General features: G+C 39.4%; 2 protein-coding genes across 4 annotated transcripts; one reads left to right on the plus strand and one right to left on the minus strand.

Annotated features, from left to right (window-relative positions):
* Window positions 1–8,193: 8,193 nt before the first annotated feature.
* On the minus strand, window positions 8,194–14,365 carry LOC121377542. The gene is made up of 2 exons (XM_041505582.1): window positions 14,277–14,365; window positions 8,194–12,218 (listed from the first exon to the last, which is right to left on the minus strand). Exons 1-2 carry the CDS (start codon window positions 14,282–14,284, stop codon window positions 11,411–11,413), a joined length of 816 nt encoding a protein of 271 aa, XP_041361516.1. The 5' UTR covers window positions 14,285–14,365; the 3' UTR covers window positions 8,194–11,410.
* A 240-nt stretch (window positions 14,366–14,605) lies between these two features.
* LOC121377251 (gamma-tubulin complex component 5-like) lies at window positions 14,606–58,766 on the plus strand. Of its 3 annotated transcripts, none has more exons than XM_041505168.1 (23): window positions 14,606–14,658; window positions 16,428–16,563; window positions 19,535–19,641; window positions 21,001–21,112; window positions 21,908–22,004; window positions 22,888–22,967; window positions 24,630–24,886; window positions 25,931–26,020; window positions 26,552–26,645; window positions 28,698–28,914; window positions 33,004–33,206; window positions 34,339–34,454; window positions 35,548–35,813; window positions 37,660–37,912; window positions 39,689–39,851; window positions 42,072–42,134; window positions 44,854–44,945; window positions 45,474–45,558; window positions 48,171–48,291; window positions 49,634–49,788; window positions 54,852–55,066; window positions 56,518–56,618; window positions 58,035–58,766. In XM_041505168.1, exons 2-23 carry the CDS (start codon window positions 16,495–16,497, stop codon window positions 58,088–58,090), a joined length of 3,012 nt encoding a protein of 1,003 aa, XP_041361102.1. In that variant the 5' UTR covers window positions 14,606–14,658; window positions 16,428–16,494; the 3' UTR covers window positions 58,091–58,766. The 3 variants fall into 3 exon arrangements, with proteins under 3 accessions (XP_041361102.1, XP_041361103.1, XP_041361104.1); XM_041505169.1 differs by lacking the exon at window positions 14,606–14,658 and adding an exon at window positions 14,749–15,511; XM_041505170.1 differs by lacking the exon at window positions 14,606–14,658 and adding an exon at window positions 15,831–15,850.
* The last annotated feature ends 5,938 nt before the right edge of the window (window positions 58,767–64,704 follow it).

The following is a 64,704-nucleotide window of genomic DNA, read 5'->3' on the forward strand; positions in this document are numbered from 1 at the left end:
AACGACTTAAGCAAGTTGAGAAATCTTGACGTCCACACTGCCTCAGAGTAGTGAAAATGGACGACCGGTGACTTCTCACTGTTTGAACCTTCAGCTGTCTTTCTTGGACAAGAGCCAGAAAGTACTCAGCTAAGTCATTAACAGTAGGCGACAAGGGATCCACGTCCCTCTCAGTTTCCCAACGAACCCAAGCGCGCCAGTGACACTGGTAGACCCTCTCCGTAGGCTGGCGCTTCGAAGAGGAGACGAGCTCAGAAACCCGTTTAGAAAAGCCTCGGTTTCGGATGGAAACCCTGACAACCGCCATGCGTGAAGTCGGAAAACCTCCGGCTTCGGATGCCACTCTGTCCGACGCAGTCTCTGACTGAGCAGATCGGGTATCAACGGCAACCGCACCGGCTCCTGCACTAAAAGTGACAGGAGCGGAGGAAACCAGGCTTGAGCTGCCCAACTCGGGGCTACGAGCGTGACACGACAAGGTTGCTGTCTGATCTTTGCCAGAACCTTGCCAAGCAGAACCGGAGGGGGAAAGGCGTATAAATCCAGTCCCGTCCAGTCCATGCTCAACGCATCGTACTCCAGTGCCAGTGGGTCTGGTACCGGCGATACAAACACTGGCAACTGATTGTTCAGGCGAGTGGCAAACATATCGAGTTGAGGACTTCCCCACAACTGAAGAACTCGATAAGCCACCGTCCGGTGTAACATCCACTCCGTCTGAACCGGGGAACGATGATTCAAAGCGTCCGCCAAGACGTTCACGGACGAAGGAATGTGTTTGGCCGATAACACCACTCCCCAATCGTCGCACCATTCCAGAATCTCCAAAGCCGCAAGACTCAATGACAGGGATTTGGTGCCTCCCCACCGATTGAGGTACCCAACAACCGACGTGTTGTCCGACCTCAACAAAATCCGACGATGTCGAATAACAGTCCTGAAATGGAGACAAGCGCGACGCACTGCTTCCATCTCCAACAGGTTGATGTGACGACTCCTCTCTGAAGGAGTCCACACCCCTGACAGATGTTGATCCAAAAGGTGTGCACCGAACCCCTCGAGGGAAGCATCGGTAAACAGGACCAACTCTGGGTGTAAAGGAACGGCCTGGGACATACACTTGTCCACTAGACACTCTTGGATCGGAAGAATGAACCAAGGCCCCAATGGTATCACCAAATCCCAGCTGAGACCATCCTACACCCGGGACAAATGCCATTGAAGCGGTCTCTTCAGCGCCGCCAGCGATTCGAGATGGCCTATCAACACATGGAGCGTGCGCACCGACGCACTTTGCTCCACCAGAAGACGTTGCGCCAACGTCCTGAAATTGTGAAGTCGCGAATCCGTCGGAAGAACGGACGCCTCCACAAGGTTGAAAACCACCCCGAGATAAGTGAAAACCTGCGTTGGCACTAATTCCGACTTGACCCAATTGGGAATAAACCCCAATCGGAGAATCATGTCGATCACGAACTCCACGCTCACGAGACATGCTGTCTGTGACGCTGCCGGAATTAACCAATCGTCCAGGTAATTGTGCATCCGTATACCCAATAGATGTACACGCCCCACCACTGCCTTTACTACCCGAGTAAAGACGTGAGGGCTTGTGGCCAATCCGAAAGGCAGAACTTGAAACTCGTAAGCTCTGCTGTCGTAGAGGAACCGCAAGTACTTCCAAAAATCCCGATGGATTGGAACATGCAGGTAAGCGTCCTTCAAATCGATGGACGCCGCCCATTCCCCCACCTGAAGCAAAGCGCGAACAGACTGAACCGTCTCCATCTTCATAGATGGAATAACGACGAAATAATTCAGCGGCTTCAGGTTTAGAATTGGTGGCCACTCGCCATTCTTCTTCTGGGCGAAGAACAGATGGGAATAAAATCCCGGAGTGCCCAAATCCACCTCCTGGATGGCTTTCTTGTCGAGAAACTCGACAACCATCTTCTCCACCAGTACTCGTTTGTCGACAGGCGGTACTGCAGGTAACCGGGGGGAGGATGTCAGTGGAGGGGGTGAAGAAAACGGAATTCTGTATCCATTGCAAACAACCGACAAAACCCATGGGTCCAGATCTGGCAGTTCGCACCAACTTTGAACAAAATGGCGCAATCTGCCCCCCACAGGAAGATCTGCTAACGGAAACTCCGTAAGCAGATGTCGACTGTCCACGCACCCTCATCCCGGCCGCTTCCCACCCCTGGGCGCCTTGCCCCGAGCGGAACCACGAAAACGTGCCGGCTTCCCCCGAAAACGTCCCTGTTTCGATGAACCACGGGCATTACCAGACTGCACGCCCGAATCAGACACCACAGGGATCTGATAACTGTCAAGAAAAGTCGATTTCTTAACAGGTGGAGGCTTAAAAGTAGACGCCACCTGGCGCTTACGAGCAGTTCGGGACTGAGCAGCAGGGACGAATTTCGCCGCTTCTTGGTCCATGACCAAGTTAAAATTGGTCCCAAAAAGTAAGGTTTCCCTTACTGAGCGACTACGAAAGTAGGTTTTAACCACACCCGTCGCTCTCAGTCCCGCCAGGTAGTGATCCCGACGCAGAAGTAGACTGTTGGCAAAAACACGCCCAGCAAGCTGAGCGACGTGTTGAGAGGCTTTAGAAGCTGCCAACAAACAACCCTTAGCCATCGGCGGAAGACCCGTGACTGCTTTATCTAACCCAAATAGGAACGTAGGCCTACCTAAATGGTTATTGACTTGAAAAAGAAGTTTAGATAACCTCTCCAAAGTCTCTAAATCCGTGAGTGGCACACTGACATTAGGAGATGGGTGGCAGTCTGCCTTCACCCTAGCGTAAACGACCGCTGGATGTGAAAGGAAGGAAGCTCCCAATGTCTTATACGAAGACGTGGACAAAACCTTCGCCGCAGACAACAGTTTCCCGGTAGCTAACGCTGCCGGAAACTCTTTCACCACCGCCCCCAAAATACGATCGCTACCCGCAATCAAAACATCAATCTCCGCAAGAGATTCATGCGCCTCGTGCGCTAACGGCAAGCCGAAATCCTGCCGCGAAGCGTCCGTCGCTAAAGGCCGGTTTCCAAACGAAACACCCTTGTAAGACTGAACAGCCTCCTCCGACGGAATTGCATCCGCGCACACCAGTCGGACCTGTTCCCGTACAAAACCAAGAACCGCCTGGTAATCATAATCGCCGTCTGGCGTACCATCGGCCAAATTGGGAATCTCGTCAAGCACCGAACCTGGTGCCAACCCTTCCCCCGAACCACACACTGATTCGGAGGGAAAATCGTCTTCCGAAGAAGAAATTTTTTCAAACGACGCGCCATGCGCTGACCGTACGGAAACGAACCTGCATGGGCAGGACGATGCGGATCGGCCGAATCTGCAAACTGGTCCAACCCCGGTCTCGCTGGAAACCCCGGCGGTGGAGGGACTGGTGGAGGCGATTCCCCTAGCCAGGCCATGAAATTCTCAAAAAGAGAAACATAGTCCCCCAGAGTCCGCCCCTGAGGGCGACCCGAAACCATCGGACCCTGAACGAAAGGTTCCGCCCACGCAGTCGAGGGATAACGCCTGGAACCTCTACCCCGATCTGACAGGTCCGGATTGACCATCGGTGTAGACACAGGCGCACCCAAGAAAGCTGCAGTTTCCCTGATCCCTGCCGAAGCAGACAACAGGACTGGTGGCGTCGGTTGAACCGGACCGTCAGGAAATTCGTACACGTACGAATCCTGCGCCGAATTCTGAACCCAACGTACCACGTGTGGATTAGCCAACCCAGTTGACGTAGCCACGTGCGAACGATCTAAAAGTTGATGACGCTGTACAGGCGCCACAACAACAGAAGGGACGCCCAATGGCGTCGCACCCGAAACAATGCCACCCGGCCCCGTGACCGAGACAACGTTGTGAGACTTCGTGATTTCGCCAAGTGGCTCGATCACCGAAGTAGCGCCGAAAGACGCGTTGGCCGAAACGGCGCCCTCGGACGCCACGACCAACCCTGCACCAGAAATCTGGTGAGACAAACGGCGCCGCCAAGCGGACTTCATCCGAGAGCCAATCGACTCCTCCACAGAAGGACCGATAACCCTGCCCCCATCAGCAAGATGGGAGTCGGAACTGAGAGACACAGTCGTTTCTGTCACGACTGCACTCCATCCGACTGACGCCCTCGTTACAACCATAACCGGCGCCGCCTCCACCGACGGAGGCAAAAGCAAATCCCCAGGAGGAACGGAGCCCGACCTGGAAGAAACCTTCCCTGCTTCAGCCGAAGCAGGGAGCAACAGGCCCCCTCCGCGCCAAGCGGCGCTTCGGGTTTATTGGTACATGTATCACCATGAAGATGGCGAACAGACGAAGAGGCGCCCTTGCGCCTACCACTTGTCCGCGAGCTCTTTGAACTGGACACCGACTTGCCGACCGACGGCAAATCGGTATGGAGCACGACCCCAGAGGTTGCCACTGTGCTCCGCCCGTCCCGTTCACGTCTAATCATCCTCTTACGCTCGGCGTCTTTTGACAGCTTCTTAGCCTTCCCCCACGTGGAGGGGGACCAATTTACACAGATATGACACTGGCGTTCAAAACAACAAGAACGACATGCCCGACATAACAAATGCTGATCAAACTGGGGCAGTCTTTAAGACAACCCCCCTCGGCACACACAACCAACCGGTTGGAGCCCGAGGAAGCCGTGTCAGACATTAACCCCCTGTGTAAATCACCCAAAAGACCTCGTATGACAGTTTAAAACAAAATTACAAATTAATAAACAATTTAACAATTTAACAAAAACATTTACTACAGAACTCAAACACGACTGCAATGGAGGACTGCATAATCAAAAACGAGGATACACGGTCTACCTATGCGCGGGTGTAGGTTATACATCCGGCAAGGGGAGATAATTCTGCAGTGGAGGTTATAACTCGGGGTCGTATAGCATTGTTGTTGTGCTAGTAGGGTAAGTTGAATAAGACTATCGTTGACTATTTGATGTCAAACATTAGGCATATAGTCTTAAAGGGACAGACCCTAGTTTCAGCCCATGAAAATGGACACGAAGTTTAATTAATCTACAAACCTGTAACACATTTGGATAAAGTTACAACCGAGTAAAACACGAGTCTGCGACTTTGAATTGGTGAAATACCCTCTAAATATAGACTAAAACTCTACTCCATTATGGTTACCTCTCAGACGCACGTGCGTTTTTTTTAAATATGATAAATGCATTTTGTGATATTAAAAACACTTGGATTACCAAAAACACTTTGAATGTACGGAAATGGGATAGTCAAAACAATAAAATCTAAGTAAAGTATGATTTTAGTTATCAATAATGGCTCCAATAGTAAAAAATACGTCGTACACTTTTCCACTAGTAGCGAGGGATCTTTTTATATGTACCTTCCAACAGACATGATAGTACATACCACAGCCTTTGTTACACCAGTTGTGGAGAACTGGCTGGGACGAGTAATAGCCCAGTGGGCCCACAGAGGGAGGTCAATCCTAGACAGACTGTGCATGATGCTAGCACTTGATCAGTGGGCTACGTAACATGCCGAACTTACAAGTTGTGTCCAAAATGGGTGTGCTTGGACTTTCAGCAACATAATATATCTACATTTATGTGATGCTTGCTTGTGATTATATTATTATTGTTACATGAATTTTGAAAACAACATTTTGGCTTACAAACACATATATTTCAATGATTCAAAAGTCTGTTTTGTTTAACACCACCACTAGAGCACACTGATTTATTAATCATTGGCTATTGGATGTCAAACATTTGGTAATTTTGACATATAGTCTCAGAGAGGAAACCTGCTACATTTTTCCATGAGTAGCATGGGATCTTTTATATGCACCGTCCCACAGACAGAACAGAACAGCACATACCACGCCCTTTGATATACCAGTTGTGGTGTACTGGCTGGAACAAGAAATAATCCAACAGGCCCACCGATAGGGATCGATTCCAAACCGACCGTGCATCAAGCTAGAGCTTTACCAGTGGACTACGTCACACCCCAAACTTATACGGTGTGCCCAAAATGGGTGTGCATGGACTTTTAGCAACATACGTTTACATGTATGTGACGCTTGCTTGTGATTATATTATTATTGTTGCATGAATTTTGAAAACTACATGCTGGCTTACAAACATATGTATGTATTTCAATGAACTGATGAAAAACAAACTTCAGTTCTAAATAAATAATTTATTAGCAAAATATTACAGGAAAAAAAATTCAAATATTGTGGTGTTCTGGTAAACAGCTGAAGCTAAATAGACTTGATAAATAACAAGGTACACTGTAAAATTGAAAAACACTGAAAGTTGATGAATTGAGAACATTAATCACAACTGTTGGCAGAAAAAGACAAAAATTATTAAATCTAAAACAAGTGCCGATCATTGCAGCATGCACTGTGGGTGTGTTTATTTATACATGTATACAGATCTGTATAATCTTTTGGGGCCGTTCACAAATACCATTCTCATGAGCAGACAAACCACAGGGTGTGAGATGTTTGTATATGCTAATGCCAGTATATATGTATGTCTCACAAAACAGGGCTTCTAGATTATGGTAGGCCCACTCCCATGGCTAGTGATATTCAATGTTGGGCTAGTAAATAACTACTATTGCCATGCCCGACAGGGCTTCTAGATTATGGTAGCCCCACTCCTATGGCTGGTGATATTTAATGTTGGGCTAGTAAATAACTACTATTGCCATGCCCGACAGGGCTTCTAGATTATGGTAGCCCCATTCCCATGGCTAGTGATATTTAATGTTGGGCTAGTAAATAACTACTATTGCCATGCCCGACAGGGCTTCTAGATTATGGTAGCCACACTCCCATGGCTAGTGATACTCAATGTTGGGATAGTAAATAACTAATATTGCCATGTCAGACAGGGCTTCTAGATTATGGTAGCCCCATTCCCATGGCTAGTGATATTCAATGTTGGGCTAGTAAATAACTACTATTGCCATGCCCGACAGGGCTTCTAGATTATGGTAGCCCCTCTCCCATGGCTAGTGATATTCAATGTTGGGCTAATAAATCACTACTACTGCCATGCTCGACAGCTAGTGAAAAACATTTGTCAAATGTTGCAGTTAAGTCTATTTTGTAAATATGAATATCCTGCCCCCACCCCACCCCAACCTCTCAATGTTAGTGTTTTTAAGCTCTATCTTCCTATTCAGGTGACATATCTGATTATTACTATTATTTAGTTAAATTGTATTAACTTAAAAGTAAAGTAGGGCTAGTGAATTTTTTATTGTGGCTAGTAGATTTTTAAAATCACTGATCCCTTGACTAGTGGAGTTTATAAACATTATAGAAGCCGTGTACAGTGTAAGTAACACACAGATATACAATTTAACAAGATTCCGTTTCTGTGAATCACACATTTTGAGTATGAAGCATAGACTGTAGATGTGTATATATGTAAGATTAAAATATGGAATCTCAAAATAGCTATATATACTGATGTCCAAAAGAAACTATACAAAGAAAAACTGATTTAATTTCATTTGTAATTTGGATAATGGAAATAAAATGGTGGTTAAATAGGTTTCTGCTTTTATGGAATGAAATTTTGTTCCAACATGCCAAAACACCACTCTCATAAATATATTTTTTAAACATGCAACATATTTTGTTTTTTCTTCAGTAGTTTCTCAAGAGTATTGGTATAGTTTCTTTTGGATGTCAGTATATTGCATCATCAGGACCACATGCAGCTGTCGCTCTCTTCAAGCTCATCAATCGTAAAATTTAAAAACAATTGGCAAATTTAATTTAATTAAAAATTGCAAAAATGCATTTAATAATTGATATTTTGTTGAAAAATACATGTAAACATGGGTTTTTGCCATTTACAAGTTGAATAATTAACCTGAAGAAAGGTTCTGCTCACCCAGAGTTAGTTTTAATCATATTACAATTCTCAATTTCTGGCGGAAGTTAAAAAAACCTAAAATCTCTTAAATTCAATGCCTGATGTCAAATTAGCACATTTTCCCCGAATATCTCTATTGTTTCTGCCCAAATTTGATGATTTTCTCCAGCACTAGGGGGGCAATTCTCACCCCCATCCCCCCTGTCTCATACACTTATGCTTACTGGCCATGGTTGAACGCACTTTTTTTTCTCTAATTAAATGATCTGTTGGAAGAAATTACGTCTGGTCAAATAAAGCAATTTTTTTTTTTTTTTTTTACAAATTGTTTTGGATAATGTTTGTCCAGATCAGGAAGCTGAATATCTGGATTAACTGTATACATGTATATGTAATTGTGAACGGCTCCTGAATGTGTCAACTGTAGCGATGTAAAAATAAGAAATAAGTTTAAGAATAATTATTAAAACCATTAACTACATGTATCGCAGGTACATGTCAATGTAGTTGTTATGCAATTTAAACACAATTAAGAAATTTGTCAAACTGGAAGAAATTAAACCACGTAAGCCACATGTTTATAGTATGCAGGGCAACACATTGGTAGCAGTTTAGAAAATTTTGTCTGCAAAATGTAGTCAAATTCTCTTGGTTGAACAAAATACATACAAAATAAAGGCTACGTGTAAGGCCCATTTTCCATTAATTAATGCGATTCCGATCACAGAAATGTGCATTTCCAAATCTGTCTTTTCACAAGCAGATTACGATACAAAATTGTACATTGTCGTGGTGCACTTTTAAGCCACTAGTAAACACATGCATATAAATTTAATGCACTGAATGAAAAATACATAATGCGAAATTAGATTTGTCTAAGCGACACACGGACAAAATGATCGTTCTCGCAATTTTCAGGTGTGTACCACCACGTGGAAACGTGTATGTGGAAATCATACTCATATCCTCTATATTGGTAAACATGTACACGAAATCATGTTAATGGAAAATGGGCCAAAACACTGGTACATATGTAGCCACATCGAGTCTGGAATAAATTAATTAGCATTTTGGCAAAAAATATTCGAAAAGGAAAGGAATATTTAAATACTGTACACCGTAACACATTTTTAAATTACAGCTATTTCATATCCAATACATGTATGTATGTTGCCAGTTAAACATTTTGTTTCTGGAAAGAATGAAATGAAAACTACTGCCTCGTAGATTACTATAGCAGCAAGGTTTCTTTTACATGAACTTTCCCATCTATAGGATTATAAATTGATACAGACGATCATTCAGGTTACTAGGAGGTTACCACATCAGACTATTATAAGTCACTTTTCAGGGCATAATTTTGAGGGGCATAATAAAAACAAAATAAATCATAAGAACCTCTACTAAAGTCTGAACCAAATTGTTAACAACTACGATACATTACTCTCCTACCTTTAATTACCATTAAGATTTTCTCCACTTTTTGTCAAAACATAAATCGTAAAAAAAACATACAGTGACAGATTCCATATATGAGACTGTAACGAAGTCACCGATATTGACTTCACCGAGGTTACATAGAGCAAAATACATGCAGTTTTCTGCCATCTGCCATTTTGTTTGTTTATGGAATACTCTTCAACAGGGATGGAAGCCTGCTAAGTACATGTATGTGATGTAATTAATCTGATGTCATGATGAGTACATTATATCTTAGCGCATTTCATGATGTTGTTACATTATGTCATATCGATCCACCACTTTTAAAGAGTATTCAATAAACAAGCAAAATGGCAGATGGGAGAAAATTGCATGTATTTTGCCCTAGGCGATCTCGGCGAAGTCGATATCAGTTACAGTTTCGTATGTGGGATTTGTGTCACTGTAATGGGTTTTTTTTTCTCACAATTTGTGTCTGGACAAAATTTTGGGGAAATCTAATGGTAATTAAAGGTAGGAGAGTCATTTATTTGGTTCAGACTTTAGATCAGAGATTTATCAAGGCTTTCTGTGGGTCCGAAGATACATGCAGACCCCTTTCCAAAAGTATGTGGCACTGAAAATTCCCAATTTCTATCGTAATGGTAAACATTCCCAATATTTATAATTAATTACATCTGCCCCAATAAATTAATTTAACAGTAGACTAAGTGTACTGCATAAATTCAGTAGCCTGAAAGATATCCCAAATATGATTTAGACACGCTAATTTCCCCAATCCCATCAGACATTGGACCCTGGCATAAAGTCCTGGATAAATCACTGAAGGTGCTTATTGGTTTGAAATCTTTTGAAATTATTCACTGAATTTCAGGTATTTAAAAAAAATTTAAACACAAGTTCTTGTACTATGAACTTTCTAAAAAAAAACACATAAATTTTAATGATTTTACGGTCTGTAATTTTACCCTGTTGTACCAGCCCTCTGGTAGAAACTCTGAACACGTCAAGAAAGCCCTTCTCCAAAAAATCTTATATTTAAAAACAAAAATTACACACCCTAAATTTGGTTCAATTATGTGTTATATCAGACATGTTGGAAGCAAGTAGACATTGGAGGGGGGGGGGGGGGGGTGAGGCTACCAGAGGTCAAGGGTGGAAAACAACGTTTCTAGGGGGTTACATCTGAGAAAGCCTTGTTAGAATCGAAAAGACTAATACTATACATATACTTATATTTATTCAAATATCAAGTCTTATGTCTTGTTTTCAAAATATGCCTTTATATAATAATAAAAAATTATAATTATTTACATTGATACTCCAAACTTGGGAATAAAAACCGAGTCTTTAGAGAATGGTGGGTAATGGTGCCGATTATCGGAGTCTAGAAACATATGTGATAAAACCCTGGCAACATACAATGTATATTGGCTGTATTTTTGTTTTATAAATTTTTAGTTTTTAAATCTGCACTGCAGACAATCATTTAAAACCATGGCTATTTTAACAATAACATGTACAATCATTGTCATTATGGCAAGACGTTTTTAATATTGGCATACTTCAGAACCAGGGCTTACTGTATCTTAGAACTACAATATCATAAAACCACCGGAAACAATGATGTCACTGGCGTGTGCTGGACGTAGTGATATCACAGTCTACAATGGTTTTACGATATCATAGCTCTTAAAATAATTTGAAAATCTCTAGCCTGAATTTGATGTTACATACACGTAGCAATGTGTTTGTTTGTGAATCAATTCATTTCAGTTTATATACATTGTATTAAAAACCAGAAATTATGGCTAAAAATGGAATCAGTTTGATTACAACAAAGATATTTTATAGATTACCTGTAGTTCTGCAGACTAAATACTTGGTATTTCATAAACGGTACACATGTAGAATTATTCACCAATTTAATAATTATTTGTTTACTTTAAAATGTATATAACTTAAATATATTAAAATTATGTATTTCAACTAAATGACAATTTGTAATCATCACAATTAAACCGGTAAACTGCAGCCATAACGCGATCAATTGTTAACCTGCAGCTTCTCTAGATCCCTCGAAACATCCTCCATCGACTGAGATTCTGAACCATTAATTTCACTATCGAAAAGATCGGTCAGTTTTAACTTGGCCATGTCGAGGTTGTCCAGTGACCGTGACCGTGGTAAAAGTTGTGTGTCGTCCACTCCTTTCACCGGGGAGCTGACGTTTGACTTAGACTGGTTCCTGTCACTCTGCTCATCCACGTGGAAATCACCCTCGTGCATGGAATGGTAGAGTCTCCCCGACAGACTGTAGGGTCTCTGGTGGCGGTATGCCCGCGACAGCTTCACGCGAGCCAGGCGGTTTGCACTAGCCTGCAGTTCGAGAGGGCTCACTTGTTTTGCTTTGTACAACAACTGCTTCCCTCTCGATTCATTACCCGTGCAGTTTCCATGTTCTGGGAAGCGAGACAGAAATGGGGGAGAATCGGGAGCCGGAGTGTGGGTAAATAAACCATCGATGACACCGACGTTGGCAGTGTCATTGTGGAGAGCCGATTCCGATGGAGATTTGTGCACAGTTACCGATCTTTTCACAGATACACCGGTCACATAATGTTTGTCTATCTGTACAATATGGTAGCCGTTCTGGGGTTTTAGTGATACGGCAGAATTCTCACTGACAGTCCGGTTCCGTTCTTTCAAAAACTGGTGTCGACTGTCGGTGACAGTACTGAGCATGCCCAGTTCATGCAGGGCTGCGTCGACATCCATGCTGTTGGACGGGGCATTAGCCTGTGTTTCCGAACAGCAGCAGTAACAAACACTTGTAGTGCCCGAGGCAACTGGTCTAAAAAGAGAATGAAACTTAACAAGGTGATAAGATATACATGGCATTGTATTCACAGTGTTGTCATTAAGAATAAACATAGCAGGTGAAAATTAAAATATAGGCGGCCATTAATCACAATGCAGAAAAAGAGCCGATGGTGAATAATTAGTGTTTAGGTCATTTTTTATACTTCTAAGTGGATCTAGTGACAAGAGTACTGGTTAGAGTCCTCCCAAGAACATTTAAATACTGTGTTAATGTTATGTGTTCGTGGCTTAGGATCATGACTTTTACAAGATTAATCAGGGGTGTCAGAAATCAATATTTCACTAGCCCTCCGGACGGGAACCAACTAAAATAAACTAGCCCACCAGTATTTCTACTAGTCCGCCAGCCTATAGATCATAATATTATCGTTTAACAATATTATAATATACACTTCAAATGATAGATATAAATTTGACAAAAACATTAATGGCAAACGAAATAAAAAAGCCACACACACACACACGAAACCTTGATTAACAAAACCAGATCGCCCGTCGTATTTGGCGAGTGGGCAAGTACTTTCTGCACCCCTGTTAATAATTACATGTTGATTTATTAGTTTTGATTTGTGGTAGCAACAAGAGGCCAATGGTTATAAACGATCAGCTGAGTAAATTGTTTACCCCATCTACCACACCCATAGAACTAGGGGGAAATGGGGAGGTCAGAATGACCAAATTCGTGATTTTGTTCCATGGGTCAAGGAATCTCCCCATCAAATTTAGTTAGAATGTAGTAGTTGTAAAGAAGTGCAGTATAAATCAGTGTTTCTGCTAGAAAGAATTTTTTGGGTATAGCGCTGTGAAACTGAATATTTACAATGTGTATGCTGAATGCAACCACAGTCAATAAGGGGTATGGGGGCCTTCCTCAAGAAAGAAAATAGGTTTGGGTTAGGGTTAGAGTTAAGAAAATCATACAGTAATGATAAGAGTCATTAATTTTGTCAAAGGTCAACTTTAAAAAAATATATTGGGGTATAAATGGGACACAACAGAGGCTGTTAAAAACACCTTTAAAGTATGTTATGGTAAACATCATAAGCTACAGAAGTTTTGCATTCAGTTGCATTTTTTTTCCCTTTGATGTCCAGTGTGCAGACTGGTGGATATTTCTTTCAATTTGTAAAAAAAAAAGTGTGCATTTTGAAATAGTGGAGCTGGGGGTACTGTAAAATATAGTATACATGTGGAAAAATAAAGAGGGGCACAGATAAATAAAGGGAGGCGGCAAAACTCAATAGCTGGGTGGCCCGCCCCACTTAAATGGAACAGCAAGAACAACATTAATGAAATTCACATCTTTATAAATCATCTACGATTTTTACAGTCAACTCTCGTTATAGTGGTATTCATTATTACAGAATATTCAGGTTCCGGCATTTTTACTGTTCTATTTTGATCATTACAACTGAATAATTGACTTCCGATACTTCCATTGCATTGTTAACCTCTGACTGAGAGACGGATCATTAATAGTACAACTGTCTGTCTAGCTCTCAAACGGCAAAGTACTAGGGCTACATTCCTTATAAATAAAAAAAATTGAAATGTATGCTTTTAGGAGAGGTTTGTCAAAGAACAGTGTGGGTGGTATACTTACAGAAATATTAATAATCGTGAACCTGAGGGAGGTGGGTGTGGTTGTTAATATTTTTGGGGTTGGAGTTGGGGGTTTTATGAATTATGTAGAACTGATGGATACACTGTGTTTCTTTATTAAATATTTACATATTTATCTGGGTAATTATAAAATTATTCTAAATTCTAACATTAAATTAATGTGTTTTAACTTTTATTTCGACTGCATCAATGCAATGTTTATTCCTGTGATAGACTGGTTTTGACCGGTCGTCAAGGAATACTAAAACGTTTATAAGCGCAACAGCACGCACAGAGTAACAGTCTAATGGCGCCTGGTATATTAATAATACAGGACGATAAAACGCCTTAATCTCCTATAATATTATGAAAAACGTTTAATCGTGATATTTATATTATTTTCGCATTCACGGTATACACATTTTACCTGTTCATCACTTTGAAATGGTCATACTTCCCTATAAAACAAATAAAAGTCCCTCTAACTCTCGATCACTTACAACCGGTGGACTTAAAAACCGATGTTAAACATTTACTTGGAGATGGATTACACATTTAATCTCTAAATCTCTTAGTTACAAGTCGAACATGGTAACCTGGGGCGTGTTTATTTTAGAAAATATTGAGTTGTATGCACTGTCTCCTTCTTATTTTGTGTACTATTAGTATCTCCGCTGTGAAAATCTACGTCAGAAATAAGAAATGCTTCCGTTAATATTTTAAATTTTATATCACCCAGCGGAACCGGAAGCGATACTGTTTACAAAAGTTTGGACAGCCCGGCATCTTAAAAACAAAACAAACCCAGGGTGATCAAATTAATATGCTGTATTTATTTTAGTTCCATGACCTCAGTAGATCAAAGCCCTCTTTTTAAATAAGAGTTTCAGTTTGGTGGGGAGGGGGGGGGGGGCGGTTTCTAGATGGTTCGTACCCAAACCCGTTCGTACCATACCGTTTCGTAACCACTAGCATACCAGTTCGTAACCAATTAAATAATGTCATACATTACTCCTAACATTAATATATTTTTTAAATACACAATTATAATGTTATATTACAAACATATTGTAACATTTAGCAAAAAATGTGTTGTAATAATCACTCAGTATCTTTTATAAGCATTAAATGAGCAATTATGTGCTGTGCATCACTGAAGCATACTGTTTCGTAACCAAAAAGCATACCTTTTCGTAACCAAAAAGCATACCTTTTCATAGCCAAAGAGTAATTCTTTTGTCATAAACCCATTTAATATTTGATTGTATTAACCCGTGTAATAACGGTATGCAAATTTCATGTCATATGGAAATTTAAAAGTTCATAATGCTACTTTCACCTGTCAATAATTGAAGGACTCGGTGCTAAATAGGGAATAAGTCACATTTTGAAAGTTTTGAGAAATATACCAACATATAAGTTTTTATTAATTTCACATTTACCTTTACCATAAATACAATTGTATGAATGTACTGGGTTTCAATATCTCTATATATAATTATGTTAATATTGCTATGTTTGTAAATATTATTATGTTTGTACATAAAAGGGCAGGGCTAAATTTAGTTGTAGTGCTAAAAGTACAAAATGTAAGAGTGCTGGTCAACTTAATTTGAACAACTCGCCCCCAATCTACTCTGCTCCAATCATGAAATCAGAAAGGTTGGTGAACTCATCCCAATCAGTGTAGTCAACTGGTTCTCAAACGGTTCCCAACTTATCAAGACTTCCGATCATTCCAACATTCAGGCTATATAAGGCCTGCTTTCCATTAACACAATTCTGTGTGTGTTTCCGCGAGCAGAAAAGTGTCCATGTTCATATCTGCATTTTCGCAAGCAGATTACTATCCAAACATTTTACGTTGTTAGAATGTACTTTAAGACAAAAGTAAATGTTTTATGTTATGCCGTTAATGCTTAATGCACTGAAAAGTTGCTCAGCAGTTGACTTTCTTTTCAGCTCTGAATGCTCACCCGCTGAATTGCATATATGGAAAAGGTACTATGTAAATACATGGTATCGATAAATTCGCACGCACAAAATCGTGGGAAAACCGGGCCTTAAGTTTAATGTTAGCAATAGTATTAGCATGCTACTTTCGAAACTCTTTTTGCCAACTTGCTCCAGTACTTGGTCAACTCATCCCAATGATTGATAAACTTTCCCTAATTCCACTTTGTATAATATGGAAACAAAATATTTATCGGATTTGGCTGAGCTGACCAATTTCTGGGAAGAGTTGACCAAGCATGAACCCCCTTTTGTTTCAGAATGTACCCAGTGGGCAGTTGATGTTTAGACAAGCCCAGGAACCTGCGGTAGTCACAAAATGTCGGACTCGCTGACTTTTATAGCATTCACGTTTGACGCTCTTCTAAAAATATGTCTTATAAATGTAATAAATATATATATTTTTAAAGTGCTTCATTTTACAAACTGATTTTTCTGATTTAAAAAAAACGTGCCTTGAATGACTGGTTGTCCATGTTTCGATGATGTCCAAATAACATTTGTTTTGATTGGGTACATTTCAGTTTGAATATGCTTTGACTTGTTCCTATTTTTGTTTTTCTAGATCAACATACAATGTATCTCTAAAGTAGATGATATGAGAGAATTTTGCTACTATAGTAAGAGATCCAATGGCAAGTTGGAGAGGCAATTGTGAAAGATTTGGCAAGGACCTGATTCGTCAGATAACAGGTTTTCAGGTATAGTACATGTACCTGTAGATAACTTAGAGACTCCTGGTTCTTAAAGGTTAACTTAACTTTATAATAATAAGGAGTGGAGTGTGGCCCAGTGGTAAAGCGCTCGCTTGATGTGTGGTCATTCTAGGATCGATCCCTGTAGGTGGACCCATTTGGTTATTTCTCAGTCTAGCCAGTGCACCACGACTAGTATATCACAGGCCATGATATGTGCATATAAAAGATACCTTACTACTAACAGAAAAATGTATTGGTTCCCAAATTTTTGACATCCAGTAGCTAATGATTAATAAATTGGTGTGATCTAGTGGTGTTGTTTAAACAAAAAAACTGTTTAACTTCATAATAATAAAGTATTAAAGTAATGTAAAAACTAAATGTTTTGCCAATTAAGTCATAGTGAGATTAGCTAGGAGATGACATAATTTATGCTTTCCTTTCCAATAATTAAAGGCTGTTTTAATTTTATTAACATTATTGAAAATCCTGCATTAAAATTGCTAAAAGAAAAAAATTACCCTAGAATATAGTGACACACATGTATTTATAATTTGTGAGAATTTTCCCCTGTGATGAGGTACTGAAAATGCTCACGTCGAATGACATCACGTAATAAATATCGGTCATCCTTGTTTCTGAATAAATTATGGAATGTTTAGCATATTTATAAGTATTTTGTAAAATGATTGACGATGCTTACAGGGTATGTGATTTCAAGCAAATGTAATTACTATTATTATAAAAAAATTATAATATGTTTTACTCATTATTGGGAATTCATACACATACAATGTCTACAGTCAGATAGATTTAACCAGGTAGCTTTTAGTTATAAATTTATTCTAACGTTAATCTTTAAACTAGGATACGCACATACCCCAAGTACAGGCATAGACTCGCAAATTCAAAATTTGCATAACACAAAAAGGGCTTATGCCAAAACAATTATATAATGCATATAACCTATTTTGGTTTGCATAAACTTTTTTTTTTTGCTTCACTGAAAAAACTAATTAAATTTAAAGTTTGTTTTGTTTAACAACATCACTAGAGCAAATTGAATTATTAATTGGATGTCAAATATTTGGTAATTTGACTTGTAGTCTTCAGGGGAACCTGCTACATTTTTCTATTGGCAGAAAGGGATCTTTTATGTGCACTTTTCCCTAGACAGGACAGCACATACAAGTCGTAGTGCACTGGCTGGAATGAGAAATAGCCCAGTGGTCCCACTGACGAGAATCAATCCCAGACCTACAATGCATGAGGCAATCACTCTAACACTGGGCTATGTCCTGCCCCAAAATAAAGTCAAAGACCATTGCTTGTGCTATTCATTCAGTAACCTTGACACAAAATAAAGTCAAAGACCATTGCTTGTGCTATTCATTCAGTAACCTTGACACAAAATAAAGTGAAAGACCATTGCTTGTGCTATTCATTCAGTAACCTTAACACAAATGGTCAATTGGGTATGCTAAATAAAATTAGCAGTTTGCGGGGAACATTATGTTCAGTATCGCGATTCGTAGACAAATTTAGAAATCGCTCTACATGATTGTAAGACATTAAATAAATGTTCGACTGATCACCAACTGTCACGAATGAAATAAAAAAATATAAAATGTTCTCGAAGTTTGTGAAAAGCTGAAGTTGGGTGTTAAAGGATATTAGCAGAGAATGCAAGTACCTGTAGATCATCACAATTGTACATAAAGCAAAAAAAACAAAAGCGAACAATTGATCGCTATCAGTGGATGCAACAGATTTTTTTTTTTTCATTAGCATTGGGGGGGGGGGTGGGATGTAGCCCAGTGGTAAAGCGCTTGCTTGATGCACAGTCGGTTTAGGATCAATCCCCATCGGTGGCCCCATTGGGCTATTTCTCATATGAGCCAGTGCTCCATGACTGGTGTAACAAAGGCTGTGGTATGTACCATCCTGACTGTGGGATGGTGCATATAAAAGATCCCTTGCTGCTAATCGAAAAGAGTAGCACATGAAGTGGCGACAGCAGGTTTCCTCTCTATATATCTGTATGGTCCTTAACCATATGTCTGATGCCATATAACCATAAATAAAATGTGTTGAGTGTGTCGTTAAACAAAAACATTTCATTAATTCATTCCATTAGCATTTGTAGTACATTACTGGTATACATGTTGATATAACGTTTGTGGTGCATAATATGTATATGGATGTGTTGTCTGTCTATGGGTAGTGCAGGCAAAAGATTCATTGATTTTCATTAGGTGTCACTTACATGTACCTGTGTCTGGTAGTTTTAGCTTTTCTTTCTCACTTAAAGGGACATAACCTAGTTTTTAAACACTAACGCATATTATTTTACTATTAGAACCCTTTTTGATAACTGAAATCATAATTTACTTAGATTTTATTGTTTAGATTATCCATTTACGCACATTTGAAGTGTTTTTTGTCATCCTGGTGTTTTTATTACCACAAAATGCATTGCTCATATTTTAAAAAACGCACATGCGTCTGAGAAATAAATAACAGTTATATGGAGTCGCGTTTTAGTCTATTTTTAGAGTGTATTTCACCATTTCAAAGTCACCGACTCATATTTCACTCAATTGTAACTTTATCCAAATGTGTTACAGGTTTGTAGATTAACTAAACTTAGTGTTAATTTTCACAGGTGGAAACTAGTGTCTGTCCTTTTAAAAGTAAACTTTGAAATTATTAAATGTGAGACAGTGTTTGTTTTTTCAGTGTGTCTGTACGCACGTGGGCAAAATCATGGAACCAAAAGTCTGTTACCCATTATTATGTAACATAATCCACCATTTTTCATGATTACCAAAAAGATAGTTTCTGGTGGCTGGTTCCAATGGACCCAGGGTACACAATAAAAAAAAGTATTTTCCCATTAAATGTTAAAATCATGAGGCCACAAAATGTACATACAAATGTCATTGTGTCTGAACTAACATTATTTTTTCTGCAGGAAGATGAAGATAATTTCCAACTGTGTCAGCAGTTTATGACTTCAAATTTCCGATTTCACCGTTATCTGGACGTGAACAGCCACAATGTCACACGTGAACTTGAAGGGTATTTATATACAACAACAAAATGTTGATTTGTGGGACAAATACGTGGATGTCAACTGCTGGGTATAATTGTTGCTTTGTAAAGAAAATATTTATAAAAATATCCGACATAAAGAATGTTTGTACCATACTACAAATGACATTTTCATTTCCAGAACGCTATACATGTATATCCATTTACTTTATTTTGAGAAAAACGTTATGTTGCTTGAACATTACATAATATTTATCATCCATTAAAGCCTTTTGTAGGAGATGTCACTGGCACTATAATTTGCGATATCTCCTGCAATATTTTCCTAGGAGATATCGCTTCTTCTAATCTTGATTGGTCAAATTGTAATCACAAGACATTATTTTGTTACGTTACTGCGTATGTTTCAGTGCTAAAGCTGTCATTAGTGAAATCACACCACTGTCGTTCTGCTAGTTAACGAGTCTACCGCTGACATTCAATCCACATTACTGACATTGTTTACAGTTGTCGCAAATGAAAAGAATGATGATGGATGATGAAAAGAATACCCTTCTCGTGTCTTGTGATAATTTATCATCACTCGAATTTCATACTTTTATCAACTCCTGCTAATAAATTATGATATCACAAGACACGAGGGGAGTATCCTCTGTATATCACACAAAGCACAATTTTAACATCCTGTTAAATGGGCATTGATCATAATTTGTTGTAAACTTTATTATCATATTCTTGAGTTGTTCTAACATCAGTAAAACTGGAAATAGGCATTTATCGTGTTTTAGAAAAGAACTTTTCAAATGTACGTATATGATTGCATATATGAAGCACAACATTTTTAAAGAAATTTTATTTTATTTTATTATTAATTATATATTATCACCAGTACTGTGTTCTGGAGACCAAGTGCTCATGGACAATTTGACTGATACCACCATTGGCTATCATACCACATTCATCTAATGTTGGGCACAAAAACCAGAACATGCTACGGGCTGTATTTGGCTCTGTATAACATGTACACTGTATACACAGGACTTGAAACGGCCTGTGGCCAGGTCGCCAAATGCGACCAATGTCCAGTTTGCAATGTCCAGTTTGCCGTTAGTCGCCCAAATAATATGTGGGCAATCTTCTTTAGAGCTATAACATATGAGCCACTATTAATATTTGTATTCCACATTAAAATCATGTTCGTGGTTCTCTTACCATAATTTGCCAACATCCATTATTATTTGTTTTTGGCCACCATGTTTTGGTGAATTTTGAGCCTTGTATACATATAATTTAAGTACCCATAATTTTCATTGATCAGATACAGGTATTTCATACAAATGCTTTCCAAGCAAGTTTAATAATTCAATCTGTTTTTATATTTTCTAGACTGATTACGAAATTTGAGGTTCACTCCCAACCTGAAAAGGCAAACATTTTAAAACAGCTGTCGGATGACTTCCTCGAGAGCCCGATTTCCAAAGATGTTCAGAATCCAAAAGTAAGTGTCTCTTACTTTAAGTGAAAATTCTTGTTGCTAAGCAACCTTGTGATTCAAGTTTTTATTGTAATTTACTGCATCAGTTTTGAATTTACTATAATAAGTATAGTTACTAGTAGTATCAGCCATGTGTGTGTGTGTGGTTTTTTCGGGTGGGGGAGGGGGTGGTTGGGGGTAAGTGTGTTCATATATATTACATAATATAATATATATGTATGATGTGTACGATTTGTGACCAATTGTGTGCATTTGCTGTTAAAGAGGCTAGACATAGTCCAGTGGTAAAGCACTCACCTGATGCGCAGTCGGTCTGAGATCAATTCCCGTCGGTGGGCCCATTGGGCTATTTCTAGTTCCAGCCAGTGCACCACGACTGGTATATCAAAGGCCGTTGTATGTGCTATCCTGTCTGTAGGATGGTGCATATAAAAGATCCCTTGCTGCTAATGGAAAAATGTGGTGGGTTTACTCCAAGACTATATGTCAAAATTACCAAATGTTTGACAGCAAATAGCTGATGATTAATAAATTAATGTGCTCTAGTGGTGTCGTTAAACAAAACTAAGTTTAATTTTTTTTGCTGTTAAATGTATGTGTGTGTATGTACCTACATACTATACATGCATGTACTGTGTTGTATCTTTATATATGCAGATACATTTATGTGTGCATGCATGACTATGTGATGTTATCCAAACCTGTTATTTTAACTAGAAGTACATATTTGACATGTAATGTATATTTCTTTAATGATAAAAGTTATTATTGAAATTGTAAGGTTTGATTGTTTTTCAGACAAGTACACATTACGCTATATTGTCTTTGTTGGTGTCACTGGCCAACAACCCAACCAGTACTGACTACACAAGTCCCTGTCATTCTGTAATCGAAGGTAATTCATGTAGCATTGTCATCTTTAACAAAAATAGGGTGGGACATAGCCCAGTGGTAAAGCATTCACTTGATGAGCGGTCTGTCAAGGATCGATCCCCGTCGGTGGACCCATTAGGCTGTTTTTCATTCCAGCCAGTGCTCCACAACTGGTGTAACAAAGGCCATTGTATGTACTATCCTGTCTGTGGGATGGTGCATATAAAAGGTCCTTGCTGTTAATCGAAAAGAGTAGCCCATGAAGTGGCGACAGCAGGTTTCCTCTCTCAATATCTGTCGTAAATAAAATGTGTTGAGTGCATCATTAAATAAAATATTTCCTTCCTTCCTTTAACGAAAATAATAAAATATTTCTCCTTTTTTCTCTCACCTTTACGAAGTGAGAAGTCGAGATATAGGTATTACCTTTTCAGCAGCAATGTGGGTGTCAGTTTTTGTGTTTATCTTAATGTTAAACTTTCACATGTAGATGTAGCTCCAATTCTAACAAACTACATGTATAAGCCCTACATCACTGAAACTTGGTTTGTAGTTACATCTGTGAATGTTCATCTAAGTGCATGTCTTATTTGATTTTTTATTATTAATAATAATTTTTTTTTAATTTAAAGTGTAATATTTTTTTTTTTTTTTTTTTTACCTGCATTGAGATGAACATCTTTGGATGCAGCTATCATTGACACCGAATTAGTTTAGGGAAGGAAACACATTTAATTTCGTGGAATTCCTATTTTTATCCAACTGCTGAGTTTCCTTTGAATTTCTTATCCTATCTTTCAAACATCTTTTTCTGTTCACCTCCACATCCCAGTCCTTGTCTCTCAAATTGCAGAAATGCTTGTCTCTTGTGTCCATCTGTAAGCACTTGTTTGTTTATTACTTAGATCCGGTTGACACGTTTGACTGGTCAGCCCATCTGTTGGAAGGAGAGCAGGTTTTCTGGGGGCGATATTCAGATTCACCAGTGAGTATAATTTCTTTACAGAATGTAAAGCAACAGTAAAGTCAGATAGGCATAGGTAACCAGTTGGAAAGTTTAAAGACGGTTTTACTGATTGATTAGTAAGTGGATGCAATGTTCAAACCTTGTTACCTGTGTCACGTTTTAAAGGTTTTTGCATTGGAGCAAAATGCTTACCAGTTTTGAGCCAACAACAAATAATTAAAATGGAAAATAATCCCTTTAGCTGATGGCAATAAGTTTATCCAGCAAAAATCAAATGCCATCAGTAAAACCGCCGAAATACGACAACTCATATCGCAGCTGTGTGAATTGCCATCAGTGCTACCATACCGGTCTCGGTGGCATCGTGGTTAAGCCATCGGACATCAGGCTGGTAGGTACAGGGTTCGCAGCCCGGTACTGACTCCCACCCAGAGCAAATTTTAACAACTCATTGGATAGGTGTAAGGCCAATAACCCTCTTCTTTCTCACTAAACACTGACAATTAACAACTAACCCACTGTCCTGGACAGACAGCCCAGATAGCTGAGGTGTGTGCCCAGGACAGCGTGCTTGAATCATAATTGGATATAAGTATGAAAATCATTTGAAATGAAAATGCTACCATTAAGTTCAAGCCTGATTGATGGTGTGGTTAGACTAAAGTGTAAAGTTTAAAGTGGTTAAAAAAATCAGCCATTGAGATTGAGAGTCTAAAACCTACTGCACTCAAGAGCTGTCATCTATGCATAAGGGCAGAGTGGTGACAGTTAGATATTTGAAATCTCATTCTATCCATTCTACTGTCCATCTGTTTGAAATAAAGAAAAAAACCACTCCTTAAAGAGTGTTAAATTTGTGATATTTTGTTTAGCTAACTGAAACTTGAGTTTGGCTGCAGAATTTCTGATCAAATTTGCTAAATTGTAGTTGGTGGGTGACAAATTCTGAAGTTCCAAGTGGAACAGTTAGAGACTTGAAATGGACAGGCAACAAGAGCCAACTGCGGGTGAGACATGGCCCAGTGGTAAAGCACTCACTTGATGCGCAGTCAGTTTGGGATCAATCCCCATCAGTGAACCCATTGAGCTATTTCTCGTTCCAGCCAGTGCACCACGACTGGTACATTAAAGGTCGTGGTATGTGCTATTCTGTCTATGGGATGGTGCATATAAAAGATCCCTTACTTTACTATATAGACTGTTTTCCGGTAATTCTACGTTTAAATTAAATGTTCTTGCAAACTACTCGACACACATCTAGTTGACGCGCTGCTAAAACGCGGACAACTGAAATTGTATTGGAAACGTTGAAGTCCGGAATGCATTGGCTGATTTACATTCAGAAATGAAACTACTGTTCGTTGAAATTTTTTGTCGAGAACGAAACACTGCTCTCAACTTTTCTTACATGTGGTAACCTCCCGGTAACCTGAACGAGCGTTCTCGACTTATTTCGATGCCTGGGATTCCATCTTAAAATGTGGGATTCGCAGAAGCACAAAATGTTACTAAATTCACTACCCCTGTGTTTCTGGAAATGCTTCTTAATTTGTAGTTTTAGCTTCAGGATTAAAATCTGAGAACCAAAGAGATTGCTTCCCATGCAGTCCACAAAATGAATTTCGAGTCTTGAGTGCTGCTTAAACCTTGAATATGCTATGAATATGGTGAATATTTCAGCTGCCATTTGATGAAGATCTGAGTGATGATGATGATGATGACGATGACCACAAAAGAGATGAAACCAAACACACGATGGCGGTTTCTGTAATACAGGCTCCAGCCAATGATACAACATTGGTTTCCACTGACACTGAAACACAGCAAAACAAGGGATTTGATTGGCTGTCCAAAAATCTGGTTGATCAGTACTGGACACAAAAGTCGGAGGAACCGAAAACCGGACCATATTCCAGTTCAAACCTGTTTCGTGATTGGTTAGTAAACTAAATGTTTGACGGATGACTGTATGTCATCACAATTAAAAATTAAAACAATCCTAAAATAATATTGCATTTGCAGTATTTCTGTGCATTGATATGCATTACTGACTTGGCTGAGTGGGTTTGCTATTCAAGAGCAATAATCAATATTAGAAAAGCTTGTTGTTATTTAATAAACCTTTAAAATGTGCTGCAAATTATGTCTTTAAACTTTGTTCCAAAAATATTTTTAATATGCTGCAAATAAAATAATAAATTGTATTTTTAAATTAATAGGTGTTGTCTTTAAAATGTGCTGCAAATTATGCCTTTAAAATGTGCTGCAAAATATGCCATTAAAATTGGCTACAAAATATACCTTGAAATTATGTTTTAAATATGCTACAAAATATACCTTGAAATTATGTTTTAAATGTTTAAAATGTACCTTGCAAATTATACCTTTAAAATGGGCTACTTGTACATGTACCTTGAAATATTATGTTTTAAATGTGCCACAAATATTTCACCTTGAAAGGGAAAGGTCCTTTATAACTGTGCTCTGTCTTGTATATTCCCGTATCTTGTTTACTTTTCAAAATGTTGTAACCAACCTTAATATTTGCAATTGAATTAAACATTGAAATTGTAGGGAAACCTTTAAAATATATGCTGTTGCCTGTTGAAACTGCTGTAAATCTGTTAAAGATAAAAAGCCTGGTTTTAAATAATCTTTTTGTTTAAATCAAAATGTGCTGTAAATGAAACCTTAAAATTGTGCTCTATAATGATAAACTTGAAAAATTGTACTGCTACAATTATACCTTTAAATTGTATGTGCTACAGATGTTACCTTGAAATCATGAAACGTGCTGTAAAGAAAGGCTGAGAAAGATAGAAACGCCTGATGTAAATTAAATCTTTTAAACGTGCTACATGCTGCAATTGTATCTTTTAAACTTCTACAATGTACTTGAAATTGTACTTTTTGACATTATAATCTTTGAAATTGTTACGTGCTACAGATGATACCTTGAAATTATACCTTGTTTGTTTTAGGGATTACTACAAGCATCAGACTGAACCTCTGTACAGCAGCAGCGGGAAAACATTTGTCACGGAAACACAGCTCATCAGAGAAATCTTATGGTGAGTTATCTTTCCTTAGTTTGAATCTCAAAACATTACCTTTTCATATGCACTGTTTAAACTCTAATTCTAAATGCTGCATTCTTGTTTTCATGTTCAGCATCTGTTCCATGAAATGATAGACACTAACTTAAGGAATTAATAAATTGTACATTACATCACCTAAACACATACTAAAATCAATGTGATACAACTTGATAGATATGTTATTAATTATGTTTACACTATATTAACTAAAAAACACTAAGTGTGGTTATTAGTGGACATGCATAGCCCAGTGGTAAAGCGCTTACAGTAGGTCCATTCGGCTATTTCTTGTTCCTGCTAGTGCGCTATATCTGTGGGATGGTGCCTATAAAAGATCCCTTGCTACTAATGGCAAAATGTAGCAGGTTTCCTCTCTAAAACTATATGTTAAAATTACCAAATGTTTGATATCCAATAGCTGATGATTAACAAATCAATTCGTTCTATTGTTGTCGTTAAACAAAACAAACTTTTAACTTTTAATTCTAATGGGTTTGTTTTCAGGATGTTGGCAGGCGTGGAAGATCTTTTCATCTTTCAGTACGGTGAACACAAGTTCTCACTGCGAAACAGTGTGTGTGTCTCTCACCTGACTGTTGTGAGTATAATGGAGGTTTTCAAATTAACAGAGAAAAGGAATATCTCTTTTTAAATATTGTGCCGTGTCTTTTGTGCAAACAGAGGGGGAGTAGTAGCCCAGTGGGAAAATGCTTGCTTGATGCCCGTTGGAGCTCATGTCCAGTTGACCTTTCATTCGACCAATCAAAACCTTACTTGCAAAATCATGCCACTGATTTAAAAAGAATTTGAAAACATTCGGGATTATGCCGAGGGTATACGAAATGATTTGTGTAAATTACGAAATATGCCGGAAACTAATTTCAATATAAAATTTTAAATAATATTCGTTTCAAGACGAAAAAAAACACCCCCGTGATGGTATAGCCATAAAATCGGTTTATACTATTATACAATCCAGAGTTTATTACTGCACTTTTCCCCCTGCTTTTCAATGTTGGAATACACCAACAAGTTCGCCTATTGCATAAATAGTCTCGCCCGATATTTTTAGAATTTGTATGCTCCCGAATAACGCTATAAAAGGCGAAGTGTAATTGGTCGATATTTAAATTGTTATTTATAGATGAAATGTCATCTGGACATGGGAGTCGACGCAATGCTGTTAGATCTACTGGTGATACCAGTGGAGCTAATTTTAATCAGATTGGCTTGATGCGCGGTCGGTCTAGGATCGATCCCTGTCGGTGGGCCTATTGGGCTATTTCTCGCTCTAGCCAGTGCACCATGACTGGTATATCAAAGGCCGTGGTATGTGCTATCCTGTCTCTGGGATGGTGCATATAAAAGATCCCTTGCTACTAATGGAAAAAATGTAGCGGTTTTCATTTCTACGACTGTCAAAATGACCATATGTTTGACATCCAATAGCTGATGATTAATAAATCCATGTGCTCTAGTGGTATCGTTAAACAAAACAAACTCTTTTTTTTGTTGTGCAAACACGCACCTTATATTAGGCTCAGACTGCCAACTGCCTACAAAGGTTGGCCAATTTTCTGCTGTCACGCTTCTACAACTGTTCAGTTGAGTTCTGAATATGTTCAGACTAACAACTGGGAGTTGCATTGAGTTGTAATATGTGCTCAGACTAACAACTGGGAGTCGCATTGAGTTGTAATATGTGCTCAGACTAGCAACAAATGTCATGCCTAATTAATTTTTTTAATCGGATACGACAGCCATTGTAGAAGTCATAACAGCATTCAGACTAGCAACTGGACAATCGTAGAAGTTGTGACAGCAGAAAGTTGGCTAACCTTCTGCAGGCAGTTGACAGTCTAAGCCTAGCATAAGTGCACATTTGTGATGTGTAAATTCCTCAAACAACTGGGTATGTGCAGTGCATCTCAGCAGTGGAAATAATACATGCATATCAGAATTTTGAGACTTTAGGTTAGGTACAAATGATTCAAAATTTATATGCATGCATTTTTCCATGGTTTACGTAAATGCAAACTGTCTGTCGTTATACAGTATAACCAGTGCTGATTGGATGACATCACAAAAATTATAAAATGCAGAAAATTACATCATTACAGATGAAAGTGATTTTTTTTGTGTACTAGTATATTGTGAATATTATTACCCATATAGTTAAAAATATCTTGGTTCAAATCGAAAAGTTAACAAGAGAAATGTAACACTTCAACATCATATGATAACGTCATACAATTAATCCACTACCAGTTCAGTGTCACAATGATATAAATAAAAAGTTAAGATGGGTAATAAATAGGATATTACATTTGCTACCATCTCATATATTGAGCTGGAATTTTATGTTTAGCTTTATATGATATACTGTTACAGATCAAGTTTGACTTTCATCGCGATTTGCCCATTTTTGACAGAGTTATGGCCCTTGAACTTAGGAGATATGAAACATTTTTGTGCCTGGTAGGAGACATTCATTGCTTGAGATAATAAGTTGGAATTTTATGTATAGCTTTATGGTATACTGTTAACAGATCAAGTTTGACTTTCATGGCGATTTAACCATTTTTGACAGAGTTATGGCCCTTGAACTTAACAGATATATGAGAATGCTTGTTTCTTTTGTTTTCTGCAGCCGAGTCTTGCAGGCTCTCTGATGCAGTTCATGAAATACGGAGCCCAGATCCAGTTGCTTAGTTCATTTGTGCAGGAGACCGTGTCACAGAGTTGTCTAGGAGATGGACTCGCGTCGGTGCCCATGACCTACCAAGCATTTGCCAAAACTGTCTCGAAGTTCCTGCAGGATTTCTGTAAACATCTGTCGAGTATTGAAAAGAAAATGATCAAACAAGGTAATTTGATTTGTAATACCGTATATCTTCGCCTATAAGTCGAATTTTTTTCACCCAAAAATTATTTTATAATTGGGGGGTCGACTTATAATAGGGTAAAAAAAATTCACACAAAAAATATGAGTTTTGGGGATTATTTTACAAGTTTTATTGTTGAGGTATACCATGTATTTATACTCAAATATGTTAATTTGACACATTTATTTTTTATAACCTATTTATTTTGGCATTAGAACGGTTTTGGTTATGCAAAAAGGCGTGTGATCTCACTCACATGCCAAGACAACAGTCCACTTAGTTAAATTAACAGTCATCACTAATAGCAAAAATGTAAACAATACTAACTACCTGTTGCCTGAGTTTATTTTGAAATCTGGTCACTGGCATTAATGGTTGTTCAAACAATGTCTTGTCGGTGATTAACTTCACTGAGCTTTCCCTTAAAATAGACTGATCTCTGCAGTTCACTAGATCATTTGGTACAAAAACCAGTGTACTTTCCAGAGTTATCCTCCTTACATGTATTAATATGGTGGCAAAACGTGATACTTTCAGTTTTATCATAGGTCTCACTACACAGATGTCATCTGCCATTGAAACCCATGTGAAACTGCCCAACTTCAAGTGAAGATTGCCCATAGAACGGGTTCTTGTTGGCACTAACAACATACACCATTGCGAACATACATTATATAAGCATTTATATTCATTTCAAAATTGTGAACATTTCCGTCTCAGTTTTTTGCTATATGACCGCATCCGGCTGTAGTACCGGTCCCAACAGGTGGTTCATAAACCGATTCACTCCGGCTGTCACTTGCACTATATACCCATGTCCCAAAAGGTCGATGCACAATATTACAAAATAACATGGGCAAAATACAGCCAGAAGGCTTACCATTAAACATACATATTGTTTTAATTCTTCACCATTTCCTAGAAGTGAATATGTGAACCATAACATGTGCCACAGTTAGGAACTATAGTGGACTGTGATGAATGAACTCTCACCCGGAAGTCATCTGTGTAGTGAGACCATAGTGATCTGTTGTCAATGTTTATAAATAAAGTTGTTGTCTGTGCACAAAACCATCTGTACAGTGCCATACAGTAACAGTCAAACAGCTTTCACTCTCTACTAAGGGAATATTTTGTTTTGATGCTATGTAATAATGATAGTTTGATTGGAATAGTCTGATTATATTGCGATGTTACGGATACATACATGTACAAAATGTGAAAACCGAAGTTTGTAAAATAATTTTCTTTTGTTCAAATATTGTAAATTATTGTTCTCATGTGCTGAAAATAAGAAATATTTCAATATTTATAAATTGTTTTTCATGGGTCGACTTATAAACGGGTCAATAAAAAAAATAAGTTTTCAGGGCTTGAAATTAGGGACTCGACTTATAGCCGAGATCGACTTACAGTCGAAGATATACGGTAGGTATTGGGAATGTGCCTTATGACTTACTAGACTCCTAATATGGAATGGAAGAAAAGAAATGTTTTATTTAACGACTCACTCAACACATTGTATTTACGGTTATATGGCGTCGGCCTAATATTGAACAGATGGGGAATATAGCCCAGTGGTAAAGTGCTCAGGTGATGCGCAGTTGGTCTTTGATCGATCACCAAGCCATTGGCTTATTTCTTATTCCAGCGTTTTTTCGATGAAAGTCAGCAGTAATGAGAAGACGAAGTCGTCGTAATATTTTGGACCTAATCCAATTTCAAAAACAAAATCACACAACAGACGTCAAGACCCCAATTTATTTAGTGTCATATCTCGCCATGTGTCGGACAGTGTTTTCACTTTAGTGCCAGACTGTATCCTCGAGTAATCGTGAACTGGTCTATTAACGGGAAATGGTTAGTGTACACGCGTACTGTTGGGTACAATTGATTTGATGAAATAATGTTTTACCTTCTTTAATTTATTATCAAAATCAACCAACAAATGTTAATACTCATGCCAGTTTCTGTTTAAATACATGTCGTAGTCTAATGTTGACATTCTTCACATACACCTGTAAACCAGGCTATTGTTTTTCCAGAGTGATGCATGTTGCGCTGTGTGCTGGGACCAGTCAAGCTTTGTTAATCCTCGGCCACATTCATTTCAGTAATGACAGAAAATACTAATTAATTCTTTAATTTTAGCATAACAGCATATTATCAGTTACTTAAAGCCGCACACCCTAGTTCCATCCAGTGAAAATAAATTATAATTTGGTTAATCTACAAACCTGCAACACACTTAGATCACGTTTTTTATCAAATGGAGTGAAAAAGAAGGTTTTATATCGATAAATACCATGGGAATCCCCATGTCCCAGTTGCTTGAAATAATTTTGAAAGTTAGTATTCTGATGTCACCGGTAGATGTCGCTCGAAGCACAACAATGCCTACGTCACGACAAATTTCATAGACTTGGGGTGCGTTCGTTTCACCTCTCCTGGACATGTTCCAACTGTTCTGTCCTGGTTGTATCCCCTCTCCAGATATCATAAGACTTAGCAAAATTATTGGTTTTAAGGGTTTGTAACGTTTTGTATTGAGACACTTACTTGTCTGAACTTTATTGTTACTGAAAATGTTCACGAATTGTGAAGAAAAATCTCACAAATGAACAACAACAAATCGGATGTTGATTGCGCGAACCGTGCACGAGAAAACAAACCGAACCAAAATGATAACAGTCACGTGATATACCAACGTCTGTGACATTGAAATGGAAATATCCCCTCTAAAAATAGATTGGACCTCGCTTGCTTAACGGTTTTTTCTCGACAACACGTCTTGTGAAAAAATGCAAAAAATGCATTTCGTGGTTTTACAAACATCAGGATTACCAAAAAGCACTTCAGGTGAATGGAAATGTGTATTCTAAATAATAAAATGTAAGTAAAGTGCAATTTTATTTGTGAAAAATGGGGTTTAATAGCGAAAAACAACGCCGTAATGGTTAACAAATAAACGTAACTAGGGTGTGTCCCTTTAATAATATCATATTTTCAATGAAACATACAACTGTTATGTTTAAATTAATTACCAGAAGTAGTATTTTATATTGAAATATTACAATTAGAATTGAGTTTAAAATTCTGAATTTTTTCAGTTGAATGCAGAAACTGGCGAAACGTTACAAAATGTACCGATAAATGTTCACTTCGCCTTTTTTTTAATCAAAATTCTCCTCTTTCTTCTGAGAAGGGAGAAGTCATTTCTCCTACTTTTTCAGTTCTAGATTAGGGCCTGCAGGGATGTCATTAATAGCCGGCACTCGACGATTTTTCTCCGGCTATCGAATCAATTGTTGCGGGGTATCGAACTTCTAATAAACATTGCTTGTCAACCTTTTGTTGATTAATGGCCACCTATAATTTGATTTTCACCTGTTATTTTTATTTTTAATGACATCACTGGCCTGTATATATATATATATTTAATTATATCTGTTCTAATAAATTAATTTAACGGTGGTGGCCTGAAAATCATATCCAAATATGATGGACTCACACTAATCTTATCAAACAATGGACCCTGACGAAAAATCTTGAATAAATACCTGCTGAACTGTGATGTATTGGCTATTAAATGAGCTTCCATTTTATGTCATGTTTTAGTGAGTGACATTGAAAATTATTTCTCGGGGAACATAAACATGATATGAAATGGTAACGAGTTTAATATCCTATTTATTACCCATAATTGATCTGAATTTATTTCACTCAACTCGTTTGGTTGACATTCCCGTACGGTTGTAGTGCACCAATCGATGATGTCACCGAGTGACGTTAAAGTGTTACGTCCCACTTGGCGTTCTAGAGGAACATATCACTGATACGTACCAAGATATTTTTAACCATATGAGTAATAACATTGATTATCGTCTGTTGACCACCTCAGCCAGTACTACAAGTCTGGTTTGTAAAAGGTTGTGGTATGTACTGTCCTGTCCATGTGGAACTGCCTCTAAAAATAACTTGCAGGTGATTGTGGGTTTCAGCTTTTTATCTGTAGACAAAGTGTCATTATTCTAAATATTGTTTACCTGTTTTTTTCTTGTTTTTTTACAGAGGAACTGATGACAGTTACCTTGCTGTCTAGTGACCTTGAGCCGTGGATGACTAAGGTGAACCTCGTGTACTCTGTGTACATCAATGGACTGGCCGCGGGGGCGAGTCTTCCCACCAACAGTCTGAAGGCGTCTCATCTCCTGAGCGTCTTGTACAACACCGTCGTCGACTTCGACACACTCCATGAGTCAGTGTCAGATTTGGTAAGGCCTGTTCTTTTTCTTTTCAAAATCTTGATTAGTGATATTTAGTGTTTGTCACATATTTTCTTAGTTGACAGAGTGCTTTCGTTAAGTGTTTGAATCGTAAGATTAGGGCCTCCACGAGTACTCGAGCACGGGCCAAGTCTAGCATGACCTGTACAAGGAAAAGCACTCATTTAATTATACGTCGTTTTACATCCTTTTTGCCATATACGTCCTGCCTGTTACATTTTAGTGCTATGAGACATGAAGTAAAACAAAAGACTAAGTGGAATGTGTGGAATGCAATACAATGATGGCATGATTTGGCATCCATGTTCAGCACTGGAAATAAGATGCATAATGCTGTTTTAATTAATTTCAAGATTTTAGAGTATGTAATATTACCCTTCGTACCCTCTAGCATAAACCCCGATAACATACTAAGACATTGTTTGTATTGTTTATGTATATTTATATCAAAGTTTACTAGATACATAATTATTATAATATCTGGTACTAGTTTTGTCCACAACTCATGGTTTTCCCCCCTCAACAGGGGTGGGTTGTTTTGCAAATGAAGGACTGGAATAAGAAAAATAGCATATACATTGTACATGTAAGTGGTGGTTTAATCCTATGTAGGGCCTCCATTAGTCCACAATATTAGACTCGAGTACTTGAGGATCAAACTCGACCCGGACCCGAGTACTCAACACTTACACTAGATGATAATGAGACTAACTTCACTAAGGAATAAAGTGATACATTTTCATAAGTTTTTGAAAGTTTAAAATAAGAGAACAGGCCTGGTGTTTATAAAACGTTTAGAGTCTAGACTCGAGACTCTATTAGAGTCTGAGACACTAATGTCATGACAATGCCATACAAATTGTATGTGTGTGACGTCATTAGAGATTGAGTCTGGACTCTAGAAAAGTTTTATAAGCACGGGCCCTGTTGCATCAAAATTTGTCAAAGTACATGCAATGCAGCGTCCAGTTTTAAAAGATTTCAAACCCATAACCACCTTGTAGAAGCACTTACAATCTGTTTTGTTTTTATTGGGTACCTTTACATTATTTTGTGTCAGAAATCCAGGTTATTTCATGATCTCAGTTTATAAATCAGGACTATTTTTCTGTGTTGTCAGATGACCTTGTTACTTCCTATGTGGATACAGACCAGTCGACCGTACCTCGATCTGATTGGTGACTGGATAACCAATGGGCAGCTCGTTGATCCAGTCAAAGAATTTGTTGTTCAAAGGTTGGACTAATTTTTCGCAACACTACCTGATAGATCAAACATTTCTTTCCTGCATGTATGTATTGAGGTTGGAGAGACGAGGACTGGGATGTCGAGGTGGACAGCGAAATAAAAGAGAAGCTGTCATGACGGAAAATGAGATGGAATTCAAAGGAGATAAAGAAAAGGGGACAGAGGGATAAAACCTCACCGTTTTCATTTTGTCTTCATTTGGTATTTCCAAGCCAGTGCACCACGACTGGTATATCAAAGGCCATGGTATGTGCTGTCCTGTCTGTGGGATGATGCATATAAAAGATCCCTTGCTACTAATGGCAACAATGTATGTGTTTCCTCTCTTAGACAATATGTCAAAATTACCATATGTTTGACATACAATAGCCGATAATTAATAATCAATGTGATCTAGTGGTATCGTTAAACAAAACAAACTTTACTTTTGTGTAGTATTATTTTCTGGTGGCAGCAGTCATGGCGTCAACATTTGTGTTTAGCTCAGTTATGTTAGTTTTGTATTTAGCTCTGTTTCTCACAAACTACAAGGCCTACATCAATGAAACTTGGTTTACAGTTGCATCTATGAATCTTCATCTCAATGTATGTTTTGAAAAAATTGAAATTTATTAAGTTATAATTTTAATTACATTTTTTTTTTTTTTTTTTTTAAGATTGCTGTTTTTTAACCCTTTTTTAAATGTGTTAAGATGAATATCCATGAACGTAGCTACCACTACACTGAATAAGTTCAGTTTTGTTTAGTTTTTAGTTTTTGTTTTTCATCTGGCTGCTCCCTTTCCTTTCACTCCTTTGAATTCCATCTCATATCTTCCCAATGTGGCAGCTCCTCTTATCTTTCAACTTCTTTCGCTGTCCACCTTCACATCCCAGTCCTTGTCTCATCAACTATTTATGGTAGGCGAGATATTTAATGCCAGCGGTTAAAATAATCAGATACCATATTTTAGACACCAAATAGCTGTAGTTTAAAAATGATCTGTTAAAGTGTGTTTTATTTAACCAACACCACTAGAGCACATTAATTTTTTTTTTATCAGAGGTGTTGTTAGACAAACCTTCCTTTCTTCTGTTTCAGGAACGAGAATGTCGGTTCTCAGGATGAGAACTTCTGGGAGAATGCCTTCGTGCTTCACATGCCGCGCCCAGGCCACGATGGCAGCAGCATGAGCATGACCACGTTGCAGTTCGCCGAGCAGGAACAGGTTGCCGTGGCGACTGCGTGGGCGCCCCGGTTCCTGCAGCCCGTGATGAGGGACATCGTGTTGACGGGGAAGTCCATGGAGATGCTGGAGAGTCTTGGGCGGCTCAACGAAGTCATTGGAAACAAGGACGACACTGTGTGTGGGTATTGCCTGTCTGTGATGGGTTGTGGGAACGATTATTAACCTGACTTCTAACTTTCCCCTTATGGATGGAATGTAGCCCAGTGGTAAATTGCTCGCTTGAGGCACGGTCGGTTTTGGATCGGTTACTGTGTTTGGGTATTGCCTGTCTGTGATGGGTTGTGGGAACGATCCTTATCGGAAGACCTAGTGTTTTATTAACCTGGCTATTTCTCATTCCACCCAGTGCACCAAGACTGATATATAAACGGCTGTGGTATGTGCTATTCTGTCTGTGGGATGGTGCATATAAAAGATCCCTTGCTACTAATGAAAAAATATAGCGGGTTTCCTCTCTAAGACTGTATGTCAAAATTACCAAATGTTTGACATTCAATAGTCGATGATTAATAAAATAGTATGCTCTAGTGGTGTTGATAAACAAAACAAACTTTTAACTAACCACATTGGAGGACCCAGTGTTTTATTAACCTGACTTCCAACCTATGGCACTTCTCCTTATTACACTGGACTGGTCCAATGTAATAGTGGGAAAGTGCCATGGGTTGGAAGTCAGGTTATAAATTTTAATGTATTTAATAAAAAAAGAGAAATCTATCTGTTTTCTTAATTTGTACAAATGGAAAAATACTTTTCTCTTTTTTTTTCTTACCCCACTGCCCCCTTTCCTTTCTCTCCTTTGAATTCCATCTCATTTCTTCCTGATCTGGCAGCTCTTTCAAACCTCTTTTGCTATCCACCTCCACATCCCAGTCCATGTCTCTCCAATTGCAACAGGTGCTTGTCTCTTGTGGCTATCCTTGCCACACCTGCCATTTCCCCATCAGCTTTAAGCTGTGGGCGTATGGCATTGTTAAGAGGCACTTGTAACCACCTACTATGCTCCCCTACTACTGGCTTTTGTTAGTTAATGCCGTGGGTCAGACTAGCTTTGTTAGTGGCAGAGGACGAGGATGCCAGATGTATGCAGAGGAGGATGTTAAGACAGGTAGGTGGTAATGTGGACGAGAATGATAGGCAGAGGATGATGGATGAGAAAGATGAATGAAAGTGTGAACCTCTGCCATCAGATTGATTGTCCAGCAGCTTGGCTTACTAATGGAAAACTACTTTCACTAATGGAAAACTACTTTCACTAATGGAAAACTACTTAGGTATAGGTATTACTTTTCTGATGGATGGGGCGGGACATAGCCCAGTGGTAAAGTGCTTGCTTGATGCACGGTTGGTCTGGGATCGATCCCCATCAGTGGGCCCATCGGGCTATTTCTCGTTCCAGCCAGTACACCACGACTGGTGTATCAAAGGGCGTGGTATGTGCTATCCTGTCTGTTGGATGGTGCATATAAAAGTTCCCTTGCTATAATATTAATGGACAAATGTAGCGGGTTTTCTCCCTAAGCCTGTATGTCAAAATTACCGAGTGTTTGACATCCAATAGCCGATGAGTAATATATCAATGTGCTCTAGTGGTATCATTAAACACAACAAACATTTACTTTTCTGATGGCTGCGATGGTCTTTAACTTTTGTGTTAAAGATTTGCGTTTAGATCAGTTTCTCTCCAACTATAAGTCCTACATGTAGGTCAGTGAAACTTGGTTTATAGTTGCACCAATGGATGTTCATCACAGTGTGCTGAAACAGTTACTGGTAGGTGAGACATTTAATTGCCCAGAATTCTTGTTGTTTTCTTATCTTCCACTGTTTGAGAGTCGGCAAAAATCGAATTAATTTATTGGAAACCAGGATTACTGTTGATCTGTTTTTTTTTTATTTATGCTTTTCGTATATTGTTTCTACTCAAATTTATTCTCTGAAATATTTGCTGTAATTTCTTTCAGTGTACAGAGCAAATGGTTTATACGAAGCTTTCATTACCTCTTTGGAAGAAATGCTTGGAACAAAAGTATCAGAAACACCACCACCTACAGCAGGGGAGACAACTCAGCGTTCCAGCCTGTTCATGGAACAGATTGAAAAACACACCAAAGTGAAGGGAGTTTATGATCCGCTGCTCTTAATTAACTTTGAGGCCATCTTCAGCTCTCTGTATATAAAACCCGACCTGGAAACTAAAGACAAAACAGAAACGAGGTGAGACAAATAATATCACAAATGTAGGTGAAATGTTTTTTCTCCCATCCCTAGTTATACAAGACTATACGACTCCATCATATGTGGTCATGTGGGATAGAAAAAATACACCCGAGGTGGTGAAAATTTCGACCTGTTGACGAGGACCTCACGTCACCATCTCACATTAATATGACGTCATATATTACCAACGACGTCGTGTTAAATGCAAGCACGTGATATCCCATGTAAGATAGAAATTTCTTACATGACTTTATTTCATGGAATAGCTCTGAATATGAAAGATAGAAATTTCTTAAAGACTTTCTTTCATGGGATAGCTCTGTTCCATATACCTGAGGATGAGAGAATATAAGACTCCATCATATGCGGTCATGTGGGAAAGAAAAAGTACACCTGAGGTGGTGAAAATTTCTACCTCAGATGAGACTTACACTTACAGAATCCCGAGGGTGTACTTTTTCTATCCAACATGACCACATATGATGGAGTCTTTTTCTCTCATTCATTCGGTAAATAAACCATTATTTTACACCAACAGACAAAGATGGCTGAACAAGTGACTTTTTTATTTGACCATTTTATTATAAATAAACTAACTATCATATTTGCCATGTTTGTGTCATGTGTTAAATAAAATTTAACACTACAAATTAATAAGATAGCTTTTAAAATGAAGGTTTTAATAACAAAATATTAATTTAAAACAGTGTCTAATGACCTCACGTCACCACCTCACATTAATATGACGTCATATATTACCAACGACGTTATGTTAAACGCAAGTGCCTGATATCCCATGAAAGATAGAAATTTCTTACATGGCTTTCTTCATGGGATAGCTCTGTTTGAGGATGAGAGAAAAACCTGTCTTGTATAGGCTATGATGTTATTGTGTTTAACATGGGGAGTATTACATCATCGTTGGTAATATACATGTCATATTAATACAAGTTGCTGATCTGAGGTCGTCAAACAACAATTTTAGATTGATATTTTGTTATTAAAGTTATCTTGTTAATTTGTAGTGTTAAATTATATTTAACACTTGAAACAGATGATAATAATAATAATAATTAAAAGGTATGAATTAGCAAATAAAAAAAGGATAATGTACTTCTTTTCAAATATGATTTACATGTACATCTCTTTGAGTGCAGTCTGCAAATACACGATGTTCGACAAAATTAATACGCCCAAGGCTAAGTGGTTTTTTAAAGTCGAGCTACTGACAAATGCTGATTACAGATCGTCATTAATGAATATTTAGACCCCAATAATGTGTGCTTCATTTCTAAAAACTAATCTACTTGCCAGTGTTTTTTTAAATAAATGTTTTGTGTCTGTTGCTTGTAGATTGTTGCAGGATCGAACCACCTTGGTGGATCCATTCAACTGATTGGGTTTTTTTCTCGTTCTATCCAGTGCACCACAACTGGTCAGTGGCTATGGTATGTGCTTTCCTGTCTGTGGGAAAGTGCATATAAAAGATCCCTTGCTGCATTTGGAAAAATGTAGTGGGTTTCCTCTCTAAGACTACATGTATATCAAAATTACCAAATGTTTGACATCCAGTAGCCCATGATTAATTAATTAATGTGGTCTAGTTGTGTTGTTAAACAAAACGAACAAATGTTCATGGTATATGCTGTCCTGTCTGTGGGAATATGCATATACAAGATCCCTTGCTGCTATTTGATAGGATTATTCTGTGTGATGGTAGCATGTTTTGTCTCTCACTGTTGAATAAATGTGGTGTGTGTCTGTTGCTTGTAGACTGTTGCAGGCTCTGGAGGTGGGCCAGGTTCAGCCGATAGACTTCCTGCTTCAGCAGTGTCTGTACCCGCACATCCGGTCGCGCTACGAGAACATCTGTCTCAAACTCGTCGACATCCTCAAGTGTGACTACCACCTCATCAACTACCTCCAAGCCATGAGGGTAAGTGTTACAGTAATAGCGAAGAGGAGTAAATTATAGCCCAAAATAGGAATCTGTGAGGGTAAATGTGACAATAATAGCAAACAGGAAAATAATATAGCCCAAAACACAAAGCCGTGAGGGTAAATGTGACAGTATGACAAAGGAAAATATAGTCCAAAACATGAAGCAATAAGGGTAAGTGTGACAGTAATAGCAAATAGGAAAATGTTATAGCCCAAAACTGGAAGCCATGAGGGTAAATGTGACAGTAATAGCAAACAGGAAAATATTATAGCCCAAAACACAAAGCCGTGAGGGTAAAGAAAATATAGTCCAAAACATGAACAATAAGGGTAAGTGTGACAGTAATAGCAAACAGAAAAATATTATAGCAAACATGAAAAAGTGTGACAGTTATAGCAAATAGGAAAATGTTATAACCCAAAACTGGAAGCCATGAGGGTAAATGTGACAGTAATAGCAAACAGGAAAATATTATAGCCCAAAACACGAAGCCACGAGGGTAAATGTGACAGCAATAGCAAACAGGAAAATATTATAGCCCAAAACTGGAAGCCATGAGGGTAAATGTGATAGTAATAGCAAACAGGAAAATATTATAGCCCAAAACACGAAGCCATGAGGGTAAATGTGACAATATCAAAAAGGAAAATATTATAGCCCAAAACAGGAAGCCGTGAAGGTAAATGTGACAATATCAAAAAGGAAAATATTATAGCCCAAAACACGAAGCCGTGAGGGTAAATGTGATAGTAATAGCAAAAAGGAAAATATTATAGCCCAAAACACAAAGCCGTGAGGGTAAATGTGACTGTCACAATAATATCAGAAAGGAAAAATTATGGCCCAAAACGTGCAAGTGACAATCACAAAATGACAATTTGATCACAAAAATTGTCCCAGATCACAAACAGAAGTGACAGGGATGGCAGCCCTGAATCATTGCAGTACATATACTGAATTCCAAAAGAAACTTTACATACATAAAATTAGAATAACTTGATAAATATTGTTGCTAATTGAAAAGAACCAATTTAAAAACCACTTCACAAACACTTTGCATGTATCATGAAGTGCATTGTGACGTTTAGATGTTGAACTTATGATATTTTCATATCCCACATTACCTTTTGTCGGTTTCTCTAATACAATTTCAAGCCTTGTAAAGTTTCTTTTGGATGTCAGTATATAATAAATTTATAACATACACACAAGCAAGGAAGAATAAAGGCTGTGCTAGTTGTTAATACAAATGTAATGTATTTACTGTGAAATTGCCTGGTTATAGTGTCGGTCACAAATTATTTGTGTGCAAAAATATTTATCTTTTTGGTACACACATTTTATTTTAATATATACTGAGAGGCATAAATAACACAATGTGTATTTCGCTGATATTTTCTTATAGAAATATTATGTCATCTATATTAGGCATGTAGACAAATGACATATTGGTAACAACTGTAACTGAAAGAAAATATTGTTCAAATTGGGATTTAAAAAACAAAATGTGGTTTTAAACAAAAATCACAGCAATTTTTTTACATTATTTACCGTGACATACAATGTACATGTATTAAAAAAAGACAGAAAACACAAAAATGGTTGATTTTATAGGGAGACGAGAGCAAGCAATGCCAATGCAAAATGATTTTCATATGCAATGTTGCGTTGTTGCAATAAACGCACAAGTTATGCTTTTTGCTGAAATCTACATGTAATTTTATTCCTTTTTTTCTTATTTGAACAAAATACTCTTTCACTTACAGATGTTACCAATAGGTCATTTGTCCGCATGCTTAATATAATATGATTTGACATTTCTATAACAGATTATTCAGTGAAATACCCATTGCGTTATTTATGCCTCTCAGCATACATGTAGTTTTAATGTATTTCACACTCTCCATTACTTTTTATAGATTTGAGACAAGAAATAATTATTGACTGTGTATTCACAGTCTGATTTTTACAAATAGTTATATATAAGTTTGTGGGACTCAATCAATGATTGTAAAAAAAAAACAATTTGTTGAATATCTTAAGTCGGAGGTCGAGAAAGTGTTCGACTCATCGGGTAGTTTGACCTAATCATTCGGTCAATAACATGTAAGTGTAACTTGGGACTTTTGGTTCGAACGTTGTGGTATATTCGACTCTTACGAGTTCGACCGAACGAGATTCTACTGTAATTATTATAATTATTTCTTATTTCAGGATTTCTTCTTAATGGATGCTGGTGATACGATGTTTACGTTCTACACTAATCTGTTTGACAGGGTAAACATATTTCTTCTGGAACTGTGAAATTAGATGCATCTTTTCCGTATAGATAATTAACTGGGTTACCCCAAACACTTACAGTTGTGTATTACGTGTCAAAGGGCATCAGTTCATAGATTGTCATAGCTATTGTATGCTTGAACAAAGATTAAAGGTACTGACTGTAGCTAGCGTAGAATATTTTCTGTTAATACAGCTTTTTCACAGTTAAATTGCATAATACTTACAATTTATTGCTTAAATTATTAATTTTGACAAACTAAGAAAAGTGTTTTATGAAATCTTTCCAGCCAGTGCAACACGACTGGTATATCAAAGGTCGTGGTATGTGCCATCTTGTCTGTGGTATGGTGCATATAAAAGATTCCATGTTACTAATGAAAAAATGTAGCAGGTTTACTCTCTGACTATATGTCAGAATTACAATGTTTGACATCCAATAGCCAATGATTAATAAATCAATGTGCTCTAGTGGTGTCGTTAAACATAAATACACTAAACTGTTTGTGCCTTAAAGGGACAAACACTAAGGCATATGTTTTACCATTAGAGCCGTTTTTGATAACTGAAATCATACTTAGATTTTATTGTTTAAATTATCCATTTCCATACATTCAAAGTGTTTTTGGGCATCCCGTGTTTTTAATGTCACAAATTGCATTTCTCATATTTTTAAAAACGCACGTGCATCTGAGAAGTAACAGGTATGGAGTCAAGTTTTAGTCTATTTTTAGAGGGTATTTCACCATTTCAAAGTCACAGACTCCTGTTTCACTCAATTGTAACTTTATCAAAATGGGTTACAGGTTTGTAGATTAACTAAAGTTAGTGTTAATTTTCACAGGTTGGAACTAGGGTCTGTCCCTTTAAAAACACAGGAAGATAACTTATACTGGTGCAAAATTTAGGAATTTGTTTGTCTTCACTATTCAGCACTTGAAAATAAGGGACATCCCTAAAAAAAATTTGCAAGCTTAATAAATAGCTGGTAACTAGCTGGTAACTACCTTGCGACAAGGTTGTACAAGCATATTTTACACGGTAGTAACTACCGCGTTTCGAGCTAGTATTTGGAACCTTTTTACAACCATGCGACCAGCTTGTTGCATGAATACAGCAAGCTTTTGACCAGTTTCTTGCATGCTTGCAACTAGCATCTCGCATGCTTGCGACGAGCTTGCCGTACGCTTGCGACGAGCTTCCCGCAAGCTTGCGACGAGCTTCCCGCAAGCTTGCGACGCGTGCGGGAAACTTCTCGCAAGCTAGCGACGAGCTACCCGCACGCTTGCGACTAGCTTCCCGCACGCTTGCGACTAGCTTCCCGCGCGCTTGCGACGAGTTTGTTCAGTTTAAGCTAGTATTTGGAACCTTTTTACAAGCTTGCGACGAGTTTGCCGCACGCTTGTGACAAACTTCTTGCAAGCTAGCGACGAGCTACCTGCATGCTTCCTGCAACCTTGCGTCAAGCTACCCGCATGCTTGCGACTAGCATCCTGCAACCTTGCGTCAAGCTACCCGCACGCTTGCGACAAGCTTCCTGCAACCTTGCGTCAAGCTACCCGCACGCTTGCGACTAGCTTCCTGCAAGCTTGCGACAAGCTTCCCGCACGCTTGCGACGAGCTTTCCCGCACGCTTGCGATGAGCTTCCCGCAAGCTTGTTCAGTTTAAGCTAGTATTTGGAACCTTTTTACAACCTTGATGCAAGCTTGCTACGAGCTTCCCGCAAGCTTGCGATGAGCTACCTGCAACGCTTGCAATGAGCTTCCTGCAACCTTGCGACAAGCTTCCTGCAAGCTTGCGACAAGCTTTCTGTAAGCTTATGACAAGCTTCCCACAAGCTTGCGCCATCATCAGTGGCAAAATGTGACAGTTGCAAAATTGCACCAAGCAGGATTCAACCAAACTTGGTCCAAAATGATCCTCTTATAGACCTGACCAAGTGTTGTTATTTTTCAGGCCAATAAAAATTCCAAGATGGCCATGCAAATTTCAACCATATGTATTCCTAATGATCCTCTCATGGCCCTGACCAAGTTTGCTCAGTCGGTAGTGTCGTAGGATAGAATTTCCTCAGTGGACCCACTGGGTTTTCTCCCATTCCACCCAGTGCTCCACAACTGGCATATCAAAGGTTGTTGGAAAGTCCATTTAAAAGATCTCTTGCTGCTAATGGAAAAATGTAGCAAATTTCCTTTCTATATGTCAGAATTACCAAATGTTTAGTGGTTCATTATCAGAAAACTATGTATCAGAATTATCAAATGTTTAACATTCAATAGCCAGTGATAGTTATTCAGTGTGCCTCAAGTGGTGTCGTTAAATAAAATAAACTTCTATTTTCTTCTTGAAAATTAACTGTGTTGTTTCACAAAAGTTAAAAGTTTGTGGGATCAAAAAATAAAAAAAAACGTTTGTTTTGTTTAGCAACCCCACTTGAATGTCAAACATATGGTAATTTTGATATATAGTCTTCAAGAGGAAACCGACTACATTTTTCCAATAGTAGCAAGGGAATATTTTATATACACAATCCCACAGACAGGACAGCACATACCACAGCCTTTGATATACCAGCTGTGATGCACTGGCTGGAATGAGAAATAGCCCAATGGACCCACCGACAGGGATAGATTCTAGACCGACCACATCTTAGGCGAGAGCCCTACCACTGGGCTACGTCCCGCCACACAAATGAAGCAATTAACTGTGTTGTAGATGAAGAATCACGAACCGTGGCGAGAGACCTCGTACTTGAACCTGGCCCTACACGAAGCCCTGGAGGCTCATCACCCAGAGGAGGTCAACAGGTAATCCACCTTACTATGACTTGCATGTAGTGCAGCTAGGGTGCTCTGACAGACAAAGAGGAAATTACAACATGAATATTAACATAGCATAACAATATAACATTGTAACTCTGTATTCTTCAAAGTATTAGATACTGTTGTTTGTTAATTTCGGATTTGGAAATATGTTAATGGAAATAAAGATATGTCATACAAACACACCTTAGAGCTGCCTCTCTCTCTCTCTCTCTCTCTCTCTCTCTCTCTCTCTCTCTCTCTCTCTCTCATCTCTCTCTCTCTCTCTCTCTCTCTCTCTCTCTCTCTCTCTCTCTCTCTCTCTCTCTCTCTCTCTCTCTCTCTCTCTCTCTCTGTCTGTCTGTGTCTCTCCCTGTGTATGCATGCATGTTTTTGTTTGGAAATATGCTACTTGGTTAAAATAATATATTTTTCAGTCTGCTTTTAAGCAGATATTAGATTAGTTCACAGGTCAGAATAACTGTTAGAAAGAAATTTGGAATTATTCCGAGTTATAACAATATGTATTTTCAGACTGAGCATACAGGTTGAAGATACATCTCAGTGTCATGACAAATACCCTATCAGCGCCACCGACTGCATAAAACTGTCCTACAAGGTGAACCTTTATTGTTCTCTGGGCGGTTTTCATGATGCTCAGATTCATTTGATCATTGATGATGTTAAATAGTGAATGGTATTGCCAAAATCTTCATACTTTGATTCAGGAACCTGAATTTCAATACGTATCCCGATATATTGCGAAGACCAATTATCAGTTATAAGAATTTATAAAGTGCTCTAATTCCATGTATAGCTTAATAAAATGATACACCAGTAAATCAAAGAAAGAAATGTTTTATTTAACGACGCACTCAACACATTTTATTTACGGTTATATGGCGTCAGACACATGGTTAAGGACCACACAGATTTGGAGAGGAAACCCGATGTTGCCACTACATGGACTACTCTTTCTGATTAGCAGCAAGGGATCTTTTATTTTCGCTTCCCACAAGCAGGATAGAACAAACCATGGCCTTTGTTGAACCAGTTATGGATCACTGGTCGGTGCAAGTGATTTACACCTACCCATTGAGCCTTGCGGAGCACTCACTCAGGGTTTGGAGTCGGTATCTGGATTAAAAATCCCATGCCTCGACTGGGATCCGAACCCAGTACCTACCAGCCTGTAGACCGATGGCCTAACCATGACACCACCGAGGCCGGTCATCAGTAAATCATGTTTCTTTCTGAACAAGTGAATCTATTGTTTCATTTCTTAAACTGGTAGTTTTTGTTTGAAAATATAATACGTACAAAATACATACAAAATATACAAGCCCAATATACCGGTACATTAAAAAACGATACGATACGTATTGTTCAGAATTTATATTGTGATATACCAGTTATACCGTGATCTCTACTAAAGTTAACTAGACAGTTGTTCTGATATTAGGACATACAGCTGGTAGGTACCGGGTTCGCAACTCAGTACCGGCTCCCACCCAGAGCATGTTTTAACAACTCAGTGGGTAAGACCACATCACCCTCTTCTCTCTCTCACAAACCATTAACAATTAACAACTAACCCACTGTCCTAGACAGACAGCTCAGATAGCTCAGGTGTGTGCCCAGGACAGCGTGCATAAACCATAATTGGATATTATAAGCACGAAAATAAGTTGAAATAAATGAATGAATGATATTCAAAAGAAGACAAGGTGGGATTCATCTGTGAGATGCTGTATATAAAAGATTCCTTGCTGCTAATCGAAAAGAGTAACCCATGATGTGGTGACAGCTGGTTTTCTCTCTCGATATCTGTGTGGTCCTTAACCATATGTCCACATCATCCACCTATCTGTGTCAGCTTCCAGCATGGTGCAGTCTCTGGGTACTTCCATGCACCAACCAGGCATCCTCGTCCTCGGCTAATAAAGCTGGTCTGAACCAAGGCACTAACGGTCAGCAGTAGATGGGGAGTGTATACTATATAGTAGGTGGTTACAAGTGCATCTTAACACTCTCTGAAGTGGTCAGACAAAGCGCACAACTAAAGTTGATTGAATATAACAGGTGTATGGCACGGATAGTTACAAGAGATAAGCACCTGTTGGGGTTGGATAGACAAGGACTGGGATGTGAAGGTAGACAGCGAAACTAGTTGAATGACAGAAGGAAGTGCCAAATCAGGAAGAAATAAGATGGAAAAAAGGAATGGGCAGAGGGATAAACAAACAACAATAATAATAATTAATAAATAAATAAGTTGTTTGTGAATACCTGCCCAGTAATAATTGTGATTAACAATTGTTTGTGATTGTAGGTGCAGTGGCCGGTGGAAGTTGTGATTAACAATTGTTTGTGATTGTATGTGCAGTGGCCAGTGGAAGTTGTGATTAACAATTGTTTGTGATTGTAGGTGCCGTGGCCGGTGGAAGTTGTGATTAACAACTGTTTGTGATTGTAGGTGTCGTGGCCGGTGGAAGTTGTGATTACCAATTGTTTGTGATTTAGGTGTCGTGGCCAGTGGAAGTTGTGATTACCAATTGTTTGTGATTGTAGGTGTCGTGGCTGGTGGAAGTTGTGATTACCAATTGTTTGTGATTGTAGGTGTCGTGGCCGGTGGAAGTTGTGATTACCAGTTGTTTGTGATTGTAGGTGCCGTGGCCGGTGGAAGTTGTGATTACCAATTGTTTGTGATTGTAGGTGCCGTGGCCGGTGGAAGTTGTGATTAACAACTGTTTGTGATTGTAGGTGTCGTGGCCGGTGGAAGTTGTGATTACCAATTGTTTGTGATTGTAGGTGTCGTGGGCGGTGGAAGTTGTGATTACCAATTGTTTGTGATTGTAGGTGCCGTGGCCGGTGGAAGTTGTGATTAACAATTGTTTGTGATTGTAGGTTGAAGTTGTGATTAACAATTGTTTGTGATTGTAGGTGTCGTGGCCGGTGGAAGTTGTGATGAACAATTGTTTGTGATTGTAGGTGCAGTGGCCGGTGGAAGTTGTGATTAACAATTGTTTGTGATTGTAGGTGTCGTGGCCGGTGGAAGTTGTGATTACCAATTATTTGTGATTGTAGGTGTCGTGGGCGGTGGAAGTTGTGATTACCAATTGTTTGTGATTGTAGGTGCCGTGGCCAGTGGAAGTTGTGATTACCAATTGTTTTTGATTGTAGGTGCCGTGGCCGGTGGAAGTTGTGATTACCAATTGTTTGTGATTGTAGGTGCCGTGGCCGGTGGAAGTTGTGATTAACAGTAAAAGTCAGGAGCTGTACAATCAGGTGTTCTCCTTCATCATGCAGGTGAAGCGAGCCAAATACTGCCTCGATGAACTACGCTTCTTTGGTACGTCAACAGCTGAGGTTTTCAAACAGGGGGAGGGGAAATAATATTTCATGGGGTGCACAAAGGGTCATTGGTGACAGAAAAATGTAAGAAACATTGGTGTACACAAGGCCCATTTACACACAGTGTTGTGACCTACTTAGACCGATAATCAGGGTTAAATCATAGTGTCTGAACTCAATGGCAGTTGTTTGTTTCTTTCTGCTTGTATGTTAAACATTATGAAAATAAAAAATCTAAATGATTAACTAAAGCAAAAAATACTCATAATGAAAGAAGTAAATTGAACTGGACTACGTACTCAGATGTAAATAACGTTTTCAATATGGTTATCTTTTATTTCAGAAGTAGAATGTTCACAAATACACCATCTGTCACTTTATAAGTTATTGATGCCACAGGCCAGAGATGTTAACTGGTGTTATTTTAATATGTCATGTAGATGCCACACAGATTTAACCCGGATTAAATTAACCTAGGTTAAAACACGGCCCGTATAGATAGAGTAATGGAATACTATAATTATAAATTGTAGGGTTTTTTATTTGCTTGTAATGACATGTCTGAGGCAAAGTACACATAAAAGATATGTTGTTGCTAGGTGTAGCCTATGTGGTATGTTTCCTCTCTCTTTAACTCTTCCGTCCACGTGTCAAAATAGCAATATGTTAAACACCAAATGACCAGTAGTTAAATTTCCAGATTTTTTTCCCTATGCTTTTCCAGTATGTATATTACATGTATATAATAATAGTATACTTTAACAAAGACTTTTTAACAAAAATAAACATATTGATAAAAAAAAAATATATAGTAGTGCCAGGGTTGGAGCCCTGGTATGCTACTTTACAATCATTTAATATGTTAAACATTGTACATAAGTGAATATGTATCTATGTTCATTGTTATTGGTCGATTAATGTGACATATATATATATCACATTAATCGAACAGTAATAATGAACATACATGTAGATACACAGATGTACATGCAAAACATAGTTTATAGTTTATGGGGTTAACAGAGAAGCTAGAAATAATAGAAATAAAGAGAAGGAAGGAGAGAACGAAAGAAGGAAGAAAGATTGAAGGAAAGAGAAAGTAAATTAATTTAAAGAATAAATTTCTAAATAGAAAATAGTACATTTATCATTATTATCATCACCACTACCATCATTACCATTACTACTAAGTACTGTAATATTATTTCACACGTATACATTTAGGGATAATGTATAAGATGTAATTTAGCTTACAATCAAAACAGAATAGCGAAAGAAGATGGAAAGAAAATCGAGTGCTTGGAAACAAAGATTTAACAAGCAGTGGGTTTCTTTGATAGATCTGAAAAAAGAAAATCTGTTGAAAAGTATGACAGCCAGCCAGCATCATCCTGAAGACGAAATACCTCGCGCGGCAAAAATACACAAAATGGAGCTTCTACGATTCCGACTGATGTACTTTGTGAACAGTCTGCATAACTATATCATGACTAGAGTATGTGAATTGTGTTTATTTTACTATAATTATATATTAAAGGGACATTCCTGAGTTTGCTGCCATTTTTAACATGTTATCGATTAATAGAGACTTTTTAACGATTGTAATTACATATCAAATATATTGTTCTGTATAAAATATTAGTGGCTGTATATTAAACGTGTTTCGGATCATTCTAATATTTGTACTAGGTTAAATTTCATTTTATTTCCTAAAATAAGTTTGTTTTGTACGTACGAAATTATTTGAAGACAAAATCCAGTTTGGGCTTCTTACAAATATTTAGACGACCAGAAACACATTGAACATACAGACACTGATATTCTAAACAAGAAAATATATTTAATATGTAAGTTTAATCGTAGAAATATTTTATTAGTCAGAAACATCTTACAATGCAGCAAACTCAGGAATGTCCCTTTAAGTGAACCATGATACTAGATGTATACATGATTTGTGTATACACACTTGAATAGTGATGTTTTGGGGTGTTTTTTTTTATTAAAGTGCGACAGATGCTAGTTTTTACACACTACAGCATGTTGTTTCACTATTAGAGCTGTTTTTGAAATCAGAAATTACTTAATATACTTTATTGTTTAGATTATCCATTTCCATACACCCAGAGTGTTTCTTGTCATCCTGGGGTTTCTAATACCATAAAATACATAAAAATGAGAGAGACAGACAGACAGACAGACAGAGCGAGCGAGCACATACTTGAGGGAGGGAGGGAGGGAGAGGGAGAGAGAGAGAGAGAGAGAGAGAGAGACAGAGAGACAGAGAGAGACAGAGAGACAGAGACAGACAGAGATAGAGAGAGACAGGCACAACCTGTTTGTTCTGCATGTTATGTAGAAAATTATAGCAAGTTTTCACGAAAAACTAGGTTACAACTGTCAATGTTTGCGTAAGTGTACGAGAGAGTCAGGGTGTGTAAACTGCCAGCTCCTTCCCCCCCCCCCCCCCCCCCCCCCCCCCCCCCCCATGCTGGAGCAAATCTTTACATTCAGGCAGAAATGATAGAGACATTCAGGCAGAAATGATAGAGACATTCAGGCAAAATGAGCTGGCCTGAAACCTTTTTGCCATCATTTGCCGGCCTCGGTGGTGCAGTGGTTAAGCCATCGGACTATAGGCTGGTAGGTACTGGGTTCGGATCCCAGTCGAGGCATGGGATTTTTAATTCAGATATAGACTCCAAACCCAGAGTGAGTGCTCCGCAAGGCTCAATGGGTAGGTGTAAACCACTTGCACCGACCAGTGATCCATAACTGGTTAAACAAAGGCCATAGTTTGTGCTATCCTGCCTGTGGGAAGCGCAAATAAAAGATCCCTTGCTAATCGCAAAGAGTAGCCCATGTAGTGGCGATAGCGGGTTTCCTCTCAAAATCTATGTGGTCCTTAACCATATGTCTGAAGCCATATAACCGTAAATATAAAATGTGTTGAGTGCGTTGTTAAATAAAACATTTCTTTCTTTCTTTCATTCTACTCAAAATATTAGATTTGGAATTTTGTTATTTTATTCTGGCACAATCAGCCTTTTCCCGGCTAAAAAAGTGGGAACCAGTAAGTACACAAATGAATGTTTGACATATGATGTAGTAAAATGGAACAAACTTCAACTTTTTGTTTACACTGCTACAATTGTTCCTAAATTCCGACATAATAATATACTGGGGGGTGGGACGTAGTCTAGTGGTAAAGCACTCGCCTGATGCACGATCGATCTACAATTGATCTCCTTCGGTGGCCCATTGGGCTATTTCTCGTTCCAGCCAGTGCTCCACAACTGGTGTAACAAAGGCTGTGGTATGTATTATACTGTCTGTGGGATGGTGCATAAAAAAAGATCCCATGCTGCTAATCGAAAAGAGTAGCTCATGAAGTGGCAACAGCGGGTTTCCTGTCTCAATATCTGGGTGGTCATTTACCATATTCCCGATACCATATAACTGTAAATAAAATGTGTTGAGTGTGTCGTTAAATAAAACATTTCTATCCTTTTTTCCTTTTATTAAAAGTATCTGGGTTTTTACAAGTTTACAAGTTTAAATATATGATTTAGCGAAATGTTCTGTTCACCCAGAGCTAGCTAGAGATGATTTAGCTCACCCGGAGCAAGCTGGAGATGATCTAGCTCACCCGGAGCTAGCTAGAGATGATCTAGCTCCCCCGGAGCTAGCTGGAGATGATCTAGCTCCCCCGGAGCTAGCTGGAGATGATCTAGCTCCCCCAGAGCTAGCTGGAGATGATCTAGCTCCCCCGGGGCTAGCTGGAGATGATCTAGCTCACCGAGGGCTAGCTGGATATGATCTAGCTCCCCCAGGGCTAGCTGGAGATGATTTAGCTCCCCCGGAGCTAGCTGGAGATGATCTAGCTCCCCCAGAGCTAGCTAGAGATGATAGCTGGAGATGGTCTAGCTCCCCCAGGGCTAGCTGGAGATGGTCTAGCTCCCCCAGAGCTAGCTGGAAATGATCTAGCTCCCCCAGAGCTAGCTGGAGATGATCTAGCTCCCCCGGAGCTAGCTGGAGATGATCTAGCTCACCCGGGGCTAGCTGGAGATGGTCTAGCTCCCCCGGGGCTAGCTGGAGATGGTCTAGCTCACCCAGAGCTAGCTGGAGATGATCTAGCTCACCGAGGGCTAGCTGGAGATGATCTAGCTCACCCAGGGCTATCTGAAGATGATCTAGCTCACCCAGAGCTAGCTGGAGATGATCTAGCTCACCCAGGGCTAGCTGGAGATGATGTAGCTCACCCAGAGCTAGCTAGAGATGATCTAGCTCACCCAGAGCTAGCTGGAGATGATCTAGCTCCCCCAGAGCTAGCTGGAGATGATCTAACTCCCCCAGGGCTAGCTAGAGATGATCTAGCTCCCCCAGAGCTACATGTAGCTAGAGATGATCTAGCTCACCCAGAGCTAGCTAGAGATGATCTAGCTCCCCCAGAGCTACATGTAGCTAGAGATGATCTAGCTCACTCAGAGCTAGCTAGAGATGATCTAGCTCCCCCAGGGCTAGCTAGAGATGATCTAAATCCCCCAGAGCTAGCTGGAGATGATCTAGCTCCCCCAGGGCTAGCTGGAGATGGTCTAGCTCCCCCAGGGCTAGCTGGAGATGATCTAGCTCCCCCGGGGCTAGCTGGAGATGGTCTAGCTCCCCCGGGGCTAGCTGGAGATGATCTAGCTCCCCCGGGGCTAGCTGGAGATGGTCTAGCTCCCCCGGAGCTAGCTGGAGATGATCTAGCTCCCCCGGGGCTAGCTGGAGATGGTCTAGCTCCCCCGGGGCTAGCTGGAGATGGTCTAGCTCCCCCGGGGCTAGCTGGAGATGATCTAGCTCCCCCGGAGCTAGCTGGAGATGGTCTAGCTCCCCCAGGGCTAGCTGGAGATGGTCTAGCTCCCCCAGGGCTAGCTGGAGATGGTCTAGCTCCCCCAGGGCTAGCTGGAGATGATCTAGCTCACCGACGGCTAGCTGGAGATGGTCTAGCTCCCCCAGGGCTAGCTGGAGATGATCTAGCTCACCGACGGCTAGCTGGAGATGATCTAGCTCACCCAGGGCTAGCTGGAGATGATCTAGCTCACCCAGAGCTAGCTGGAGATGATCTAGCTCACCGAGGGCTAGCTGGAGATGATCTAGCTCACCCAGGGCTATCTGAAGATGATCTAGCTCACCCAGAGCTAGCTGGAGATGATCTAGTTCACCCAGGGCTAGCTGGAGATGATGTAGCTCACCCAGAGCTAGCTAGAGATGATCTAGCTCACCCAGAGCTAGCTGGAGATGATCTAGCTCCCCCAGAGCTAGCTGGAGATGATCTAACTCCCCCAGGGCTAGCTAGAGATGATCTAGCTCCCCCAGAGCTACATGTAGCTAGAGATGATCTAGCTCACCCAGAGCTAGCTAGAGATGATCTAGCTCCCCCAGAGCTACATGTAGCTACAGATGATCTAGCTCACTCAGAGCTAGCTAGAGATGATCTAGCTCCCCCAGGGCTAGCTAGAGATGATCTAAATCCCCCAGAGCTAGCTGGAGATGATCTAGCTCCCCCAGGGCTAGCTGGAGATGGTCTCGGTCTCGCTCCCCCAGGGCTAGCTGGAGATGGTCTCGCTCCCCCAGGGCTAGCTGGAGATGGTCTAGCACCCCCGGGGCTAGCTGGAGATGGTCTAGCTCCCCCGGGGCTAGCTGGAGATGGTCTAGCTCCCCCAGGGCTAGCTGGAGATGGTCTAGCTCCCCCGGAGCTAGCTGGAGATGGTCTAGCTCCCCCAGGGCTAGCTGGAGATGGTCTAGCTCCCCCAGGGCTAGCTGGAGATGATCTAGCTCCCCCGGAGCTAGCTGGAGATGGTCTAGCTCCCCCGGGGCTAGCTGGAGATGGTCTAGCTCCCCCGGGGCTAGCTGGAGATGATCTAGCTCCCCCGGGGCTAGCTGGAGATGGTCTAGCTCCCCCGGGGCTAGCTGGAGATGGTCTAGCTCCCCCGGGGCTAGCTGGAGATGGTCTAGCTCCCCCGGGGCTAGCTGGAGATGGTCTAGCTCCCCCGGGGCTAGCTGGAGATGGTCTAGCTCCCCCGGGGCTAGCTGGAGATGATCTAGCTCCCCCGGAGCTAGCTGGAGATGGTCTAGCTCCCCCGGGGCTAGCTGGAGATGGTCTAGCTCCCCCGGGGCTAGCTGGAGATGATCTAGCTCCCCCGGGGCTAGCTGGAGATGGTCTAGCTCCCCCAGGGCTAGCTGGAGATGATCTAGCTCCCCCGGGGCTAGCTGGAGATGGTCTAGCTCCCCCAGGGCTAGCTGGAGATGATCTAGCTCCCCCAGGGCTAGCTGGAGATGATCAGGGCTCACACTGGAACACATTTTGGTTTAGCCAATTTTCAGATATTTAAGGAATATTTTATTAGCCAAAAACTAAATTTTGTTGCCACTTTTAATAAAAATTAGCAATTGGCTAATTTGGCAATGAACAGGGTGAGCCATGGATGATTTAGCGAAATGTTCTGTTCACCCAGAGCTAGCCCTGATATTAATATAGTGAGTTGAGTATTGTTGCTTGACATGTCTCTCTGTTGTCAGATTCTGCACAGCACGGGTCTGGAGTTCAAGCAGGAGCTGGACCGGGCCGTTGACCTGGACCAGATCATCGTGGCCCATGCCTGCTACGTGAGGAACATCCACGAGCGCTGCCTCATGCACAAGTCTGTGGCCTTCCTCCGAGAGGCATTCATGCGCGTCCTCAACCTCATCCTGGCGTTCCAGGCCAGGTGGGACATGGGGGTCAATGAAATCAGGTGAGAGTTGCCTTGCATTGGCTACAATTAAAATACACTAACATTCTGTGTGAAAGTGTGATTAAAAGATTCCTTCATTAACCATTACATTCCTTTCCTTTGGTTTTATTTAATAATGCCAGGTGGGACATGAGGGTTAATGAAATCAGGTGATATTCGCTTTGTGTGCTTATTAAGCTATGTTTATTTGTTACAGTAGCACTACCCTTTCTGTGGAATGGTACATATAAAAGATTCCAACCAGTGCTCCACAACTGGTGTAACAAAGAACGTGGTATGTGCTATTCTGTCTGTGGGATGGTGTATATAAAAGATCCCTTGCTGCTAATCGAAAAGAGTAGCCCATGAAGTGGCGACAGCAGGTTTCCTCCTTCAATATCTGTGTGGTCCTTAACCATATGTTTGACGCCATAAAACCGTAAATAAAATGTGTTGAGTGCGTCGTTAAATAAAACATTTCTTTCCTTGTTGCAGGATTACTGATTTAAAATAATTTGCTGTAGGCAGGATCAAAATTGCCACAGCCAAAAACATTAAAACATTTCTGTGGTAGGATATTCTTCAGTTCAACATCTGATATTTGCTGAGATTCGAAAATTACATATATGATGTAGTTTGGCCATTGTGTTTCAAAAGTGTTGTTAGTGTGGTAGCTGGTAACAGAAACATTGTTCAGATATTCCTTCATATGTGTGTGAGGTTATTTATACAGAGAATACTACATGAGTGGCTGTTAGATACAGTACCATTTATCTTACGAGTTGTTTTAAAACGTACCTATCGAGCGAAAGCGAGTTGAATACATTCTTAAACAAGTTACAAGATAATGGTATCTTAACGGACACAAATGTTGTATTCTATTTCTTACATATCCTGAAAAAACTGTTTTAAAATAAACTTAAATGCCTTTTCCAACAAAAACCTCTTTACGGCCCTGGGCCCCGTTCCACGAAGCGATCTTAGGCCTAAGATCAACTTAAGTGCATAGGGTAGCTATGCGCTTACGATAATCTTAGGGCTAAGATCACTTCGTGGAACGGGGCCCTGGCACTTATGTGTGTCACAGACAAGTCAATTTCAGGTTAACTTGTATGTCACGGAGTTATCTATTCAACTGTTCTTTTTTTTCATTGGATGGTATGGTCATCACGTAGGAGCAGCCAGTCATATGTCTTTAAAGGGTTATCGCACGTAAATGTGTTAACAAGTATGTGTTATCAAAAATAAGGATTGATGTTGTTACCAACGGGTGTGTAAAAAACATAAGTATGTACATCTAAGCCAAAAGCAGGGCCATGGGTGTGTGTAAACATAATTATACAATGTAAGTGTTTAAACTCACAACACATTCTCTTTGGAGAAATCATGAGTTGGACTGAATACTAAAAATAACGCTAATTAGAGAACGTTAGTGGAATACCGTTGTCAGTATTAATTGTTTTATGTTACAGAGTTCAAGCTATCGATGAGATGGAGGTAGAGTTCTCGCGTTGTATCACGTTCCTGGCAGCCTTTCTGAACAACGTGATCAAGAGAGGGTCATTTCCTCAGTGTAAGTAACTCGAACTCACAGTCTATCACATTGAAATTTGTGAAGAACTCAAACTCAGTCTATCACATTGAAATTTGTGAGGTAACTCGAACTCACAGTCTATCACATTGACATTTGTGAGGTAACTCGAACTCACAGTCTATCACATTGAAATTTGTGAAGTAACTCAATCTCACAGTCTATCACATTGACATTTGTGAAGAACTAAAACTCACAGTCTATCACATTGAAATTTGTGAACTAAATCGAACTCACAGTCTAACACATTGAAATTTGTGAAGTAACTCGAACTCACAGTCTGTCACATTGAAATTTGTGAGGTAACTCAAACTCACAGTCTATCCCATTGAAATTTGTGAAGTAACTCAAACTCAGTCTATCACATTGAAATTTGTGAAGTAACTCAAACTCACAGTCTATCACATTGAAATTTGTGAAGTAACTCAAACTCAGTCTCACATTGAAATTTGTGAAGTAACTCGAACTCACAGTCTATCACATTGAAATTTGTGAAGTAACTCAAACTCAGTCTATCACATTTCTGGCAGCCTTTCTAAACGTCATCAAGAGAGGTTCCTGTACACCCAGTAGCCGTTGTGAATTTTTGTGCTGGGATGTCGTTAAATATTCATGCTTTTCCTCAGTATAAGTAATAAATACAAAAATTACCAGACAACATATCTTAACATGTTCAAAATCAGTAGTGTTTACATGTATGTAAGGGAAGAGTGCAAATTTTGAAATGCTCAACCCCACTACATTTTGAAGTGCCCTACCCCCTCATACCCCTGAATTTCGAAGTGCCCATAATTATCCAGTGTCTAGCAAGTGAATACAATGGATTTATAGCACGTTCCCTTTTTAAACATTGTGCCTACTTCCTTACAGAACAGTGGTGCATCTACCCCTAACCCTTAGCATCCTGTGTACCACACTGGACAAAACAACTTGAGAAGAATGGATGACACCCAAGTGTTAATTACAAAACATGACAAAGACTAACATCAGTTATTGGGGGTCACCTAGTTAACAGTTAAAAATGTTTATTCTTTTAACAACACAGAGGACATTGATTTATTCATCATCGGCTATTGGATGACAAACATTTGATAATTTTGACATATGCATGTAGTCTCACAGGAATCCCACTACATTTTCCATTACCCGCAAGGGATAATTTTGATGCACTTTACCATAGACAGGACAGCATATACCACTGCCTTTGAGGTACCAGTGGCAGAAAACTGGTGAGGATAACAAAATGTGTGCATATACATTTTGCATCGTTCATGCCAAACTTCCAAGTCACAAAATGTATGTGCATGCATTATTTTCATTGCAGATATGCATTGTGTATAGCACTGGTTGTCCTGAAAGTTAATAGTCTAAGTTTTTTCCATTTTCATTGTGTTTCAGTGGAGTCCTTGGCCTTTGCTTTGGTGACCTCTCTAGACCACAAAGGAAGAACGTGACATTTACACTGAGTACACCGCAAATGATCAGCTACAGTCCTTGAGTGATGATGAAAGCAAGATAAAGAATGTCAGAATTGAATCAAAATCAACAGCAATTTGAACTATGATGACAACAAACGAGAGAATCTCAGAATTGAACTAAAATTGGCAGCTGTATAAACTAGCATGAAAGCTTGTTATATGTTTTGAAAATTGAACTAACAATGGTAGCAGTAAGAACTGTGATATATGATTTCAAAATTGAATTAACATGGGTAGCAGTAAGAACGTGATGAAAGTGGTGGCATGCTTTCTGAATTGAACCAAAATAACAGCGGTTTGAACAGTTTGGTGACAGCAGGCGAGAGGTAAAATACATAAAATTGGCATCAGCATGAATCATGATAGCATGTTAAAGGATGTTAGAATTGAACTACAATTGTCATCAGTATGCAATATGATGGAAGCTGGCTACAGGATTCCACAAGTGACCTAAAATCATCAGCAGGTTGAACAGTATAGTAAAATCAGGCCAGAGGTTGTTAAAATGTAACTAGTATATAAAATTGGCCAATTGGGCTATTTCTCACTCAGCCAGTGCACCACGACTGGTATATCAAAGGCCGTGGTATGTGCTATCATGTCTATGGGATGGTGCATATAAAAGATATGTTGCTGTTGATTGAAAAGAGTGGCCCATGAAGTGGTGATAGGGTTTCCTCCCTCAATATCTGTCTGGTGCTTAACCATATGTCCGATGCCATATAACTGTAAATAAAATATGTTGAGTGCATCGTTAAATAAACCATTTTCCTTCCTTAGTATATACAATTGGTAGCAGTATGAATTAAAATGAAAGCTGGCTTCAGGATTTCAGAATTGAACTAAACTCTTCAGCACTTTGAACTATATTGAAAGCAGTACGAAGAATGTCAGAATTGAACTAAAATTGTCAGCAGTTTCAACTGCTGTACATGTAAACCGGATTAATATTGCAACATGTTTTTTTCGCGAATACGCACCTTAGCATTTGTAAAAAAAATAAAAAAATAAAAGCCCAATATTGCTTAGATCGACATCAAACAATTGTCTCTGGTACCGAGTAAACAGAAGAATTACCCACCTGGCACGCAACAAGAACACATCTCATGGCTTTAGTAATATACCTTAACGTTAAAGGTATATTAGAAAAAAAGTGTTTTCCATGAAATTTGAAATCCTATGGCCTGGACTTTGCTGTAATATCTTTTATAATAGGAAGTACATGTAAATAGAAATACACACAATACATGAAAGGAAGTTGTTAGTATGTAGAGTTGGCATCAAATCAGGGATCAGTAAATCTGAGAGTACTCTGTAAGTAATTAAACAGAATAAATGAAGGTTTTTGTTTGTTTTGTTTTTTTAAATAACTATTTATTTTTGTAACAACAGGAGGATACAAGCCTTGGTGAAGTACGTGATGGATAAGCCTCTAGCAAAAAAATTATTTAGTTCATTTCAATTTATTTTCATGCTTATATCCAATTAAGGTTCAAGCAAGCTATCCTGAGCACACATCTCAGTTATCATTTCATTTCAACTTATTTTTGTGCTTATATCCAATTAAGGTTCAAGCACGCTGTCCTGGGCACACACCTCAGCTATCTGGGCTGCCTGTCCAGGACAGTGGGTTAGTTGTTAGTTGGTTAGTGATTAGTGAGAGAGAAGAGTGTGGTGGCCTCACACTCTCCCATTGAGCCCTTAAAAACTCGCTCTGGGTTGGAGCCTGTACTGGGCTGCGAACCCTGTACCTACCAGCATGTAGTCCGATGACTTAACCACTGCGCCACCGAGGCCAGTCTCTCAGTTATCTGGACTTGCATATGGGATGGTGCATATAAAAGATCCTTGCTGCTAATCGAAAAGAGTAGCCCATGAAGTGGCAATACCTCTACCTCATTGGTTAAGAGGGAGAAGTTTGTTTGTTTTGTTTAATGACACCACTTGGCTCACCGACGGGGATCAATCCCAAGAGAGGGAGAAAGACCCAGTGAGTCCACCGAGGAGATTCGACCCTGTGACCCTAGCACCTCTAGTGAGTGCTTTACTGATTGAGTTAAATACTGCCCAAGTTTGGTAAATACACATGTAGGTCATTTGTCTATTTTAATGCAACCAGTGAAGACCATTCACTTAAAATAGTGGATAGCAGACCTCCAGTTACTAATGACATTGCATATAAGCCCTTGCCAGCTGAATCATGAAATGCTATCTCTAATGCATATCATTACTGAAAGTAGATCCTGAAAGTAGAGAATGAATGAGAAAGTGTGGATTCGTGTATAATAATTCATCAGTCCCGTAAAGGCAAGTTACATGTAATTGTATGAGGGTTTTTTAAAGAATCTTCACCTTTGGGTGCATTCTCCAATTTATTCCTTTATATTCATTACATGTTTAACTTGTCAAATTAATGGTAATTACTTCTTGTTTTCTGAAACAAAAAGTAAAAAAAAAGTCACTACAACTAATATCTCCATTCATTTCATTTTAACTTATTTTTGTGCTTATATCCAATTAAGGTTCAAGCACGCTATCCTGGGCACATACCTCAGTTATCTGGGCTGTCTGTCCAGGACAGTGGGTTAGTGGTTAGTGAGAGAGAAGAGGGTGTAGTGGTCTTACACCTACCCATTAACTCACTCTGGGTTGGAGCCGGTACCGGGCTGTGAACCCAGTACCTACCAGCCGTATGTCCAATGGCTTAACCACGACACCACCGAAGCCGGTCTAATATCTCCAAAACAATAGCATCCTTTCGGTTCTCGCATGAACAATTTGTCTAGTAATGTCTCAGCTGCAGTCGCTGGCTGGCATCAAGTGTGATAATAACTATCACTAGTATTCGGTTTATACAGCTTAAATTACACATGCATCCGATGATTTAACTAAAAACGTACTTATTTACAGTATACACATTCAGTCAATGGTGGACATGTTTTACTCCCATAAAGACCTGTATCATCTGCTGTATCATAATGACAAAGAAGTTACTGAAACGGATAAACTAGTTCTTTTTATAGATCTCTATACCATCTGCCTCGTCATAGTGACAAGGGAGTTACTGAAAGGGATAGTTTAATACAGTGTTACAAAACGATTTACATATTAGGGCCGAAGACCGAGGGGTGGTGATTGGTTTGGTGCAGAGCATTGCACATGCTTTAACACATGCTGGAAGCTCCAGAAAACGTCAGTAGTAGAGGTGTTTCAGAGCATTTAGATTAAAAAAAACTAAAAGGACCCCTCCCCCTCTCTCTCTCTCTCTCTCTCTCTCTCTCTCTCTCTCTCTCTCTCTCTCTCTCTCTCTCTCTCTCTCTCTCTCTCTCACACACACACACGCACACATACAAAATCCTTGGCTCCCTTCCCAGTTTCTCTTTCAATAAGATGAGAGTACAGAAAGGCAACTGTCAATGAAAATGTATAACACCAACTGGGGCGTGACATCTCGCTATTTGAAATCAATGCACATAATATATACTTCAATGGGCTGCGGCTGTGCTGTCAAGCACGTTATCCTTTGCAATTACCATCGTTGGATTTTGGCCACTTTCCTAGTGGTGCCAACGTTGGATATTTCTACATAATCTTGAGAAGCGCGGTGACTGGATGGCATAACGGTTGGACTCGCCGAGGGTGCCTTGGATAGGCGGGGTGTGGGGACGTTCCACCGGAAATTAGGGGTAGGGTGCTTAGGTATAGGCGGTTTTGGCCGTAGTGTGTGCCAAGTTTGTCCGGAGGCTTGCCCCCTCCGCTCTGTTTATTTAACGACGCACTCAACACATTTTATTTACGGTTATATGGCGTCGGACATATGGTTAAGGACCACACAGATATTGAGGAAGAAAACCCGCTGCCGCCACGCAATAGGCTACTCTTCCCGATTAGCAGCAAGGGATCTTTTATATTCACAATCCCACAGACAGGATAGCACATACCACGGCCTTTAGTATGCCAGTCGTGGTGCACTGGCTAGAGCGAGAAATAGCCCAATGAGTCCACCGACGGGGATCGATCCCAGACCGACCGTGCATCAAGCGAACCCTCTACCACTGGGCTACGCCCCGCCCTAAGTAACTTCCTGGGTGCTTGAGCCTAACCTTCCAACCTTCCAACTTCCTAAGAGCTAATATTCTATTAGAATAAATTATAATTTAAATTAATATTAATTAAATTTATTTCAGGAAGCCCGCTCTAAATTGCGCCAAAATTATCAATGAGTACTTTTATATACTTAACAACGAAAGTTTAGCAGATATCTTTTATGACGTCTAAATTTGCCATGGTTGAATAAACTTAAAGAAAACCAGGTCCTCCAGTTGTGTTAAGGCAAAGGTTGATGACTTTCAATTGTTTATAAATGGTAAACATTTCAGATGTGAATACTTTTTTTAATAAAAGTAGGTTAATTTATAAATGTTATGCCATTTCTTTTAACATTAGCTAAACTTTCGTTGTTGAGTATATATTATAATTATTTTATTATTATTTTGAGTGCGCATATAAATTTTAATATGTCCCCTTTCTTTTGGAATTAATAATCTAAACTGTCCCCTTAAATTTTCCGTCCCGGATCATGCCCCTGACTATCCAGGGACAGGACCAGACAGACATGCTCGAAACCTTAGTGGTATACGGCCATGTAAAATTAAGTCAAAACAAAGTCCAAGTCCAATCAATAAAACGTTCGCCTGGAATGTGTATCAACGGTACTCGGCAACACGCCCACCCCTTGCCTCCCCCACTTGACACGAAAATTACGTGTGTGGGTTTTTTTGGTAAATAAGGTTTAAAAAATGGCTTGAGCCCCTCGATCCCCACTAGAGTGTGTGCCCCTCTGCAAGATATCCCCCACCCCCTCAACTCCAGATATTGTTCTTACCGGACAGTGGGCCCATATTTTCGAAGCAGTCTTAGCCTACGAAAACGTAAAACCATCGTAAGCTATGACGTCACAACCATGGGCGTACGACCCGGGGGGCAGGGGGGCGGGCAATTGCCCCCCCTCCCCAAATTCGGGCAAAACAGTGGGGAAAATTCGGGCAGTTTTTATCTGGGTAAAATTTTGGGCAAATCAACCCCTCCAGCCCCCCCCCCCCCCTAAATCAAAAGAGTCCCCATACGCCCATGGTCACAACGTACGATCTTTTTAATATTTCGTAGGCTAACGCCTACTGCAGACGAGCAAAACGTTACTTGAGACAGTTTACCCAGCTGATAGTTCATAACAATTTCACCGCACACGGCACACGATGAGTTAAGTGCTGAGTTAAGTTTGCTTACGACTGTCACGATGACGGCATGTAAAAGACGGCATATTGTTTAAAACAAAGTGTAACTGAGGCCACTCCCTCTACACAAACGGCCTTTCATTCATAATGGAATTTCACCACAACATAAACTCGTACAATAAAAATCGATATTGTAAACAGCATTATATAATAATCTTTTATTACCCATATGGTCTACAATAAACGGTTACATGAGTATCGTATTTTCCAGCTTTATCTTTATGGCATGGGCCATAATAATAGCCTACACTGAAAACTACAGTTGCTATAGCAGCTGCAAGCTTGCGACAGTTGCGGCTATGATATTCATATCATCACTGTAATTGACATTGCTGAATGTTATTTTTAATATGATATCGATTGTGAAGCGAATACAATTATATTTAGCATGTGTTATAAAACACAGTTTGTGGATAATAAATATCGCTTCTTATAATCTTGATTGGTCAACTTTGAATCAGAAGACAATGTTTTGTTACGTCACTGTGTTTGTTTCAGGGCTAAACCTACCATTAGTGACGTCACGCCACTGCCTTTCTGCTAGTTAATGAGTCTACCGCCGGTATTCAACCCACATTACTGATGATGATGATAACTAGTTTAACGTGCCATATACCACTAGGGTTTCGAACACGCCCATCCCGAGTCCGACCTCCGATAAGATCGGTGGCCTGACTCGGGATGGAGGGGGGGGGGGGGGGGGGTTGAAACTGGGTAGAATTTTGAAAATAGCAATTAGTAAAGAAGTTAATAGATAAAATATAAAAAATAAAAAGAATTGACTGCTCGGCCGAATATTTATATTTTGGAGCATTTTAGAAGGACAGTCCAAAATTAAATAAGAGAAAGAAGAGAGGATCGGACTATTTAATCATATTTAAAAAAAAGAAGAAGTAATTTCAACATAAAATTTTGAACGCAGATCTAAAAGTTTAAAGTCCGATCGATATGTCCACGCGAGTGGCCTCGTTAAGGCCGTTTGGGTGCACAGCATCTACGGGGAGGTGATGTTGTTCCTCTCCTCAAAGTGAGGCACCAGTCTCCTGTAGCTGTGGGTGCTAAGGCAGTGGACCATCTGTGGGTACTGGGCGCCGGTGACGATCTTCATGATTCTGTGGATGGTGTTGTTATCCATGTCATGGCTGAGGAATCCCTGTCGATAAAGATCATCCCGGCGCGACGTCACTACAATAGCTTCCACTCCCCGTAGTTTGACCGTGTGGATGGCCACATTACTGACATTGTTTACAACTGTTGCAAATGAAAAGAATGATAAATATAGAATACTAAATGAGC

The sequence above is a fragment of the Gigantopelta aegis genome, chromosome 7, assembly GCF_016097555.1.
Source record: "Gigantopelta aegis isolate Gae_Host chromosome 7, Gae_host_genome, whole genome shotgun sequence".
NCBI lineage: Eukaryota > Metazoa > Mollusca > Gastropoda > Neomphalida > Peltospiridae > Gigantopelta > Gigantopelta aegis.

Bases quoted from the DNA above. Each gene is read 5' to 3' on its own strand.
- LOC121377251 (XM_041505168.1), top strand. From the start codon at position 16,495: ATGGCAAGTTGGAGAGGCAATTGTGAAAGATTTGGCAAGGACCTGATT. The intron at 34,455-35,547 runs GTTGGACTAATT...CTTCTGTTTCAG, and splicing joins AAAGAATTTGTTGTTCAAAG to GAACGAGAATGTCGGTTCTC. The intron at 44,946-45,473 runs GTAATCCACCTT...ATGTATTTTCAG, and splicing joins CACCCAGAGGAGGTCAACAG to ACTGAGCATACAGGTTGAAG.